The sequence below is a fragment of the Sciurus vulgaris genome (genome assembly GCF_902686455.1).
Source record: "Sciurus vulgaris genome assembly, chromosome: 18".
Classification (NCBI taxonomy): Eukaryota; Metazoa; Chordata; class Mammalia; order Rodentia; family Sciuridae; genus Sciurus; species Sciurus vulgaris.
Window position 1 is genome coordinate 26748562 of NC_136479.1, and position 62280 is coordinate 26810841.

Below are 62280 nucleotides of genomic sequence, written 5' to 3' on the forward strand. Positions count from 1 at the left end.
CGCTCTGGTGCAGGACATCCAATCAGCTCATTCTGTTGATGCTCTGGCACAAAATACAAGAGCCCTCCAAGATCAGGAGGCTATTGATGATAAACTTGAAGTTAAATGCTTTTTAAGCTACTTTAATGAGTTTAGGTGATCAGATACAAAGTCTTAAGGTCACACAACAATTACAATATCATATTGCTTATCAATTTATTTGTGTTACACCTGTTTTATACCATAGCTCCCAATGGGGTTGGAATAAGATAAATATGCATCTATTAGGTATTTGGAATCATAACAATGTTAGTTTAAATCTTTTACAATTACAATTACACATCGAAGCTAGGCAAAAAAGTAAGATTTCTATGTTATTGGCTGTCAATTTTGCAGAAAAGCTGTTAAATGACCTAAATGGTTTCAATCCTTGGAATATGCTAAAACATACTGCATGGTATCTCAGAGGGCTTGTTTCCTTACTTTTAATACAGTTTTATTTTCTTGCAATTAGCCGTAAGCTCCCTCCAACACCTTCAAGTAAACATGCATTGGTTGCAGTTAAAAAATAAAAAGGGGGGAGCCAGGCACGGTGGCACATGCCTGTAATCCAGCTGCTTGGGGGGCTGAGGCAGGAGAATAGAGAGTTCAAAGCCAGCCTCAGCAACTTAGCGAGGCACCAAGCATCTTAATGAGACCCTGTCTCTACATAAAATATAAAAAGGGCTGGGCCTGTGACTCAGTGGTTGAGTGCCCCTGGGTTCAATCCCCTGTACCAAAGACAAATAAATTTAAAAAATAAAAATAAAAAGGGGGCGATGTGGAGAATGGAGGAGCCCCCTTCATAAGCTGATCCTGGAGTATCAGCAAAAAACCAACCCCGGGAAACATTCCCTGCCAAAGGTGAGGCCTGTTGCCAACAGTTATCAGACATCCCAGGACAATGGGTGTCCTAGGTATAGCAGAATAATAGCAAAATGAACTTAGCACTGCAACAGTAGGATAGCTGCAAAAAATGTTTCTAGCTCTGTAACTTTATAGTGCACAAAGAAGCCTCTGACAACTTACAAGCCTTGAACAATTTACAATGCCCCTATAGTTTAAGTTCCTGATTATGAGACCCTATATAATAAACTTGTGGAGCTAGTTCTGGGTGCACTGTTCCTCCCTCAGAGTGCAGTCTCCTACCTGGCCCCAGTCTTTTGTGAAATTATCTCTGTGTCTTCTTTGTCTCTGGGTTTTTCTTCATCTCCCATCATCCCCACTGGAGAATCCTTTGTCAATGCTGTGCAGGTTGTGACAGTACAATGCACCATTTTAATAGTGAACAGCTCCATGGCATTTAGTTCATTCACAATGTTGCACACCATCATCTCTGATAGTTCCCCCCAAATTTTGTCACTCCAAAAGGGGACCCTATACTCATTACACAGTTGTTCCCCATTTCTCCTTTCCCCAGCAAGGGGACTCTGACACAGATCTAGTTCCTAACTTCTGAGTTCCTCAGTCCCTGAACTCATCAAATGGCCTTCTGAGCTTTGTTCAAATTCTGGACAAGGCTTTTGCTAATGTTAGGCCACCATCTCAGGGGGTAGTTTGGGAATTGCTAGCTTAAGTAAAAGCATTAATTCAGAACCTATGAAAGCAGGCACTCTGGATCCATGATTTCATCTAATCTTCATTATGAGCCACTTCTCAGTAACTAGAAAAGTCTCAGCTGGGGGAAATGACATTTTAAAAGATTTTTTAATAGAGATATAATTTGCATAAGATAAAATGCATTCTTTGTACAGCCTTATTGATTTCCATAAACACATGTGGTCACACAGCCACCAGGACCATCATAATTATGACATAGAACCATACATCTCCCTAAAATTTCTCCCCTTCATAGTCACCTCCTTCCCAACCCCAGGCCCTAGAAAACACCTGTTCCTATAGTTTTGCCTTTTCCAGAATATCCTCTATATGGACTTAGTATTTAACATTTTAAGATGGACTTCTTTTACCCCTCATAATGCATTTGAAATTTGTCTACATTTTTGCACATATTGACAGTTTGTTTCTTAATACCATGGAGTAGAACTCCATTTGTTCTTTTTAGATATACTTGACAGTACAGAGTATTTTTGACATATTATACATACATGGGGTATAACTTATTCTAATTAGGGGTTCTTGAGGTTGTATATGATGTGGAGTTTCGCTGGTGGGATAAAAATGTTTAAATGTGATGCTAAGAATAACGCACTGCGCGCTCGCTGTGCTGAGCACGTTACACGCATCTTCTCAGTTGACTCTCACAAACTCCCTGCAGGGTCGTGTCGTTATTCATGATAATGAATGTGGAGACAGCCTCAGAGAGGTAAAGTCATTCTCCCAAGTCACACAGCGAGTCCAAAGTCCCAGTTGGTGAGCATCACAAGTCCTGCCGATGAGTCGAGGCTCATGAATGTGGCCAGTAGACAGCAGGTGACTCACGAAGGCGGTTAACCGGGTGGTCTTCTGTGGCAACGCCAGCCAGGCTCAGGGTTCAGACCGAGGAATAGACCCCACCCCGCGCACCCACAACCTGCCCCCGCCGCGGGAGGATCAAGGCTGAGGATTGGCTGCTGGGTAGGGGGTGGGGCTCCCGGCTGTCGGTGGGCGGGGCTGCTCCCCGGCTGTAAATAGCACGCCACATGGCACGGAATAGCGGGGGCGAAGAGGGGGCGGTGTGCGGAGGGCGCAGGCGCCTCGAGGGCGGGGGCCCTCTGCCTTCGCGGCCTCGAATTCTCGCGAGAAGATGTTGGGGGCGGGACCGCGGGGGCGGGGGCGGGGCCGTGCCTGGGAGGGTCCGCTAGTCGCGCTGCCGCCGCGGAGAAGGCTGGCGAGGTGAGGAAAGGGGCGCGGGGATGAGGTGAGGAAAGGAGCACGGGGCTAGGGCATGCGACGGAGCGCGGGGCACTCGGCTGTCAGGCGGGGGCGGGCCGGGGTCCAGCGAGCGTGGCGCGCTCTGGCCGGCGGGTGGATCCTCCCGGCACTGCCTTGGCACATCCGGCGCGGCCGGGGTTCAAGTCCCTGCATTGGCCCGCTGTGTGACCTTGGCCTGGCGCTCACCCTCTCTGAGCCCTCTGCGGGGTACGGGCCTGCAGGATGCGCGGAGAAAGCGTGTGGCGGCCGCTTTCCCTACCCATCTGCGAGCCACCCCTCCTCGGGGGACCGAGCTCCTGGCCCTGCCGGCGATAGCAGTTTTGTTCTTTGGCTGCTTGGGCATCTGCGAGCAGAATCAGTTATTGTTGAGAGATAACAAAGGTGCTGCAGTGCCCCGCGGAAGAAGGCGCCTTGGCGGTGGATAGTGTGCGTTGCCCCGCGGGCCAGGATCGTCCCCAGGCAGGGACTGTGCTCCCACCCAAGCCGGCCAGTCCACACTTCACCCGAGGCTGCGGGCGGCTTCCTGCCCCAACTGCGCTTCCCTCTCGCTGGGTACAGGCCAGCAGCAGCGCAGACCCCAGCGCCAGGCGGTGGTGGAAGAGCATCACTTAAGTGACCCTTTGCTCCAGACGCAGCTCCTGCCTCTTCAGGGAAAGGAAGTCATGCATTAGTCGCTAACAGTAGGACCTATCTTCTCTTTGGGCTCATGGCCCAAAGACATCGCTGGCAAGCCCTTGGCCCGCACAGAGGTTCCGTCTGGCAGGGAGCACAACAAGCTGTAGTGTTATTTATTTTATAATCCCACACCGTCGGGACTCGGAAGACCCGGGATGAATAAGAATGTGAATTTCAGGCATCTGTCAGGCATTGTCTGGGTGTCTGGGCACAGCTCTCCGTGCCTTCCCTGCCCCCACAGCAGGACCCGGCTTAGCCTGGGTTAGCCCTTCTCGGTGAACGTCTTGTACTGGGAACGTGAGTCAGGGCTGGTGTCTGGGTGAAAGGAGAGAAAACCAGGATAATCAGGAAATTGCCAAGTGAAATCGCCTTTCTGTGGGCTTAAAGTGTGTCTGCCTGGAATGGCAAGGGGCTTAATTTCCTGGCAAATGAGTTGATAGGACTTTGGGCTGAGGCTTGCAGGCCAGCAGTGAGTGTTCACGCTGTGCACACCTGCTTCATCAGTTCAGCAAACGTGTTGAACCTCTAGTTCCGTGCAGTATACCAAGCTGGGCTGGATACTGAACATCCATGGCCTTGCCCTGGGCAGGCTGCTCATGGTCAGCCTGCAGGTAATGCAGGGTGGCCGGTGCTACAAGCCACACATTGGCAGAGTGAGGGAAGAGGGAGCAGCCCAGCTTAGTCGTTGGAGTTGAAGTTTTCCACTGTGGAGAGGGCCTTGAGGGATGAGTCTGGGGAGGACACTGGTGGAGACAGCAGTGCCGGCAGAGCCGTGGACGTGGCGATGTCTGAGACCTGGCATCGTTGCTGTGTTCCTCCTGGAGTGGGGATGGGTAGGATAGGTTTCTGATGGTGAAGGACCTCAAAAGCTAAGCTGGGCGATTTGATTTTTATGTCCTTGGAGATGAGCAGTTGAGGTTGGGGTGGGATGTGATTGGATCTGTTTGTGACAGGCTAGTAATACTAGTGGAATAGAGAAGGTGGATTAGGGCCTGGGGAGGTGCAAACTCTCAGGTGGACTTACTTATTGGGGGAGGTTGAAGACAGTGACTGAAAGAAGCTAGAGACTCCCCTGAGTGGTGGAGCCTTGTGAGCAGAGAGAAGGCAGAGGTAGCTAAGATGTCTTGAATGGGCACAGAGGGCATTGTCGGTATCTTGATGAGGAATTGCCAGAGTGGGGTGGGAGAGAGGAAGGGGGAGCGCACATGTGGGTGTTAGACTTGGAGAATTTGTGGTATTTGCGGGCCATCTAGGATGTGTACTCAAGGTTGGGATCCGGGGGAATACCAGAGTGAAGGGATGGGGGTGGAAGGCAGCCCATTGCTGGGCCGACTGTGGTCATGCAGTTCACCGCCACTTCTGCTGATTATTAAGGCCGGTGGGCGATTCTCTTCTAGAGAGGCCCTGGGCTAAAGGTGCCATAGGTAGAGAAGAGACTGCTTATCGATCATTCTGAAACAAATGCAGCTAAAATCTTTAGCTTCAAGTTTTAAATTCTTTCTCTTCAGAAAGTAGCTGTAAGCTTCACACCCAGTTGGTGGTTGTGCCCCAAGATAACTGACCTTCTAACTTAATACTTCCTGCTGTTAACCAAGGTGGTGGTTTCTGTAACTATTTAGAAACTTATTAAGAATATTTCAGGGGGCTGGGGAAATAGCTCACTCGGTAGAGTGCTTGCCTTGCAAGCACAAGGCCCTGGGTTCAATCCCCAGCACCCCAAAAAAAAAAAAAAAAAGAATATTTCAGACAAGAATGGGAAGCACCAGGCACCACTGAGAATGGAGGGGGTGGAGTGCACTGCTATTCAGAATGCTAGAGGATGCAGCCAGAAAGCTCCAGAACACAACCAGCGGGTCTTTCTCTGCAGGTAGGAGAATAGCTAAGTCTTTGGGGAATCTGAGAAGCCCAAGAGAAAAGACCTAAAAATATCAACATCTGGGGATCCTGACAAGAAGGCCCAGCTGGTTCAAAGCTCACAATTAATAACCCCGTGCCAGTGTTTAAACTTTCCAAGTTCTTTTACCCCCGTCCCTGAACTGTGAACAGCTAACCAAAGACATCTGAAGAGGCACCCTGATGGGGGAGGCTGGGGTGGGACACTCACCTGGGTAGCAGGGAGTATGCAGGAAGGAGACCTGGAAGCAAACTGCCCTGGCTCTACAGTGAAGAGCAGATATTGCATCATGGGCAAGAGCAGAAAGTTCTACCAAAAAAAAGGAGTGTTCAGGGATCCAAAAAGAGAATCCTTGGATATAGAAAATGACAGCAGAAATAAGAAACCCAGTTTGCAAGTAAAAAATAAAGTTTAGAAACTCTCTCAGAAAGTAGAACAGAAGAACAGTGAGATGAAAAAAAGAAGAAAAAGAATCAGTTCAGGAGATTGACAGCTAATAGTAAGAGTTTCATCAAGAAAGAAAGAATTGAGAAAAGAGCATGAAATCATTCACAGAATAATTTCCAGAACCCACATACTTGGTGGACTGAAGGGGCCCCAGTGCCCAGTATTGAGGATGAGAGCAAAGGTGTCTCCGGTGTGTAGGGCTCCTCCTCCCAGGCCTGGATAGTGAGGATCTGGGAGGTGAGGGATGCTGTGTCAGGCAGAGACTAGTGGAAGTTTGGCACACAAGGGATTTATCTGAACGTGCACATGACGCTTTTAGCTCCAGAATTTGAGTGATGAGTGAGTTGGAGAAAGGTCCCTGAGGCCCACTCCAAGGTACCTGGGACAAAGAATCCCATATAGCTTCATGCAAAAATTAATAAAAACAAACCATAGACAGGCCCCTACTCACCAAGAAGCAGAATGGCTTTGGACTCTACAGCAACCTTGGTCACTAGATCAAAGAGCCTTGCTTTCAAAATTCTGAAGGAAAACATTGTCAACCGTGAGCTGCATACTCAGGGGAGGGTACAGTCGACATCTCCAAGCATGTTCCCCAAATTTGCTTCCTCTGGACTCTTAAGGAGGTGACTGGACACCATGCCATCCCCACATAGAGGTGGTGAGTCAGAGAGAGATGGGGGTGGGAAGACAGCATTTTCTTCTGGTGAGGGTGCAAAGAGTCAGCTGCAGGCAGAGTGGGGCCTGGTGCTAGCCAGACCCTGTGGGAGTTGATGTCCCTGCCCTGAGCTGCTCACAAGACTCCTTGAAGGGACTTTTTTTTTTTTTCAGAGAAGATGAAATTAACAGGACACCTGATGTGCTGGAACATCTGCAGAGGAGATTTAGTCACGGGCAGAGTTGGGGCTGGATTAGCTATAAGTGCACGGAAAACAAAGCAAAGGAAAACACAAGACTGTTATTAGTTCCCGGGAAAACAAACCGTTCGTTGTGCGGGAAAAGAAAAATAATTACAGTGTCCCATCAGGACGAGCTGTGAATAGTCTCCCCACACTGACGACATCGTGGGTAAACACTGACTACTGCTCTAATTGGGATGATACACCCGTGTGGGGACCAGGTGGGGCGGGGACAGCACGTCCTGCGAAGGGTCAATAAAGGAGAAGGGAGCTCTCTTCTCCCTTGCCATGGTGGGAATTCAGTCTCCTAACAGAACAGCCAAGTGGTAGCTCCAGGCATGTCTCCGGGAGGCAGGAGTCACACTGAGATCAGCAGATTAGCGGGTGAGGATGGGGGAAGGAGGGCAGGCCTGCTGTGCTTCCTAAGAAACTCTCGAATAATTTAACCCCTCGGTGGGCGATGGGATGGTGATGGGCGTGCTTGTGAAACGCCGCCGCAATACAAAGGTCTCGGTGCAGCGCCCTGCTTTGTGGAGCGGGAGACCCGGTGCTGCCTGTTTTGCGCACAGGCTCTCCTTAGTAAGCAGAATTGACTTGTTCTCATTTCCTCTTTGTTATTGTCCTTGTTCTCTGTATCCTGTCTCTGGTCCATGGACACTTGTCAGAGACTTGGTGTGTGTGTGTGTGTGTTTTAGCTATTTTTCTTTCAATGTTTTGTAAAGGGATTTTTAAACAGAACCACAGGTAGAGTAGTACTGGTTCAGAAATTAGAAGGGTTGGTGGTGCCTGTTTTTATTAGCACAGTACCTTCTTGTGCACCTACCATATGCAAGGCACTGTTCAGAGCCCTGAGGACACAACTATGACAAGCAGGAAGGGACCTCCCTCTTGAAGTTTCTGTTTTGTGATGGTAAGCAGACAGATGTGACTAGGACCTGAGGTGAGATGATGCTGTGGAGAAGCAGGATCTAGGGCCACAGGGTGGGACCAGGAGCTGCTTAGCTGCCGGCCTTGGGATGGCCAGGGAAGGTCTCACTATGAGAGGAGCTTTGGGATTCCTTGGGCAGGAGCTGTCCAGCCAAGGGTTGGTCAGTACAGAGGCCTCAGTAGAAGTCTGCCCTACTAAGCAGCTGATTAGCAACAAGGAGACCATGACTGGGGAAGACGGGTAGGAGTGCCGATCACAGCCACTGGAAGGGCTGTAAGTGGGAAAACAGGGGAAACCAATGAGAGCAGAATCTTTTTTTTGGGGGGGGGGGGTACTGGGGATTGAACCAGGGATGCTTAACCACTGAGCCATTTCCTCAGCCCTTTTTAGTTTTTATTTTGAGTCAGGGTCTCACCAAGTTGCTTAGGGCCGCACCGAGTTATTGAGGCTGATTTTGAACTCAACAACCCTCAGCCTCCCAAGTCGCTGGCATTACAGGCATGCGGCACTGTGCCTTTCTGATTGCAGGATTTTGAGCAGAGATTTTGAACTGACATGATCTGGCTTTTACCTGGTAGCCATGGCTCCCGGGTTGATCACAGGGCAGGAGGGCAGAAGAGAGAGAGGTTTCGGAGGTCGATGCAGCAGTGTGAGAGCGAGTCAGTGGTGGCTGAGATCAGACCGAGCATGTCCATGGTTAGTGAGCTGAGGGTAGGATCTGGGTAGGTTTTGCAAGTAAATCCCCAGGCAGGTTTTTAAGCTTATCATGGTGAAGTGTATTATTATTTTCCTTTGAAATCATTTCTTTGAATTGACTTAACTCTTGTACATGAGTTGTCTTTTGGATCATGCAACAGGTATTCGAGTATAGAATAAACAGAATACAGTGGACATGATCCCTGTCTTTTGAGAACTCGAAGTCTCATTTGGGGATATCGGGCTGGTAGAAATGTGCTAAAATCCCATCTACTTGTAAGATGGCAACTGAGGACTTGGTGATCAGGGAAGAAAGCTCAGCATGGACTAAGAGTCCATTGGCCGAGGCGTAGCTCTGTGGGGAAGTCACTTGATTTCAAAGGCCAGATCTGCTCTCCATTTTCATTCAGGTCTTCCAGGACATAATTTCATGTTCTGTTCTCATCAATGTGACCATTTATTACTTATTTTTATTTGTATATACTGTCAGATTTAGTTTGCAGGGTTAACTGAGCACAAATGAAGTAATTTTATAAGCAAATAAACCATTATCATGGTGAGGTCTGCCTTACAGTGGAGTTTGAATGCAGCCCAGGGTGTAAATTGCAGGGCTGGGCAGCTCAGGGTGTGCAGAGCGACATGTTGACACCAGTAATAGAAACTTTCCACAGCAATGGAAGCTTCAGGGGATTATTTGTCTTATATAATGTTTGTTAAGCTGGAAGAGCAGTAAGTACTTTCTGGTCTTTTTGCCGGTAGCATAAATAAATAAAACTTGAAACATTCTTGGACTTCTCAAAGAAGGTCATGTCATTTGATTTAATGCTCAAGAGCTTGGCTGTTTGGACATGGAGAAGCTAATTCTCTCAGAAATAAAGGTAATAAAGAGCCGTAAATCTGATAAAACCCACACTTCTGCATCAGTTTTACCATAGAGTCCAGTCGAGTGCAGCAGTTGGGACAACTGGCTCTCAGACCAGTAGCCAGAGTTAGGTGCCAGCTTGCTTGCGATCTCTGCAGATTTGGGCAGGCTAACTCTTTTTTTTGCCCCAATTTTATAATGTGAGCATTAAACAAACTAAGATGTGCAAACTTCTTAGAAATTTTATTTATGTATTTTTGCAGTGTTAGGGATGGAACCAAGGGCCTCGGGCATGCCTAGGTAAGCACTCTGCCACTGAGCCATACCCTTGACCCTAGTACAGCTCTTTTTAAAAAATGCCAGCTATTATTGTTATAAAATCAATTGTAAATATACAGTCGTTTTTGACTACTGATAACTAGCTACTAATGATAAAAGTAACATATATTTGTGTAACACAGATATTTGAGAGCATCAGGAAGACAGAAAAATGAGTAAGGCAGGCAGTGTAGGTTAGGGAAAGTGCTCTGCTGTTTACGAGATGCTCAGCTGATGTCTCCTGGTTTGTGCACTCAGTTGTGCTTAGTGAGAAGACCTAGATTGCTCTTGTTTTGTAGAAGAAGAATTGAATTACAGCTCAGACACGAGTGACAGGCCAGGCTGTTTGCTGAGACTGGACTTAGTTTTGACTCTCCCTTTTCTCCCAACCTCCAAGTGTTCATGTGGAAACTTCTGCACCAGTGTTCTCATGTATCTTGTAGAAGTTGGTGACATCTGGACCATTGCATGCTTGTTGAGAAGTTTCAGGCCCTGGAGATCAACTTCATGAGAACGCTGCCTTGTTTTGGATGTATTTATTTTTATTTTATATATTTTTTTTAATTTTTTTTTTTTTTTTTTTTTAGTTGTAGATGGACACAATACCTTTATTTTATTTATTTATTTTTATGTGATGCTGAGGATGGAACCCAGGGTCTCACATGTGCTAGGGAAGCACCCTACCACTGAGCTACAACCCCAGCCCTAAATGTATTTATTTTTTACTGGGGATTGAACCCAGGGGTGCTTTACCACTGAGCCACATCCCCAGTCCTTTTTACTTTTTATTTTGAGACAGGGTCTCCCTATGTTGCTTAGGGCTTTGCCAAGTTTCTGAGGCTGGTCTTGAACTTGTCATCTTCTTGTCTCAGCCTTCTGAGTCTCTGGGATTGCAGGCATGCTCCACCATACCTGGTGACCACTGACTTTTAAAAACTTTTAACTTTAAATGAAATGTATTAAGAAGCAATTTGCACACACACACAATTGCATTTGTATGTTGAGCTGAATGGATGTGGGAGCATCGAGCCGTGGCACTGCTTCTGCAGGCACTGAGGTGGGCCCTTCCCCCCAGCTTTCTGTGATCCTTTGCAGTCTGAGGAGGCTGCTCTTGCTTCTTTCCAATTTCACTTGGGTGGAATCATCCAGCGTGCACTCTTGTTGGACAATTGTTCCACATGTCTGTGACATCTGTCTATGGTGTGTAAATCAGTTGCCATTCCTTTCTATTGCTGGCTGTATTCATGGAGTGAGGACCCACAGTTTGTTTATTCACTCGCTCATTGATGGCGATCGGGGTGGTTTTCTTTTTCAGCTATTTTGAATGGAGCCACAGTGAACATTCTTGTACAGATCTTTGTGCGGACGTGTGTTCCTTTCGCCTGAGCACTCGAAGTAGAAGTGCAGGCCATGTGTCTGCCTGTATTGCAGACCTCCAGGCTTTCTTCCGTGGTGCTTGTACCGTCTGCGCCCCACTGGTGCTCCCTGTCTGGCAGCCTCACCAGCACTAGTCAGTCCGCTTCATCTTGGCTACTCTAGCAGTGGGAGTTGGGTACCACCCTGGTGGCTAATAATGACAAGCACTTTCCTATGTGTATTTTGAATATTTGCTCATCTTCTTTTGCAGAATGTCTGTTCCGGTGTTTTGCTCTTTTTTTTTTTTTTTTTTTCTAAATTGGATTGTGTTCTGAATATAAGTCCTGCATTATGTGTATATTGAGAATGGTTTCTCCCAGCCTATGCTCTACCATTTACTTTTCTTCCTCCCTCCCTCCCTCTCTCCTTCCTTCTTTCCTTCCTTCCTCTTGGAATTGAGTCCAGGGATGCTTCACCACTGAGCCACATCCCCAGCCCTTTTTATATTTTATTTTCCGACAGGGTCTCTCTAAGTTGCTTAGGACCATGCTGAGTTGCTGAGGCTGGCCTGGCACTTGCAGTCCTCCTGCCTCAACCTCTGCAATTGTTGGGATTACAGCATGCACCATGGTACCCAGTTCTGCTCAGTATTCTTAAAGGTGAAATTTGAAGAGCTTGAGTTAAGCTGAATGACATGGCACATACCTGTAGGCCCAGCAACTTGGGAGGCTGAGGCAGGAGGATCACCAGCCTTAGCAACTTAGCGAGGTCCTGTCTGAAAATAAAAAATCAAAAGGCCTAGGGATGTAGCTTAGTGGTAGAGTGCCCAGTACTGCAAAAACCAAACAAATGAACAAACAAAAAACCAACGCCCGAGTTCTAAATTTTGGTAAAGTGCAGTTTACCAAACTTTTCTCATGGTCTGTGCTTTTGGCATCTGTATTAGTCAGCTTTTCATTGCTGCGATAAGTATCTGAGAAAAATATTTAGAGGAAGAAAGATTTATTTTGGTGCATAGCCTCAGAGTTTTCAGTATGTGGTTGGCTGGTGCCATTGTTCTGGGCCTGAAGTGAGGCAGAACATCATGGCAGAAGGACATGGTGGAGTAAAGCCGTTCAGTTCATCTCTGCCAGGAAGCAGAGACAGAGAAAAAGGGCGGGAGCTCAAGAAGTACTCCTCCAGTGACCTACGTCTGCCAACTAGGCCCCACCTCCCATAATGCCTTTAAATTAGGAGTCCATCAGCGCATGGACTGAGGGGTCAGAACCCTTGAGATTACAGCATGCACTTCCCAAACATCCCACCTCTGAACATTGCTGCATTGAGGACCAAACCTTCAACACAAGGCTTTTGGGGACATTCCAGATCCAAACCGTAGTAGCATCCTAACAAATCTTTACCTCCCGCAAAGTTGTGGGCAGTGTCTTCTCTTACTCTGTGAAGTTTTTATAGTTTGGCGTTTATGTTTAGGGCAGTGGTCCATCATGAGTAAATTTTGCATATAGTGTGAAGTTCAGGGTTGAGTTTCATTTTTTCCCCATGTACACATCCAGTTGCTTTAGAACCATTTGTTGTAAATACTTTTTTTTTTTCTTTTTTTGGTATCAGGGAATGAACCCAGAGTCACTTAATCACTGAGTCACACCCCCAGCCCCTTTTTTTTAGTTTTTGTTTTGAGACAGGGTCTCACTAAGTTACCTAGGGTCTCACTAAGTTGTTAAGGCTGGCTTTGAACTTGCAATCCTCTTCCTAAGCCTCCTGAGCTACTGGGATTACACACATGTGCCACTACCCCCACCTTCTTTCCTTATTGACACCTCTGTTGTCAATAAGTTGTCAATATGTTGACACCTCTGTTGAAAATAAATTCTCCACATATGCATGGGTCTCTTTCTGGACGCTTCCATTTGTTGACATGTCTTCAACATAGCTTGATGTCCTTACATGCTGTCTGGCTCCTTGCCAGCTTTCCATCAGTTTTGAAATGAGCTACTTTAATATCTTCAATTCTGTGCTTCCTTTTTACTTGTTTTGGCCATTCTGGGGCTTTTGTATTTACTAGTAAGTTGAAAATTTAACTTTTCAATTTCTACAGAAAGCCTGCTGGGATTTTGATTGAGACTGCCATGCTTTTAGAGCCCCTGCCTCGGGGAAAGGCCTTCTTTAGGTCAAGGCCGCTCATGCATGTGTTTGACATAGCTCTTCAGTCATGCAGAACTTGAGTGTCTCTGTGCAGCATTGTAGATGTCAGCGTGGAGTGAGTAGTCATTGGCAATCTAAGATTTGTATACCATACTTCAGCAGTCAGTTTGATTGTTCTTTAAATTAATTCCCAGCATTGGTATAGAGTGTCTTTTATGCATCTTGCAGAACTTCCCAAGAGCTGAAAAATCTACTTGATTTTTTTTATACCACCTTGTCACACTTTTTGAAAGTCTCAATATTTAAAAAAAAAAAAAAAAAAAAAAAAAGTCTGGCCTTATGCACAAAAGCTTGTGGCAGCTTTATTCAAAAGGAAAACAAGGAAATTACCCCAAGTTCATTATTTGGGAAATAGGTTAACAGTGGTATATTCATACTGTGAATGCTACACAGAAATAAGAAAAGGAACTTTCTACCGACACAAGCAGTGGCCTGGATGAATTTCAGAAGCGTTATGCTAAGTGGAAAAAGCCATACACAAAGGCCTGTCCTGTGTGGCTCCATTTATATTCTGGAAAACAGCTTGGCATTGCCTGGAGCTGGGTGACCAGGCAGGGGAGGAGGGAATTTTGGGAGTGTCGGAAATGTTCTGTATTTTAATCGTAGGGCACTTTTGCCAAAACTCACCCAACTGTACACTTAACAAGAAGAGGGGATTTTATTGTGTGTAAATCATACCTCAATAAACCTGACTGAAAACAAAAGAAAGAAAGAAAGATCAGAGGTGCCAGAGTGACTTAGTCGGGAAGGAATGGGCTTCCCACAAACCAGGCTGGGATGACTGGGTATCTGTATGGGAAAAAGTGACTCATGGGCCCCCCTCCAGAATACCTGTCAGACGGGCCAGATGTCTCCGCATGTGACATTCCTTCCCATGTGCTGAGTGTGTTGGTTTCCATTGCTTAACACTGTCCAGTTTTCACTAGCTTGATCACTTCTGTCTACACTCTGCAGTGAACACGTTTGCAAAACCCCTGGTCCAATGACAAAGCAAATGTTAATATTGGGGTCCTCCAGAGAATCAGAACCAACAGGATGGATTATAAAGAATCGTCTCACACTCGATTGTGGAGGCTGAGAATTCCAGACCCAGGAAAGCAATAATGTAAATTCCAGTCTGAAGGTGTTACTGAACTTGAGTTCTTGGACTCAGAGTTGTAGAAAGAACAGTGGACCTGGAGAGACACAGCTAAGGCTTTATTAAGGACATCTGCCGAAGCTCGAAGGAGTTAGCACATGAGGACAGAGACCCCAGGCAGACCCAGGCAAGAACAAAGGTGCACAGCTTCTGTGGCATCTGCAGGGTGGGCAGGAACTGGTCTATGTCGCCACAGGTGGAGGAGGACCTGTCCCACCTCGCTCTTCTTGATCTTGCCTCCTCAGGCCTTGAGTCTCTACCTGGGGTGGGGGTGTTTCACTGTGCTAGCAAGGTCAAGGTTACTGGGGTTACTCCAGTGACTGCTCTGTGGCCCCTCGCCACCTGGAGTTGCCCTGATCATCTGGGAGGGTCTCTGATACCATTATTTTCTGAATAGCGCAGACCCTGCTTTGTAGGGGTTCAGCTGGGGTTTCTGCTGACCACATGGTCTCTGAGGGCTGGGCTGACTTTCCCAGCTGCACATCTCCTGGCATGTTATCTCACTCCGTGACTTCAGAGACAATGTGCCTTTTAACTCCTAATATTCTAGTATGGCTGTTGGGCCATGGGCCAAGCTTGGCTTCTTAGGCCATGGCTTGGCTTCTTATTTCCCCTGAGAGCCCTAAGGGGTCCTGTTTTTCATGGGAGTCCCCAACTGACAAAGACTAGAGGAGACCATGTCCCAGCTTAAAAGCAGGAAGGCTCAGAGAGCAAAGTGCCTCTTGGCCAACCTTTTGCTCTGTTTGAGCTCTGGGTGGGTTGGATGAGACCCTTTCACGTTGGGGAGGGCTGACTGCTTTCTCAGTCAGCTGATTCCAGTGGTCATCTCGTCCAGAAACACTCACAGACACAGGCAGAATACCATTTAACCATATATGTGGGCACCCATGGCCAAACTCTTGTCTAAAAGAAACCATCACGTTACTTGATCTCTTTGTATGATAGTCATCAGCTCTGCTTTAAAAACGTGGAAAATGCCCTTGCGAAGGTCTTTTTCTTTTTTTTTTTTTCTTTTTTTTTTGATACCAGGGATTGAAACAGAGTCTTGCTAAGTTGCATAGGGTCTCACTAGCTTGCTGAGGCTGGCCTCGAACTTGTGATCCTCCTGCCTCAGCCTCCCAAGCCTCTGGGATTACAGGTGTGCACCACCAAGCCCAGCCTTACTAAGGTCTTAGCGTGAATCTGCTGTGTGGCCCTCTCCCTGCTCAGGATGATGGGTGGACTGGATGTGAGGGAGCTGGGGCCACTGCTGGAGCCACGAGTGTCTCTCCCGCCCCCCGCCCCCCCCAGCTTTTTGCTCACTACTGGTGTGAAGGCTCGTTGGGACTGGTTGGGCCCCAGTATAGGTTCCTGGCTTCTGGGCTCCTGAGTCTACCCATGGCATTGTGCCTGTGTGTCATGTGTGAGAAAAGGAGTGTCCTAACAACCCACCCCAAGCTAAGGGCAGCTCATCTGCCTAGCAGCTGTGTTTGGGTTTAAACCTGGTGCTGTCGTCGTAGCGTGTAGGGAACAGCAGTCCCTCCCAGAGTTCTCTGGCTGGAGCATCTGGGCAAGACTCTGCTCTCGAGTCTCCCTTGGGAGGCAGAGTCCAGGCTTGCACACAGCTGGCTGACCAAGGCCTTTCTCTGTGACGCCTCAGCATCATCCTGCTTCAGAACATGAAGAATTTGTGTCGACTGTGCTTTCGAAATAGTGGGAGGTTTGCCTTTGGAAATATTGCCCTTATTTTTGAATGGAAAAGTACTTTCTGAGGTCAGTGCAGTCCCTGACTGTTTCTGAGGCAGTCAGGATCATGACCTTGGTTCTCAGCCCACCTGCGCCCACCTGACCCCCGTGCTTCTCTGTCCCCAGGCAATGAAGTGCTGGGCTTCAGGCTGGAGCTTCCTGGCCCTGGGACCAGAAGTTCCTACATGCCCACTCTGCTTGGCGCTGGGGGTACAGCTCAGTAGTAGAGCACTTACCTGGTGTCCACAGGGCCCTGGGTTTCATCCCCAGTACCCAAAATAAGCAGATAAATAAAAATAAAAAGTAGCACTCGTTGGCCATCTCTCTGGGAGCCTTTTTTCCCCCTCTTCTCATGTTCCTTGCAGTTCTGAGAACTGCAGCCTCACCATGTTTTAAAGTAGCAGCATTCCCTCTTCAAAGGACTCTGCCTGAGAGTGGCCTCATGTCCTCAGCCGGCTCGTTTCTACAACTGCTGTTTATGTGGCTTGTCTGAGGTTAGAAATGACAACACAAGGCCTGCCCTTGATGTTAAAAATGAACTGTGGCCTCTCAGACTCATAGGTGACTCCCTCTGCAGCCAGAATTGAGGGTTTGTCCCCTTGATGTGAATGTCCTGGGAGGGACCACGCCCGAAGCAAGTCTGGTCACACATGGACTCGGCCATGGGGCCTTGGACCAGTTGCAAAGTTGCGTGGCGGACACGCAGGAGCTCGGCTTCTAAAAGGAATCTTTAGGATTCTTCAGGAAGCAGAGCAGGACTCATTTCCTACCTGGCTTTCGTGAACACGCCATATATTTTTTTAAAAACTTGAATGTTTGCTTAATAAGCAGATTGCAAGGAAGGCAGCCGGTCTTGGGAGTGAGGCCCTGGGCTTCAGCCTCTGCTGGAGTTCTGTGGTGGACTTAGCATCCAGAGGATGGTAAATGCACTGGCCTGCCTTGAGCTATATTTCTTCAGCAGCACCCAAGTCCCCTGTTATAGCTCCAGTTCTTTCTTTTCTCCCCCTATTTTTTTTTTTTTTTTTTTTTTATTGTGGAGTTGAACACATTCACCTTGCGCGACCATCCAGCATCCATCTACAGAACTCTTCTCACCTTGCCAAACTAATGCTCCATGAAGCACCAACTCCACATCCTTCCCTCCCGCTCCCCCTGGCCACCACCTTTCTACACTCTGTCTCCACTGATTTGTCTGCTCTGGCTGCTTCATATATATAGAATCACACAATATGTGTCCTTTTTTATCTCTTATTTTCCTAGGCGTGATGTCCTCAAGGTTCAGGCAAGAATTTTCCTTTTTAAGACTGAATAATATTCCACTGTAGAAGGAGCTGGGGTTGTGGCTCAGTGTAAAGCACTTGCCTAGCATATGTGAGGCGTTGGGTTTGATCTTCAGTACCACATTAAAATAAATAAATAATAAATAAATAAATGAAATAAAGGTATTGTGTCCATCTACAACTAAAAAAAATTTTTTTTAAATATTCCACTGTTTGCATAGACCATGGTTTGCTTATTCATTCACCCACAAATGGATACTTGGTTGCACCCATGTTTTAGCCATTGTGAATCATGTTGCTCCGAACATAGGGTACCAAAACTCCTCAAGACCCTGCTTTCAACCCTTTCGTATTCTCAGAGGTGGAATGGCTGGGTCATAGGGTAGTGCTGTTTAATTCTTCGAGGACTTGTGGAACTGTTTTCCGCAGGATTGCACCTTCTTCTGTCCCACCTGCAGTGCCTGCGGGCTCTGGTGTCACATTCTCCCAGTGCTGGCTGTTTTCCGGTTTTTGATAGTTGCTATCCTGATAGGTATGAGGTGGTATGTTGTGTTTGTTGTTTGTTTTGTTTTGTTTTGCAGTACTGGGAACTGAACCAGGGCCTCCAATCTGCTAAGCAAATGCTCTACCATTGAGCTACACCTCTAACCTTTAAAAATAAAATTTTCTTGAGACAGGGTCTTCCTACGTGGCCGAGGCTGGCCTTGACCTGTGATCCTCCTGCTTCAGCCTCCTGAGTTGCTGGGATTACAGGTGTGCCACCACACCTGGCTCTCACTGTGGTTTTGGTTTACATTTTCCTTATGATTAGTGATTTCAAGCACCTTTTCATGTGCTTATTGGACATATTGTCTTTAGAGAAATGTCTTTTTAAGTCTTTTGCCCTTTTTTTAATTGGGTTGTTATTGAGTTTTATGAGTTCTTTGTATATTCTAGATATTAATCTTTTATCAGATATATGATTTACAAATATTTTCCCCATTCTTTCCTTTTTAATCCTGTTACACAAAAGTTTTTAATTTTATAAAGTCCAGTTTATTTATATTTTGTTTTTTTGCAACTCCTTAATTTTTCATTGTGGTATGTGTGTGTGTGTGTGTGTGTGTGTGTGTGTGTGTGTGTGTGTATGTGTGTATACTTTGTGTTTTCATGAACCCAGGGGTGCTGTACCACAAGCTGTATCCCCGGCACTTTTTATGTTTTATTATGAGACGGCGTCTGGCTCAGTTGCTTAGGGCCTCAGCCTCCCGGGTTGCTGGGATCACAGGTGAGTTCCAGCCACCGTGCTCTCTTGATGCGTGTCCCTCAGACATCTGACCACACATTTTCACAAACGTGCAGTCACTTACTGTCTGAAACGCAACACACGCATGCACACACATTGCTGGGGCTTCTTTAGCACCGTCTGGGGTGCATCTGGTGTACTCCAGCTGGTCCCAAGAGTGTCCTCATGTGCTGGGTCAGCAGGAAGCCCAGTGCACCGTGGGCTGTCCTTGCCAGGTTCGCACCGCTTCCTTATAGACGGAGGCTAACTTTAAGAAGTGTCCTGGGCAGGTGTGACTCCAGCTGGGCCCTGATTGTAGGTAACTCTTAGGAAGAGCCACAGCCACAAGTATTTATAATGGAAATCAATCCCGTGCTCCCGCGTGAATCCTGACTACTGTTGCCAAAGGCCACCTAGGGAAGCTGGCAGGAACCCCTTTGTGGCAAGCTACCTCTTGGTGTCTAAAGTGGATACTGGGAACAGGAAACTGCCTTTGAAAACCTGTGCTCCCATCCCAAACTGGGCAGCCTGTTCCAGGAAGCTCAGAGCTAGTCAGCCTTTCCTCCAGGGTGCTCAGGGGGCTCATTGTCAACGAGGCCTAAGACCCTGTGAGGTGTCACACCAGCAGTCTCCTCCCTGGTCACCTGGACTTCTGGTCATCAGTGCCAGCCTGGCCTAGCTAGGTCATGTCTCTCCCCTTTTGTCCCCCTGCCTAATAACTGAGTGCATTCAGGTGAATTCAGATGTCCGATTCCTGCTTGTTCTATCCAGCTCCACATGAGGGGTCCAGGATCTGACCTGCACCACACTCTGGCCTGCTGCTTTCCCCGCTGGCCCCCTCTCTGTTCTCCCTGCAGACCTGTTCCCACCTCCAGCGTCTGCCCTTGCTCTTCATGTGGCCTGGTTCCCGCCACCGGGTCTTCCTGTGGCCATTTTCCTTGTTCAGCTCTCATCATGTACGGTTAATTGACTGGCCAGTCCAAAGTAGACCTAATCAGTTGATTTTCAAAAGGTTTTAAATTATAGATTCACTTCTTTAATAAGAATATGGCTATTTCCTTGGGTCATTGGTAGTTTTCAAGGACTAGTCCCTTTCACCTAAGTGCAGGATTTGTAGACAGGTAGCTGTCCACACTAGCCCCTGTCCCCTCCAGCTGCAGGGTCTGTGTTAACTTCTGTTATTCCTTAGTGACTCTTTGTATCATTGTCAGTCTTACTAAAGGTTTATCAATTTTGATTTTTTTTTTTAAGGACTAGCTTTTTGTTTTGTTGATTTTCTGTGTTTACCTGTTTTCAGTTTCATTGATTTCTGCTCTTTGCCTTGTCCTTTCCTCTGATTGCTTTCGGTTTATCTTGCTCTTCTTTCCCAGCCTCTCAAGTTGGAGTTGGGTTATTGATTTGCAGTCTTCTCCGTTAGCTTCTGATCTTGGCACTGCTTCACCTGCAACCCAGAGATTTTGACATGTTGCCTTTGCATTTTCATTCAGTCCTGTGTGGATTTTACAATTTCCTTTGAGGTTTCTTCAACCAGAGAGTTGTTAAGAAAGGGGTCATTTAATTTCCAAGTGTGAAGATTTTCCAGATTTTCCTGTTATCTTTTCTGTTATGGATTTCTAGTTATTCCTTTACAGACAAAGAACTCTGTATGATTTCATTTTCTTTTAAATCTGCTTAGGTTCTGTCCGCTACAGCGATGTTTTGGGACACTTCAGAGGAAAGCATGTGTTTATTTGCTATTAGGTAGAACCTTCTGTGAATGTCAGTTAGATCCTGCTGGTTGCTGGTGTCATATCCTTGAGGATTTCCTGTCTAGTAGTTTTCTTAGTTACCAAGAATGGAGTGTTGAAGTCTCCAGCTATGACTGTAGACTTGTCTATGTATCCCTTAGCTCTGTAAATTTTGCTTTATGTGTTCTGAAGTCCTTTGGTTTGGTATATATGCATTTGGGATTATTATGTCTTCCTGGCGGATGGAACTTCTTGTAATTGTGTAAAGTTTCTCTTTGCTTTAATAACTTTTTTCCTTCTGAAGTTTACTTTATCTGATATTAATATAGCCACTCCTGCTTTCTTTTTATTTCTGTTGCAAGGCTAATGTTTTCCATCCCCAGTGGAGAAAGTGGAGTGCCAGCCACCCCACCTCTACCCATATGTCCACCTGCTGATGCTGGTGGGGACCAGAGTCGGGATAGAGCTCAGCTCCCCACCAGGCCCCATCGTGGCCATGCAAGGAAGAATCAGTGTGGCTGTCCTGCCTCGCGTCATCTCTCCCCTGGTCAATACCAAGTGGAGTCAAAGCCAGCACTGACACTCTGCTGGTGGGACAGAGCACCTCCTGCTCCCGTGGGTGGAGATGGGGATCAGCTCTCTGCTTGCCCCCCCCCCAGCGCCAGCTGGTGCCCACTGGGGGATCAGGGAGGTGGCACCTGCTTTTGTGTGGCAGAGTGGCTGGAGGAGCAGTCCCAGGGTGGCCCTGATGAAGTGTGGGGACGGGCAGTTTTTCCTTGGTCTTTGGCTTACATGGAACAGTTGTTACCAAAAGGATGTTTCTGTTAGTGTGCTGCGGGCATATTCCTGGCCCAGGCGTGGGGCTGCTGCCCTTCTTCAGGGGTCACTGATGGTGCCCTGGAACCTGAGATGTGTCCGTGAGCCTGCCTCGGAGCCAGACGCACTTCCACTGCCTCCCCTTGACCCAGGTTTACCATGTGACTCTGAAATCCACACTCAGGAATCTACACAGGAGAAATGGATGCTCTGCCCTTTCTACATCAAGGGACAGATGAGGAGGAGGCGAGTTGTCCTGCCTTCTTGAGACACTGCATGTCCCACCTTAGGCAGTGTAGGGCCCTGACTCTGGTGTGTTTATTTGGTCCTTGTCTAGCAGGTTTTTTTTTTTAGGGGAAGATTTTTTTTTTTTTTTTTTTGGACCAGGGATTGAACCTAGGGGTACTTAACCACTGAGCCACATCCCCAGCCCTTTTTATATTTTTTATTTAGGGACAGGGTCTCACTGAGTTGCTGAGGGCCTCCTAAATTGCTGAGGCCGACTTTGAACTCACAATCCTCCTGCCTCAGTCTCCCAAGCTCCTGGGACTACAGGTGTGTGCCACTGCGCCTTGCCATCTTTAGCATTTTTATAAACTTAGCTGCAGCCTGGTGACTACTTTCATTTCCCCACCCTCCTTTCCTTTCATCACTTCATTCTCTTCATAAGGATCTGCGTCTCTGTCCTCTTTTTCAGTGGTCACTGCTTTCCCCTCTGGTCACACTTATGTGGGTGGCACTAGCCATACTTCTATAAAGAAGCGGGAGTGACTGATGAGGCCCCTAACAGGATCTGAGTGTGGAGGGTGGAGGCTGGGGTGGGAGTGGGACACAGGGCTGGCTGGGAGGGCTGGAGAGTCTGGACCTCAGCAGGCACCTGCCCCAGGCCTTCTGGGTATGAGGGAAGTGGCTCGCTGGATGTCAGCCTCTAACCCCGTGTTACGTGTTATGGTCTCTCCAGGTTCATCGGTTAGCACCATGCCCCTCACCTCCATGAAGCTGAAGTGAGGGGTCCAGGTGCGGGCCCAGCCCTGGCCAGGGCAGCATGACCAAGCCCCGGCTCTTCCGGCTGTGGCTGGTGCTGGGGTCCGTCCTCATGATCCTGCTCATCATCGTGTACTGGGACAACGTGAGCACCGCCCACTTCTACCTGCATACGTCCTTGTCCAGGCCCCACGTCCTGGAGCCCCTCCCCACCCCTGGACAGGGGGAGGAGAAGGAGTTCACATCCGACGTCGATGAGTTTTTGGATAAGCTTCTTAGTTCTGGCGCAAAGCAGAATGACCTTGCCCGGAAAAAGACTGAGCAACCCCCGGTGCTGGCCTCTGGCAAGCCGGCGTTGAGCCACATGGAGGAGAGTGTGAGGGGCTATGACTGGTCCCCCCATGACGCCCAGCAGAGCCCCGACCAGGGCCAGCAGCAGGCTGAGAGGAGGAGCGTGCTGCGAGACTTCTGCGCCAACTCCAGCCTGGTGTTCCCCACCAAGGAGCGCTCCTTCGACGACATCCCCAACTACGAGCTGAACCACCTCATCGTGGACGACCGCCACGGGGTCATCTACTGCTACGTGCCCAAGGTGGCCTGCACCAACTGGAAGCGCGTGATGATCGTCCTGAGCGAGAGCCTGTTGGATGGCGGCGCCCCCTACCGCGACCCCCTGGACATCCCGCGTGAGCACGTGCACAACACCAGCACCCACCTGACCTTCAACAAGTTCTGGCGCCGCTATGGGAAATTCTCCCGCCACCTCATGAAGATCAAGCTGAAGAAGTACACCAAGTTCCTCTTCGTACGCGACCCCTTCGTCCGGCTCATCTCCGCCTTCCGCAGCAAGTTCGAGCTGGAGAACGAGGAATTCTACCGCAAGTTCGCGGTGCCCATGCTGAGGCTGTATGCCAATCACACCAGCCTGCCCGCCTCGGTCAGCGAGGCCTTCAGCGCCGGCCTCAAGGTGTCCTTCAGCAACTTCATCCAGTATTTGCTGGACCCCCACACCGAGAAGCTGGCACCCTTCAATGAGCACTGGCGGCAGGTGTACCGCCTCTGCCACCCGTGCCAGATAGACTACGACTTCGTGGGGAAGCTGGAGACCCTGGACGAGGACGCTGCCCAGCTCCTGAGGCTCCTCAAGGTGGACACGCAGCTCCACTTCCCCCCGAGTTACCGGAACAGGACTGCTAGCAGCTGGGAGGAGGACTGGTTTGCCAAGATCCCCCTGGCCTGGCGGCAGCAGCTCTACAGACTCTACGAAGCAGACTTCGTTCTCTTCGGCTACCCCAAGCCCGAAAACCTGCTCAGAGACTGAGCCCCAGCACCGAAACGTGCGCTCATGTTGTTCCCTTAAACTGAATAAGGGTCTGCCACAGGGGCGTCCGCTGAGGACAGGCCTTCCCTGGCTTTCCTCCTGGTTTGATGCAGTATGAAATGCCACATGCTCCCCGGGGAGACCGCTGAGGAATCTGGACCCCAGTGCGCACACTCCAGTTTTTTAAATAACCCATGGTTTTGCAGTCTGGACTCATTGTTTACTCCACAGCCTGTATTCATTGAGTACTGTGTTAATACTGTTTTCTAAGATTAATATATTTCAGATATTTAATATGAAAGTGGGAGGAAAGCTGGAGTAAAGTGTGGCATCTGCACTCTCGCCGCTCTCGTGGTTTTTCTGATCGGGCAATACCTGCATTCAGGGAGGGGCCTGGTGGTTAAGGGGGACTCCAGACTGCAGTGGAGGAGGGAGGCATCATAGGCGTCTTCAGTGAAGAGAAGGAGCCTGAACTTGAAGTTGGGCTGTTTAATTCAGTTTTTTGTTACTATAACAAAATCCCCATGGCTGGGTAATTTCATAATTAAAAGAGGGTTATTGTGTCATAATTTGTAGGTTCCAGGGCCTGGTGCTGGTGTCAGCTAGGATCTGGTGAGGATCTCAGGGCAGAGGGCGGTGTTGGGAGTGTACGTGAGAGGGAGAGATCCTATCAGCAGACAGGAGGCCGGAACCCAGCTGGATCCCAGCCTTGTCAGAGGGCTCACCCTTTAACCTAAGGACCTCCCCTAGATCCACCCATGGAGGACCAAACCCAACACATGGACCCAGGTTGACACACACACTCCCAAAATGTAGCACAGGTCTTGCCTGTATTTTTAAAAGGGCAGCAAACAATACTTAGGGATGTGTTTGAGCAGCCAGATCTTTCGGGCTTTCTGTTTGAGATCAGGTCATAGGTAAACTGTCTTCGGGTCAGAGTCGTGGAGGAAACCACTTGTCACCACAGCCCTCCCTTTAACCTGAGTTCAGTCATGGCTGTTAGGATTTGCAGCCAGCAGGGATGGTGTGCACTGGAGGATTTGCAGCCAGCAGGGATGGTGTGCACTGGAGGTTGTCACAGGAACGCGTTTCCCGTGGCGTCCAGCATCACCAAGAAGAGCTCAGGGGCTGCTGTCTTGTAGCCTGGGAGCTTTAGCTCCAGTGCCACCCTTAAGGACATGCCTGACCTTGAAGATGCAGGTCTGAGGGAGCCGGCTGGGTGGAAGCCCAAGAGCTCCCGAGGAGGCCTGTCCAGCACGCAGCTCACGCTCCTGCGCAGTTTTAGCGTGACCTGCAGTGGAGGTGGCTGGGTTTTGTGCAGCAGCAGCATGTTGGTCTTTTTCTCTCATTGGTGGATTGGTCATTGCTGCCCAGTCCCTGGGGAGCCAGCACTGCTCAGTGGGGCACCACCAGCACCTGCCTGGGCCCAGAGGGACAGAGGCCTCTGAGATGGTGGCTGCTGGGTGCCCTTGACTCTCTCCGCAGTGTTAGAAACCACCCTTCAGAAGCATCTTCTCTTTTTAAACAGATGGCAGCAGATATGGTGAGGAGTCCAGTGCTAGGTAACTTCTGAAGAGCCCCACGTTGGCACCTGCCTGGTGCCCTGCTCATCGCATAGTTGTCTCTGGTGCTTGGTAAGCTGGGTACCTTGCCGGTGGATGAGTTGGCCAGTGGCTATGCCTTTGAGCTCTGTGGTCTCCATTAATGAGCGGGAATCTTCTGCCAGACCAGGGACAGTGCACAGAGGAGCACGAGGCTTCCTGCAAAAGGTGCACTTGGGCCAGGCCCACCGTAGGGTGAGGTTCTGACACTCACGGTAGAGTGCAGAGCGTCAGGAAATGTTGGAAAAAGAGCAGAGGATGGCACAGCCTTTATGGTTGAGAGTGCACTGTACATTGCCTCGTCTCTGCTCTGACACCCACATATCCTTGGCATCTTTCTCTAGTGGGCAAACAGGTGGAGCCAGGCATGGTGGTGCACGCCTGTAACCCCCGTGACTGGGAAGGCTGAGGCAGGAGGATCTCAAGTTTAAGGCCAGCCTCAGCAACTTAGTGAGACCCTGTCTCAAAATAAAAAATGAAAAGGGCTGGGATGTGGATCAGAGGTAAAGAGCTCCCAGGTTTAATCCTTAGCGCCCCCCCCCCAAAATAAAAAGAAATAAAGAAACGGGTGAAGCCAGGATGTGGGTCCAGGTTTACCTCAGGGCCTGTCACATGGCCACCACCCTGCAGGTGCTGTAGGGTGGAGGTGGTCCAGTGTGGAGTCTGCTCCTTGACCGTCAGGCAGGAGCTGAGGTTTCACGGGCAGACGCCTGCTGCTATTGACGTGTTGAACAGGAATCTGGGTGCTTTGGGGAGACCGGTCCTGTGGAAGGAGTGGGAGGCCCGAGGGGCAGGGAGGTAGATCAAGAGGCCACTGCAGCTGCCCGAAGAGAGGGGGCCATGCCCGAGCATGGCCATTGACTGACGGGCAGAGAAGAGGTCTGAGGTGCGGCCTGAGGTCACCAGCTTGCAAACCCTGGAGATGGGAGCAGGGGGCACCTGCCAGGAGGGGCCAGAGCATCCAGTGATACCTCGTCCACTGTATCCCGGGCTCAGGGGCGCAAGTTGGTCAGTGGGTGCATAGGAGGACCCCTCAGACCGGCCACTGCACCCTCCCATGTGGGAGAGGCAGCAGCAAGTAGCCTGGAGGGTGTGGCAGGGACTATCTGACCTGTCAACTGTTTTCTTCCAATTTTTTTTTCCACTGGATAAAATTCACACCACATGACTCCATTATTTTGTCTTTTTAAGCACATTCACTTTCTTCCACCCTCTTCGCCTTCTATCCACAGACTCATTCCCAGACAAGCTCCATCCCCCTACGGTGCTGCCTCTCCGGGCCCCCAACCCCCAGGCCTCAGCTCCCACCATTCTACTTCCTGTCTAGGATTTGACAATTCTAGGAACATCTACAGGGTTTGTCCTTTTGTGACTAACATTTCACTTCCTCAAGGTTCATCTGTGTTGTAGCACACGTCGGAATGTCTTTCCTTTCTGAAGCCAAATAACGTTCTATTGTGTGATGGACCACATTTATTTTTATTTTTCACAGTACTGGGGATTGAATTCAGGGCCTCATACATGCCAGGTGGGTGCTCTACCACTGAGCTACATCCCAGATTTCTTTATTTTTATTTTGAGACAGGGTCTTCTAAGTTGCCCAGGCTGGCCTTGAACTTGGGATTCTCCTGCCTTGGCCTCCTGAGTAGCTTGGATTATAGGTGTGTATTACTGGGCCCAGATATGGACCACATTTTGTTCATCCATTTATCTGTTGGATCCTGGGTTACATTTATCTTTTGGGAATAATGCAGCTATGGAACGGGGGTACAAATATCTCTCTGAGTCTCTGCTTTTGATTCTTCTGGGTCTATAACTCGGGGTGGAATTGCCAGGTCATAACTGACCTGCTAACTTTTTATAAACTGAGTCATTGTGGGAAACACAAAGAATGTGTTCAATTGGACTTACTGGTATGTTTGTATTGCAAATTATATGTCATGGTTTTAGGGTGAGTCAAGAATATTTCTGGAGAAAAACAAGATTGTATTTGTACTAGTTTCAAATTTCCTTTAGTGTTTATTCAATATATTGTGAATTTATCCAGGGTCTAAAAATTTGAGTAACCAATGTTATGAAAATGGATCCCAATGTTAAAGTATATCATGAGGATTCTGCATCGGAGGGCCCCTGGTCCCTGTCTGTGTCCAAGTCATCTCACTGAAAAGGTTCATGTAGAGGATGTTTAGACAGATGTCAGAACACCCCGGGCTGTTTGGTCATTGAGGAAGGACCCGTCCCTCCTTCATCTCTGCCTTCTGGGTTCTCGGTGTAGTTTTACCACAGGTCAGTGTTCTGAGCGCCTGGGATGTTTGTGGGAATGTCAAAGGGGTGCTGGAACACACACCAGCCCTGTCCACACACACACATCCAGGTTCTGCACCACCGTCGGGGCCTCTACCTGGGCCAGGGCCGGCTCAGGATCTGATGGCAGAGAAGGTCCCCCTGGGGCCACGAGAGACAGGCTCAGGAAAAGTGGGGCCCCTTCTGGCCCCAGTGTGGGGCCTCTGAGTTCACAGAGGGCAGAACTCATTTCCCCTGATTGTCTGCCTTTCCTCTGACCCACAGTATAGCATGTACAGAAATTTGTTTTTTTTTTCTCTGCAAAGATGAAACAAATGATGTTTTTAAGGAATTAATACTGTGCACCTAGATAATTTAACCAAATAATCCAAATACTTAGAATTTACTCAGAATTCTTACTCTTCCCCTCACCCCGGTGCTAGGGGTGGAATCGGGGCCTCACACACCTGGGGCCAGTGCTCTACCCCTGAGCCACACCCCAGCCCAGATTTTTTCCTACTTTCCTCTGGCCTGTGTGGACACCTTCACCCGCAGTCGTTGGCCTGGTTCTGAGTGCCATATCATGGTGTACGGAATCCTCTCTGGTGGGTTATCATGGGCCCCCAACTATGCCATGGGGGTGCTGGTCCTGTTGACAGGGAAGGGACGGTCCTGGATGGGCCTGCGCCCGCCACACACTCACCACCTGACCCTGGGTGCCAGTTCCCTCCTCCCCAGCACTTGAGCCGGGTGTATGCAGGGTGGGCACATGGCCCCGTTCCCTTTCCTCTTAAAATGCCTCGTGCCAGCGGCTCCTGAGGAGCACAGAGGTGGCCTTCCACTGTGCCTTCGCCACTTATTTGAAAAGTGTTTGCAGCTCTTTGTTTCCCGTCCCATGACTTGATAGAGAGCAAGAACGCGGATTCCCTTTCTCTTCCCAGGGAGGGGCACCGAGGGGGCAGCCTGGAGAAGGGGGCCTTGGCCCAGCCCCGCCGCCCAGTCCCGAGCAGGGGAGATGGAAGGCATGACAGTCACAGGCACAAGGCCTGCTGGAAGCCTGCAGCCCCTCCGAGTCTGACTGCAGCCGGTGGGCTTCTCTAGTGGAGTCTACACTCAAGAGAACACTCCTACTGGCCGACATGTTGCCATGTGTGAATCTCCCTCCCTCCGGAGCAGTGCCCGGCGGCCGTGCCCACTCTGACTGCTTAGGAAGGAAGGAAGGAAGCAAGGGACAAGGCTGTTGAGCCTCACTCTGGCTCCACGAGCTCTGAGGGCCGCCTTGTTTACCATGTATTTGTGAAGGTGTCCAAGCCTGGGAGGTGCAGTACAGGTCCTGAGGTCATGGGGCTTGGAGCGCATTCCCTCTGGCTTCCGGCACTTTCTAAGCACACCATTCCTGGGGGAAGTGAACTGGTTCATCTCTGTTTCAGACAGACAGTAATAGCACAGGTTTTTATTCCCTTCCTGCATTCTCTCCCTCTTTCCTCCTTCCCGAGGGCGTGGGAATTGTGACATTCCCTGGTCACCTTGGGCAAACCCTCGAAGGAGGGACACCTGTGTGCCTCAGACCAAGCAGGAGGAGGGTGCTCCTTTATCCAGCTGCATGGGCCACAGGGGTGGGAATGCAGGCAGAGGGTCTGCCTGGCTGCCCACCAAGCTGGTCCCCAGGGGGAGATGGGGACGTGGATGGGAGCAGCCCCTAGGCTGGGAGCTGTGCACTCTCCCTGGTGGGGCCAAGCAGAGTGAAGGGGTGTGCTTTGTGAATGCGCTGGTCTCCTCTGTCGCCTAGTGCATTGCCCAGGGCTCTCCCGAGCTGCCTGGGCCCTTTTCCTGGATGTGAGCTGCCTTAGCTGCACTTCTGAGGGAACCTCACGCTGGGGCAGGGGTTCCAACCCCTGGCTGAGTGGTTTCCCGTAGCAGTACTTTTGGGGACACATTGATGCTCCCAGAGCCCTCTGAAGTTTTTTGAGAAGAGGCTGTTTCCTGGTGGGGCTCTTTCTGTGTTGTGACGCTCCTGGCAGAGTGCTGGGGACGGTCTGTTCTCATCGGAGCCCCGCCCTGGAGAATAACAGACTCCCAAATATCACACAGCCTGTAGAACCGATCCTGCCCCTGGGATGCAGGGCAACTCCCAGACCAGTTATCCAGGGATAATTATGCCACATGCCATGCCAGCCCCACACTCCAAAACCCCACAATATAATAAGGTAAAATTTAAATAGCATAGACAAAATTAATCTAATGATATTTAAATGTTTCTTCTGAAAGGGAAATGTGGTTGTACTTGGAGGAGGTGTCTGCTGTTTTTTGCCCACATACATACCTTTGTCTGATCCAAGAGTCCATCTCTTCCTCCCTACCCAGCCTGGGAGAGCTGAGCAGGGCTGTCCCCACCCCAGGATGGAGACGAACATATCTGAGCAGTTAGATGCTCACCATGCAGGGATGGGCTCATGTCCTTTGCTGGGAATCTGGGAGCGTTGCTGTTTGGTGGGACAGAAGCCTGGAGAGCTTGTGATCATCTGTGCCCTTCCTAGAAGAGCTGACCTGACCAAGACCAACAGCCCAGGACCACCCAAGTGATTCAAGCTCCTGAAGTAGATCCAGCTGCACTTTTCAGGTGTGGGGACCAATTAGTTTCTTAAGCTAATCTGAGTTGGATCCATGGCATTTAACATACAGGATCCTGACTCACACAATATTGAATTGATATGTTGAATTAATAGGATTGAAGACATTCCATGTGTGAAGGGAGAAGCCACATGACCTTTGGAGGGTTGCGTTCCTGTGAGTGCCAGTAATTTATTAGCATTATGAAATGTTATCAGTGTTTTCTTACTCTGCTAAACCCCAGTGATGGAGCAAAGATTCCCTCTGGGGTTTCCAGTTCAAACCAGCAAAATGACAAATTGGAGACTATGGGAGGTTTTCCCTCCTTGACATTATTTCTTGGTGCATCATCAAGTGGGAGAGTAGTGACAAAATGACACCTGGTTAGAAGGCATCGCCACATTTGTCCTTGGGTGCTGCAGATCCATGTGGATGTCGTTCCCAGGCAGGCCTGGATGACTCACTGTGGCTATCCGGTGGCCATCTGGACTGCATTTGTTCAGGGATGGGGCCGCCGCGCTTGTCTGACGAGGGTCTGTTGTGACTGTGACAGTGATGAACGGGCACTGCTTGTCTGACTTCCTTTTGCACTTTGTTTTCAGTTCTGGGATCTGAGGTGCTGGCTGGGCACTGCCAGCTGGTAGAGCTGTGAGCACGTGTGCAGGTGTCTGGAGAAGTTGATTGGGAAGCCCCTGCTCAGGTCTTTGGGTGGAGTGTTTCTTGAACTTAGAGGATCCAAACTCTCCCAGCACTCAGGGGACTGGACTCCCTTAGACAAGCTCAAGCTGATATTGGAACCACATTGAGCTTTAAAGAGAAGGGTCCTCAGAAGGACAGGGAGATGCCACAGGCCTGGTGCCCAGCCCTAGGGATCTGTGAACTGATTTGTGAATTGGCTTTCTTTACTCGTAGTTATCTTCTTATCCAATGGGAATTCATGGTCACACTGATGGAAAGGTTTTTGCTTCACGAATCATCTTAATCATGTAAATCTGAAGTCCTTTTCTGACATTTCTTCTAACATACTGTCATTGGATTCTATTACTATAGAATCTAGATTTGTTTGGATCATTTTCTTCCCTTGTTTTTTCATGTTGTTCATGTATCTTCCCCTCTAGCAGTGCAGATCTGGGGTATTGCAGATTTCCCCCTATAGGCTTATAGTGGCCCTATGGGTTTCCAAAACCCTTTCTTTAAGGGGAGATCAATATTAGCAGTGCCCAAATCAGACACTATGCAACACTATGCAATCCTAGACCAAATAGCCCCTATGGGGACAATAACATCATGTAAATAAGGGAGAAAGCGACTCTGAGAGAACAGGTAAACAGAAGGAAAAGAAAGCAAGAAAGTAAAGAAATAAAAACTTAATTTTTTTTTTAAAAAGGAGAAATAAGAAAATCTACTGTATAACAGTCATATACTAATGAAACCTCCCAGTGTTCAGTAGCCTGATGCATGAGAGGTACCTGACAATGAGCTTCAAGCCTCCAGCAAGCGTCTCAGGATGGGATCTGCCCCACCTGAAGATCGGAGCTACAGCTTCCAGGATTATCCAAGATGGCTGCTCTGGCTTCCAAATGTGTTGGCAAATGGGGAGCTGCAGCTCAGGGGTGGACGTGGTCAGCTGGAGGTCCTGGAGACAGGATGCAGTTGGTCCGGCAGGGGTCCTGGAGGTCGGGTGTGTTTGGTGTGGTTGTGGGATCCAGGAGGCCGGGTGCAATCAGTTGGTCTGGGTTCCCGGTGATAGGGCACAGTCAGTTGGTCTGGGGGTCCTGGCGGCAGGGAGCAGTCAGTTGATGTGAGGGCCCCAGTGGCAGGGAGTGATTGGTTGGGCTGAGGGATCCTGGAGACGGAACTCGGTCAGTCCGGCCAGCGGTCCTACAGGGCCTGGCTGTTGTCTCAAAATGGCGGCAGCCACGTGTAATCAAACCTGCAGGTACTGTGACAGTGAGCTTCCAGGCGACAGCAGGCAGCTGGTGCTCCACTGGCGGTCTGCAGTCAGTCTGCTGGCAGCTGTCAGACGATCGGGAGGTGAACCTTGTGTGTTGGGTGATGGATAGGGGTAAGGCAGGCGATGGACAGGCGAGAGGCAGGCAAATGGCGGATGATAGACGCCTGACAGTGAGCAATCTGCTCTCAAAAAAGGCGTCAATATGCTGGCAGATTGCAGGTCATCACAGCAGACAAATGGGGTAAAGAGCAGGGGATCGATAAGCAGCAAAAACTGCCTCACCGAGAAACCGATATCCTCTGCTTGAATCCGGCGTTGCAGAGCGACAAGGAACGCAGCCTCCCTCTAGACCGCCATCTTGGATCTTGGAAAGGTTTTTGTACACTCAAAGCTAAACTGCTCGGGTCTGTCTGATACAATGAGTTGTCTGAAAAATGTCTGGAAACTGGCATAATCCTGTCTCCTCCTGGCTTTGTCTTGGCCTGGGAGAGCCAACAGTATTTCTTGTGCCTTCATTTCTGCAGTCATGTGAGATGACTACCTCATGAAGGGTGATAAGTCAGTTTGCCTGGGAGCACTTTGAAAACCTTGGGTGGAAAACCTGAGGTTTGGTCTTTTCTCCTTCACTTAGCATCCAAGTGTAAATGCTTAGCAGAGACAAGTTGTGCCTTTCTGGGTTCTGGACAATGTCCTGCTAATAATGTTTCAGGAGTTTCAAAGAGCTGGGTGCAGTGGTGAACACCTATAATCCCAGCAACTGGGGAGGCTGAGGCAGGAGGATTGCAAGTTCAAGGCCAGCGTCAGTAAATTAGACCCTCTCTTAAAATAAAAATAAAAACAGGCTGGGGATGTAGCTCAGTGGTAAAGTACCTCTGGGTTCAATCCTTAGTAATTAAAAAGAAAAAAAGAGGACTAGGATTGTGCTCAGTGGTAGAGTACTTGCTTAGCATGTGTGAGGCACTGAGTTCGATTCTTTGCACTGCATATAAAAAATTAAAGCCCCATCAACAACTAAAAAATATTTTTAAAGAGAGAGAAGTTCAAAGTATGGCTTCTCTGTGCTCAGTAAGTCCTAGACCGTCAGCAGAGGCTGACCCAACTTGTCTGGAGAATTTCCATAGGGCTTGAGAATAACCAGAGCAACAGGGAGACGCGTGGAAGCTGATTTAGTGTGTAATGTCAGGGCCAGCGTTCGGGCCTGCCCAGGTGCACAAAGCAGGACAGCTCTGTGCTCCAGCATGCCCACCCTGTGTGGCCCACACCCAGCTCCCAGCCCCACAAGGCCCAGGGAACCACATCCAGAGGGCCAGGGTGCTGGCAGTGACTCACAGCCTCTGGTCTTCTGTCCTAGGACTGGAGTTGGACTTTTAATCATATTTAGAGTAGGAGCCTTGAAAATGCTTTTCTACTAGTAAAATCATAATGTTATGAATAAAACTGTTGTTTTGTCATTAGATGGCAGGTCATCCTGTTTAGGAGAGTGGACTTCTCACAAGAAAAAAAGCTAACCTGTAGATGAGGCTGTAGCTCAGTGGTAAAGTGCTTGTCTGGCGTGCATGAGGCCCTGGGTTCAAATCCCAAAACCACCAAAGGGGGAAAAAAAAAGAAAAAACAATCTTCAAGTACATCTTCTTGGATGAATTGGGGTTGGGAGTGGTGTTGGTTCCAATGGGTGATGATTCCAGTTCTTTTTTTTTTTTTTTTTTTTTTGGGTGCTGGGGATTGAACCCAGGGCCTTGTGCTTGCAAGGCAAGCACTCTACCGACTGAGCTATCTCTCCAGCCCCTCTAGTTCTTTTTTAAACTATGGTAAAATACACATCACATAGAATTTCCCATCCTAACCTTTTTTTTTTTTTTTAGGGGGGAGTGCTGGGGATTAAACTCAGGGGTACTTGACCACTGAGCCACATCCCAGCTCTATTTTGTATTTTATTTAGAGACAGGGTCTCACTGACTTGCTCAGTGCCTCACTAATTTGCTGAGGCTGGCTTTGAACTTACAATCCTCCTGTCTCAGCCTCCCGAGCAACTGGGATTACAGGCGTGTGCCACCTCGCCTGGCTCCATCTTAACCATTTTTAAGCACACAATTTAGTGGCATTAAGCACATCCATCACCAGTCATCACCACTATCCACCTCCAGAACTTTCTCATCTTCTCAGACTAAAACGCTGTTCCCATTAGTCACTAACTCCCCATCCCTCCCCCAGTCCCTGACTCCCACCATTCATTCCACTTCCTGTCTCTAGGAACCTGATGCTCCAGGACCTCAGTAGAATCTCACAGCATTTGTCCTTTGGTGTCTGACTTATTCACTGAGCATAACGTCCTCAAGGCTCATCAGTGTGGCAGCAGGTGTTGGAAGTTTCCTTCATTTTCAAGAGTGAATAACATTCCATGGTGTGTCTAGGCACATTTTGTTATCCATTCATCCGTTGGTGGACACTTAAGTGGTCTCCACTTTGGGGCTACTGGGAATAATGGTGTCGTGAACATGGATATACAGATATCTCTTGAGTTCCTGCTTTGATTCTTTGGGGTATAAACCCAGAAATGCAATTGCAGATTATATGATAGTTCAATGCTTAACTTTTTGAAAGTTCACATTTTAGTTTTTTTTTTTTAAATATTTTTAGTTGTCAATGGACCTTTTATTTATTTTTTAATATGTGGTGCTGAGTCTTGAACCCAGGGCCTCACACATGCCAGGCAAGTGCTCTACCACTGAGCCACAACCCCAGCCCTGTTAGTTCCTTTTATTAGTCCAAATACTCAAGATGACCTGAGAGTAGCACACAGTAGGCAGTCCACAGTTGAGTCTGTGTCTTTAAACCCATGACAGCTACACTAAGACAGAGCTGCTATTATCTTTCCACTGGCTGTGACAGGCCACAAAAGTCCCTGTCCCTGGCAGCAGGTGGGTAGGCAGGTGAGCACAGCACCGTCCCCACACCCCAACCAGGTTCTTGTCCGCAGGCCCAACAGCGACTGCACTTCTTCCCCATCAGTTGTGGACGGTGGATCTCCTGGAAAGGAGACGACACCTCCCTGGTTAAGGGAAAGCCACTCCTGAGTGGACATCGATGGAAGGACCCATCGTGGGGGATGGCTGACCCCTGGCTGGGGCAACTGGCACCTTGGCAGTCTCCTGGAAAACAGGTAAACTCAAGTAAGACAACACACTGTACAAAAGTATCAGCCTCCAAAACCCAACCTGGGAATGGTCCTTGTCTGCATGCACTGTCCCCCAGCCCAGGGCTTCCTCATGGCCCCGTGGCTTCTGCCCACCTTTCTGCCCACAGAGAAGTCTGCCTCTGTGCAGGGCCAGGTGGCGGGAAAGTTGGAAAGTTCTCACCCTGACACAGCTCAGCAGATGTTCTTGAAAGAGGGCGGACGTGAAAGATGGGCAATCCTGAAATGACCAATGGGCAGCAGGAGGCATGCCAAGCTGTGCACCTGCCCTCCTGGGCTCGCCGAGCATCACCTCCTTGCCATCAGCCACCTGAGGCTAAAAGAACTACTTGGACTCTGAGAGAAAGCAGGAGGCTCAGAGTGCCAGACAGATAGCCTCAGCTGGAATGTGTGCGCTCAGGCATGGAACAACGGGTCTGGGAGCTTGCTGGGTGAGGAGTTTGTGAGAGGTCCGCAGAAAGCCCAAACCCCGACCTCTCAACTCCCACGGCTCGGTGTGTGCCCTCCCAGGGAAAGCAAGACCTTCTGTGTGCCTGTTCAGGTCATCCAGGTTCTCCCCAGGAAAATGTGCGTGGAAACACTGGCTCTTATAAAACCACCTTTCTATCAAAGCAGTTTGCAAAAACTGGGGCTTAAAAAGCAATCTGGATGAAACATTTGGCCATTTCAGTTGGTTGCCTTCCAAAATGTCTTGCTTCCAGGAGGTTTCCAGAGAATCTGGGGTTTGAAACTTGGGCCACAGAATTGCAAAGTAGATTTTGAAGCATCAGGTTTCAAAGTAGGCTGACTTTGAAAGTGGCCCGGGATTCTACAAGGTTTGGTTGAAAGAAATGTTTTGACTCTAAAAGGTTCTAGAAACATCTCCCAGAGCCCAGAGCTCCAATGGTGCTGTGGGAAGGGGACTGTCTGGTTGACCTGGAGTGGGCAGGGCATTCCGAAAAGGGTGCTTGCCTCTGGGAAGAGGTGACTGTCCTCCTCTGGGCCCCCTTTTGTCCCTGAGTAGGCCCAGCTCTCTGGATCCTTGTATGTGGGCACCATCCTGCAAGGAGAACACTGACGGGGGACCAGATACAGGATTGTGCAAGAAGGAAGGTTTTGAGGAGAAGGTAACTGTGATGGGAACAGCAGGTTACAGAAGGGTCATGAGTTTTGTGGGAAGGGGTCATATGAATTATTGGCCCCATTTTCCAGAGGGGAAACAGACCCTGGCTGCAATGATCTGCCAAGGCCGTACTGTCACTAAGAACCCAGATGTTCTGGTTCCCCAGGACTGTGAGAGCACCACAGAGGCACTGGGCCCAGGGACTTGCCCACCTGACCACACAGGCCAGGAGTTGTCTGAGCAGGCTCTGGGTCTTCCGTGTCCCAGCCTAGCCTGTGAAAGAGCCAGCCATCGGTCCAGGCAGGGCTGGAGGGAGGACACAGGCCTGGCCCTGGACTGCACTGACCTCAGCCCGTTGATGATGGAAAGTGGGGAGTTGGCAGAAATGGCAAATAGCTGGAGACAGCTACACAGCCTGTGGGAGCGACGTGGGCGATGCTGGTGTTGGCCAGACTGGCAGAGGCCAGAGCAGAGGGAGGAGAGAGGAAAAACCCCACGGCTTAGGAAAAACATCCCTGGCCCTGGGAGTGGCCCAGATGCAACTCCACTCCAGCCGGGACCCTGTCCTGGGCCGCCCTTGCCTGAAATGTGTGGATGAGCTACAGAGTCACTTCCTGTCCAGCAGGGCTTGGCCACTTGGGTGGCAGCCAGGGAGACCTGGGCGTGCCTGCGTCTGGGCTTTGTGGTCCTTATCTGCCAAGATGATGACAGTGCCCAGGGCCTTCCAGCTTCGTCTGCGGCCTGTGGGCTGTCTGGTGTTCTAAGCACCTTACAGATGTCATTTCTAACATGCTGACCTAACATGCTGGGTCAGAGCTCTAGAGTGTAATCAAAAGGAGAGGGTGGTGGGTGAGGTTCATGGTAGGACACTTGCCTAGCTTGCACAAAGCCCTGGGATCCACCAACACTGAAAAATGAAACAGAGAGAATGAGGGAGGGAGAGAAAGTGGAAGTACTGATACAATGTCACCCATGAGGAGGGGGCACTCCAGGAAAGTGCCCTCCCACTCTTTTGTGCTGGTAGGAAATTGGAATGAGCCCAGGACCCACAACTGATGTACAACTTGGCAGCTCTGGCCCTGGCAGCCCAGTACCCACCTCCTGCAGGACCTACTTCCTGCATGACTGATCCACCCCCACGCAGGGTACAGTTGCCCAGCCTGGAGACATGGCCAGAGTGCTGCGTCAAGGTAAGACAGAGGCTGTGAGTGATTCTGCAGGGAGAGCTGGAAACAGGGACTTTCTGAGTTCCCTAGGGCTTCTGGCTCTTGGGTTCGGGATGAAACTCTGAGCCTGGGAAGTCCAGGCCCCCACATGCCATGGGATTCTGGGCCTGGCTGCAGAGCAGTTGGGAGCCACCTTCCCAGGCCCAGTGGGTTTGTGGAGGCTTAGCCTTTCCCCTTGGTCTCTGAGTTCCCTGGGTGCGATGTCCCCATAAGCTTTGAGGACCTTGAATGCCATCCAGCGTAGCCAGCAGGACTGCAAGAACTCAAATTCCATGGCGAAAGCAGAGACCAGGCGGGGCTTTCCCAGGGAACTGGACGTGGGTGCCCGCGAGCAGACAGGCACCGACCAGGCTTGCACCTTTTGCTATAACTGGAGCCCACCTGGCCAGCCCTACTTGGCCCCCAAGGGTGGCGGGGTTGGCCACTCTGATGGCCTAGGACCCCCACTTGCAAACTGAACTTGCCAAGGGCACATCAAGAGCTGGGGGCTGGACCAGGCCCTTCCTGCTGCACCACTACTCTCGAGGCTCAAGGTGTGGTAGCTGCTGTAGCCCTTTGATGGCCACTTGGGCTCATCCTGAGCATGGGGTGCCTCATGGTGAGAGCAGGTAAGAATTTCAGAGGGTGGGGACAGAGGACAGAGATGGCAGGGGGCAGAACAAGTGGCTGCCTGATCCTGGCTACACACTCTCCATACAGGCCCCACGTCTCAGGCTGTCCACAGCACCCTCTCTGCAGGCTGTACTGAAACCCAGGCCATTTCACGGCCCACCAGTCCAGAGTAGCACCTCCTCACAGGTCTCTCCACAGCCACTTAATCCACCTGCCCCTTGGCCTTTGCCTCCGCTTCTTGCAGAACTTTCCAGGTGACCCACTGAGATCAGCAGACAAAAACTACTGTAGTCTTTCCAAAGGGGTTTTGAGCAATTCAGAATCTCAGCTGGTGAAGATGTAATCTGTTCTGCTTTGCAGACAGGCCATGTCGCTAAAGGGAACTGTTCTGTCTCATCTTGACACCTTGGATATTAAATAAGCTCACACTTTCCATCTTCTCCCTGAGCCTTGTGTGAGCAGGGGCGTGGGACGGTCGCTGGGTGTGCAGGCTGACCACAACAACACTCAAGGGCGTGTGGGTGTGCTTGTGTGTGTGCTGTTCTTATGAGAGGGGTGGGGTCACCTAGCAGGGCAGGTGGGTGCGCCCCAGGCAGCAGCGGTACCTCAATCTGGCTGTAACCAGGGAAGCAGGAGGAGGTAAGGCAAAGGGTCCTTTTCGCAAGTGGGGAGACAGAAGCTTGGGTGTAGTCCATGCGTAGAGATGAATGTGGTTGGGGGGCCTAGCCCTTGGTTCTGTCCACTGCAATATTGGTATGCAGAGGAGATCTCTGGGGTCTTTGCATTTCAGAAGCCTAAAGAATTCTCTCTCCTGAAGAAAGGCGCCTCCCTTTCCATTGTTCTTCCATGGTTTTCCTTGATTCCCACTTCGGTGACTGCCTGAAGGGACCGGGTCTGGAGGGGAGTGGAGGTCTGGGACAGCCAGCACATGCATTTTGGTGGGGGTGACATCCAGGCCAGCAGGGATGAGGCCCTCCTGCTGCAGCTTACCGGGGAGTCTTCTGGCCCCTCAGGTGTGGGAGACGCTGTGTGTGCCCAAGAGGGGCGTGAGGACCCCATGCACACTAGGAGAGCGCGGTTTCTCCATCTCTAGGAATTGACCTGTGTTTCTGCTTGAGCCCCACCCCTGTGAACAGGAAGGGAAAACCAGTTTCATACACGGATTTGTGTGCTATGGTCTCCAACCTGGCCATTCTTTCCGGATCCTGTTGTATCCTGGAAATGTTCAAGGCTCCCTTCTCCTTGTGCCTCCCCTGATGGAGTCTGCCCAGTGATGGGAGAAAGTCCCTCGGTGCATGCAGCATCCTCCAGCCCACGTGGTCCAGTCTGGTATGGGTAGTGGCATCTGACCTGGCCTTGGCCAGATGTGCTGTCTGCCTCTGGTTGTGTCTCAGGAGACTCTCCCTCAGCTCAGCAGGCTGTGCAGAGACCCTCACCCAGTGATCTCAGAAGCAGGCCCTCCACTGAGGTTTTGGAACCCCTCAGACCAATCTGGAAGTTCGCCTTTCCCTGCCCCCAGAGAGAGAGAGAGCAAGATGTGGACCTGGGATCCTCTGCCTATAGCATGGTGTGAACTTTGGTCTCTCTACCACAGGGAAATGTGGACCAGGGGCCCGGCTTTCTCTCTGACCCTCCCACACTCCCTGAGGCCTTACAGGCCGGGCTGGGCTTGCTCTTTCTCTTCTTAGGAGAGGTCTTCTTCCTGGGTACAAACTCTGAAGGCTCAGCTAAAGGGTGGGCCGATGTCTCTGGGGGCTCCAGCCTGACTGCCGTGGAAGTCACTGAGGAGGGGCTGGTTCCCTGCGCCTCTCCTGCCCAGGCTTCATGACTGAACACAAGCAGCCCCCGGCGCCTTTCCCAGGCCCCTTGTGTGGACATCCCAATGCATAGGTCTGGGTCAGGTGGGTTTTGCTCAGCTTTTGCATATGTTAGAAATCAGGAAATTTCACATAAAAGTCTAGACATCCAGGCCTTCCTGGAAGGAAACAGAAGACCCATTAACTCTTGATACAAGGGTCCTGGTCCCTAGCAGGGCTGTCCCCAGGTGGCCATGGTGCCCCTTACCCATCTGTCTCATCTCCAGGCTCTGCCCTCCCAAGGTCCTCCTCCTAGATGACCCACCTCAGGCACGGAGGCCCGTCAGGGCAGCTTCTGAACCTGAGCCTGATGTGTCCCAGTTATGTGACACATCCAAGTGCCCTAATCACCCCATGTCTTCTTCTCTCACTTGCACGGGGATCCTCTGGAGCTCCCCAAGCCCTGACAGCCCTGAGATAGGACCCCATCCCTTCAGCAACAGCTTCTAGAGCCAGGACCAGCCAAGAATGGGAGTGCTGCAGTGAGTTCTCTCCCAGCCTCTTCTGCTTTCTAGTAGAACCAGCTGTGGCCTCTCTGCCCCCTGGTGGGCAGTTCCAGAACCCACCCTGCCCTGAGTGGGCTCCTTCCCTTATTGCCCTGGCCTTGGGAAGGGTACTCTACCTCGGGGCTCTTCTGGGTGATTCCAGCAGATGTGGAGCTCAGCCTCCTGGGCCCTTCAGGAGGGACACAGTCAAGCATGGTTCTTTCTCTTACCTGTCACACAGCGCTGGAGCTGGTCAGCAGGGACAGCTGGACACAGGTGGGCTCTCTGCACTGTACTGTGGCTCAGGGAGGGAGTGAGACGTGAAAGCTGCCCAGGGAAGGACACTAGGCCTCATGCTTCCTAGGAGGAAGCAGAGGTAAATCCTGACTGGCCCTGGGGTGTGCAGAGGACACCGACCCCCAGGTTAAAGAGCAACAGAACTTCCCCACAAGTGACCTTGATCCAAACTTGGGGAAAAAAATTCTCATGAAAAGAAGCACAGAGGGGGGGCTGGGGTTGTGGCTCAGTGGTGGAGCGCTTGCCTAGCAAGTATGCAGCTCTGGGCTCGATTCTCAGCACCATATATAAATAAATAAAATAAAGATCCATTGACAACTGAAAAAATAAGAAGCCCAGATAGATCATAGCGTAGGATACATAATTTCTGTGATGTTTGTAAGGTAAAACACAAGGTTTCAAAGCAAGTCCTTCTTTTAGTGTCAATGACAGAAGTGGCCACCCCGTATCAGGTTCACTGATGGCCAAATGCATCTTGTTTGCTGAATCTTCTCAATAGCCCTTTGGGTTAAATGTTCATTTAAAATGTTCTGGGAACCATGTGAAAAGTAAAAATCAAGAGGTGAACAATTTTAATAATATATTTGACCCAATATAGCCAAAGCATTGTCATTTCAAATTGTAATTCCTTTGAAAATTATTAGTAATATATTTTACATTCTTTTTGTTTTTATATCCTGAGTTTTTTTTTTTTTTTTTTTTAACTAGATCTTAAAAATTGAATGCATCTTGTACACTTACAGCACGTCCCAATTCAATCTTGTTGCAAACGGGGTCAGAGAGGCTGTGGTTTGTCTGGAGTCACACAGAGGTCTCTCCCCAGAGCCTGCTTCAGGATCTTGGCTCTCTGCCCCAGGCAGGGAGTTTCAGGCTTCATGGCCCCAGAGTGCTTGGAGAGGACCTCTGAGCTTCCCCCATCCCAAGGGTAGGGACAGGGGCTGATGTCCCTTTTCCCACTGACCAGCAGGGCCCTTAGCCTGAGCCGCTGCATGCACAAGGAGGGTTTAATTAGGGCCTCTTAAAAGGTGACTTCCTCTAAGAGGCAGGTCCAAACTGAATTGCAATCCAGGCTCAGAAAGCAGGTTCCCCTGAGTCCGGCCCCAGCTGGTCTCTCCTGCTCCTGGGTGCTGTCCACCAGAGGGCAGCCTCAGCTCAGTAACATGCCTGGTGGGCATACCGTTCCCCAAAGTGCAGTTCCCAGGGGAGCCCACCCCTCACACCCAGCTGTTGGCAGAGTGCATGAGCTCAAGGTGACTCGATGGCCCCTGAGACAAGCTGGGGTGACATCCACTCCTGGAGCTACCTCCCCATACTCTGAGTGGCAGTGTCTCCTGGGGTGTGGGTGGGTGTGTTCATCCTTAGGATTGAATTCTGAACTGGATGCCTATGGGTACAGGAAGTAGCTTCCCAGGCCCCTGGACAACTGGGCCCAGAGGATACTCAGGGGTCCGGGGTCCCCAGAATAGAACTGGGCACCCTCACCCAGGTCTCTGAGGTCCCCTGTGGGCCTCCCGGCACACTGGGTGTGATGCTGGCCAGAGCTATCTTCCCTGGCCAAACACTGTCCTTGAGGGACATCCTTCTCTCCAGCAGGGCTGGGCACTCACCCAGGCCCAAGTTCACACCACTCCATCACTTCCTTGCCATTGGGTCACTGCTCTGGGCCCCTCTTGGGGCTGCATGAGATGTGTGACTCAGCCTCCCCCAGCCCCTGAAACCTCTAGATGTCCCCCTTGCCACCCTCCCCTGCAACCATGGATCAAGTCCATCCATTGAGCCTCTCCCCTGGGGGTGACCCGGGCCACATGATACAGGATAGAAAGCACAGGCGCATGACCTTGCCTGGTGTAGTGGCCCATCCCTCAGCCTACCCTCCGGCACACACTTGTCCTTGGGGCCATGGTGATCCCAAGGGGAGGGATGCTGTCATCTCTTCCCACACAGCTCTGCCTGGGCCTCCGACTGTGAAATTCCATTTCATGTCCAGTGGAGCCAGCTGCCGGAAGCCCTTCTCCAGAGCTCTTTGGTAAAGCAGAGTCCTTTTGCAGGAAACCAAGGCCTCTTCCAGTGTCCTTGAGGCAGGGACCTTCACCCCTAAGTCCAGCCTGTCATTCAGAGCAGAAGACCTGAGGTGCCCGTGTTCTCCCCTGGCGTCCTGTCCACGCCCAGGTAGAAGCTTCCTCTGAAGCTATGAGTCCCTGCATCCAATTCTGAAACCACTCCCTACACCCCTTCTGATTTGGGGGCATGTCTGGAGTGAGAACTCCCTGAAGACTTAATGGGAAGGACAGTCGCAAGGAGTCACCTGCAGCTGTCATGGTTACAAGAACCAAGCTGACTTTTTAAATTTGGCACTAGGGATGGAACCCAGGGGTGCTGTACCACTGAGCCACATCCCCAGCTCTTTTTTAAAATTTTGAGACAGGGTTGACAAGGCTGGCCTCAAAGTTGTGATCCTCCTGCCTGAGCCTCCTGAATTGCTGGACTTATGCACCTGGTTTAGGACAGACAGGAAGTAAAGAAAGCATCCCTTCCTTTCTGGTCTGGATGCCTTTAGTATTTTTCTTGGGTTTGCCTTTGGTCCCTTTGTTTTCACGTTCTTATACTGACTAGATCCTGCTCAGTATCTTGTTGGACAGCAGCAGCAAGTGCAGGCAGCCTCACCCTGTGCATTCTTGGAGGGAAGAGACCCCGATGTGCCCCACTGTGTGTGTTAGCTTCCGTTCTTCACAGGTAACATTCCTAGTGTGGGGAAATTCCCCTCTGTGTGTAGCTGCTGTTCTTCTATCAGGAGTGCATGTTAGATTTTGTCCAGTGCTTTCCTTCTCTGTTGAGATGGCATGTGGCTTTTGTCCTTTTTATCAATGTGATGTATGACATTAGTTGATTTTTGGATGAGCACAGTGCATACACCTGTAATCCCAGCCACTCGGGAGGCTGAGCAGGATGATTGCAAGATAGAGAACAGCCTCAGCAACTTAGTGAGAGCCTGTCTCAAAAGATTAAAAGGACTGGGGATGCAGCTCAGTGGTAGAGCACCCCTGGGTTCAACCCCCAGTACTGCAAAACAAACACTTTTGCTTTCCTGAAATATGTCCAATGGTCATGGTGTGTGATCATTTTTACATGTTGCTGAGCTGGTCTGTAATATTTTGGTAAGGATTTTTGCACCTTTGTTCATGAAGATGTCGGTCTGTAGTTTTCTTCTTCTTCCTTTTTTTGGTGGTGCTGGGGATCAAACCCAGGGCTCGAGCTTGCAAGGCAAGCACTCTACCAACGGAGCTATCTCCTCAGCCCCTTGTAGTTTTCTTCTGATGCACTTTTCCAACTTTGGTATCAGAATGAGGTGGGCAATGTTCCCACTTTCATTTTGTAAAAGATGTAAAAGATTTGGTATTATGTCTTCTTTAAATACTTTTTTTTTTTTTCATTTTTGGTACTAGGGATTGAACCCAGGGGTGCTTAACCACGGAGCCGCATCCCCAGACCTTTTTAAATATTTTACTAAAGACAGTGTCTTGCTGAGTTGCTAAGCGCCTCACTAAGTTGCTATCCTCCTGCCTCAGCCTCCCACGCTGCTGGGATTACAGGCATGCACCACCATGCCCGGCTTCTTCTTCTTCCTCTTCTTCTTTTTTTTAAATTTTTTTTTTTTTGTGGTGCTGGGGATTGAACCCAGGGCCTTGTGCATGCCGAGCAAGCACTCTGCCAAGTGAGCTATATCCTCAGTCCCCAGCTTCTTTAAATACTTGATAGAACTTACCAGTGAAACCATCTTGCTGAACTTTTATTTGAAGGAAGATTTTTTATTGGTTCTTTTTCATTATACAAGACGGTAAAATTCATTTTGACATCATTATAAAAGCCTGGAATATATCTTGTTCTAATCCAGTCCCCAGTAGCTTTCCTTCCCCTTCCCTGCTCCCACCCCCCAGGAAGATTTTCTTTACTTATTACAGATATTTTCTAATTTTCAACTTTTTCTTACATCAACTTTGGAAATTTATGTCTTTATAACAATTTGTTGAGCCAGGCATGGTGGGTGGCTCACCTGTAATTCCAGCTGCTCAGAAGGATGAGGTGGGAGGATCGCCATGTCCAAAGCCAGCCTCAGCAACTTGGCAAGGCCCTAAGCAACTTAGCATAGACCCTGTCTCAAAATTTTAAAAATGAAGATAAAAAAGGGCTGAGGATGTGGCTCAGGGGTTAAGAACTTGTAGGTGGTTCAATCCTGGTACCAAAAAAAAAAGGAATTTGTCCATTTCATATTCTCTCATAAGCCACTTAGTTTCTGAATGGTTGGTGCTCCCCCCTCTAATTCCTAAACTTGATCATTTGTATATTTTCTTTTGTTCTTGGCCAGTCTAGCTAAAGGCCTATTAATTATTGTTATTATTTTATGTGGTGCTGGGGATTGAACCCAGGGTCTCACATGTGCTAGTTAGGTAAGTGTTCTCCACCGAGCTACCGAGCTAAAGGTCTAGTTCTAAAGGTCTAGTATTTTTGTTGGTGTTTTCAAAGAATTAATTGATTTTTCACTTTTTTTTTTTCTAGCATTGATTTCTTCTTTTTCTTCCTTCCTTCCTTCCACCCTTCTTTCTTTCTTTCCTTTTTTTTTTGGTACTGGGGATTGAACCCAGGGGCATTTAACTGCTGAGCCACATCCCAAGCTCTTTTTTGATTTTTTTCTTTTGAGTCCGGGTCTTATTAAGTTGCTTAGAGCCTTGCTTAGTTGCTGAGACCCGGCTCAAACTTGTGATCCTCCTGCCTCAGCCTCCTGAGTTGCTGGGATTTCTGTTCTAGTCTTTTTTATAATTTTATTTCTTACACTTGCTTTGGGTTTAATTTACTCTTCTTTTTCTAGTTTTTCTGGTGGAAACAGGTGTTGTTAATCTTAGACTGCTTCTCCTTCTTCTTCTGCACAGCCCTGGAGATGGCCCAGGCCTCTGAATGTCTGGAAATCACCCGCCACTGAGCCACACCCCAGTCCGTCCCTCCTTTTCCGACCCCTGTGACACCCTCTCCACTGTTTGAGTAGCAGTGTTTGATCTGTTTTTTTCACTTTCATTCTCTTTAAAATATTCTCAATTTCCCTTGTGAATTCTCTATTTCTATTCTCTATTTCTCCTTCCACTGGTGTGGTTTTTTTTAGAAATGTGCTATTCTCCAAATATTCGAGGATTTCCTAGATTATTTTCTGTGGTTGGTTTCAAGTTCAATTCCAAAACTTCAGTCCTTTGTAGCCTATGGAGACTGATATGAGAAGCTTGTGTGCCTGAGAAGAACCCAATTTCTCCTGAAGCTGCAGGGGCATCTGCACACGTGGCTCAGTCTAGCTGGGGTCTCCTGCCTGCTCGGCTGGCCCTCTGCCACAGGGCCACACCCAGTTCCAGCAGTTTATCTGGCCTTGCCAGCTATTCTGTTTGGCATTGGTGGAGACACCCAGCCCTCTCACGGCTGTCTGTCTTTCCATCCTCTAATCTTTGAACCCAAGGTATGTCTCTTCAGGTAGCATAGAGTTGGATCTTGATTCCAAAATTTTTTTAAGGGGCTGGGGTTGTGGCTCAGTGGAAGAGCGCTTGCCTAGCATGTGTGAGGCACTGGGTTCAATTCTCAGCACCACATATAAATAAATGAGTAAAATAAAGGTCTATCAACATCTAAAAAACATGTAAAAAAATTTTTTTTTAAACAGAGACTGAAAACCTCTGCCTTTTCATTGGGGTGTTCAGACTTTAGTTCACACCGAACAATTCTGACACTGTCCACGGACCCCAAGGGGTACAAGGCTCATCCCACAATCGCCCCTACTTCAGATGCCATCCAAGTCCCGGGTCCTCGGGCCATCAGCACTTCCGTCTGATGTGGCTGCAAATTCAGCCGTTCCCACGATGCCCCCTCTCGGGCTCCATAATTCACAGTGGCAGACTCGAGAAAGTGCTACCTGTACAATTGCAGATTTATTATGAAGGATACAATCAGGACCTGAGATGGCACATGGAGGCACAGCGTAGGACAGGGTAGGAGGACATGGGACCTCCTGCCTCTCACCCCTCCCAGCACATCCCGGTGCTAACCAGCCTGGAAGGTCCCCAGCAGAACGGAGCAGGGTTTCAGTGGACTCATCCCTTAGGGTGCATTGGTGACTGAAGTCAGTCTCCAGCCCTGTCCTTGGAAGCTGGGCTTAGAGCTCCCACCTGCTCGTCACACCGTGGCTCCTAGCAACCAGTCCCTCCTGACTCTCTCTCCCCCACCTCAGTAGCACACGCTCAGGTAAGGCCAAGGGGCTCGTTATGGCTAACGAAAGCACGTAGAGCAAATTAGATCACTCAGGAAACCGAAAGGGAGGTGTTTTAGGAGCTGTGTGCCAGCAACTGGCACGGAGACCAAATCTGTGTCTCTTATTGAACCACAATTAGATTTATATTTCCCATTTTGTATTTACTTCTATACAGCTTCTGTCTTGTTTCTTATGTTCCTCTTTTACTGAGTTCTTTTGTATTAGATATTTCTTATTGTATCATTTTCTGGTTTTTTTTTTTTTTTTGTTTCGTTTTTGTTTTTGTTTTTGGTACCACAGATTGAATTCAGAGGCACTCAACCACTGAGTCACATCCCCAGCCCTATTTTGTACCTGGCTTCTGTTTATTTTTTATTTTATTTTTTTTTTAGTTATTAGCCAGGTGCAGTGGTGCATGCCTGTAATCCCAGCAGCTTGGGAGGCTGAGGCAGGAGACTCTCCAGTTCAAAGATGCAGCAAAATCGAGACACTAAGCAACTCAGACTTTATCTCTAAATAAAATACAAACAGGGCTGGGGATGTGGCTCAGTGGTCAAGTGCCCCTGAGTTCAATACCCGGTACCCGGTACCCGAACCCAAGAAAAAAAGTTTTTTAGTTATTATTTTAGTGGTTGCTGTGAGGATCACAGTATTCCACAGTGTGCATCTTAGCACAGTCTCCTGACCTAAAGCCAGAAAACGACACCAGCAGGAGGATTGCAAGTTCAAGGTCAGCCTCAGCAACTTAACAAGATGCTGTCTCAAAATTTAAAAAAAATTTTTTTTAGAAAAAAAAAAGTGCTTAGTGGTAGAGCACCCCTGGGTTTAATCCCCAGTACCACCACCAAAAAAAAAAAAAAAAAAAAAGACTTAATTCTAGTAAAATACAAAAATTTTACTACTTGTGACCCCATTGCTTTCTGTTCTTTTTGCTAATATAATTTTGACACTGTATTACATCTATATGTGTTACAAATACAGTGCTAAAATTATTCTATACACCACAGTATTTTTGCTCACTTATCTTATGTCTTCTCAAGAGGTTTAAAAATGGATAATCAAGCCAACTGTGGTGGCACACATCTCCCTGTGACTTGGGAGGCCTAGGCTGAAGATTTGCAAGTTTGAGGCCAGCCTCAGCAACTTACAAGGCCCTAAGCAACTTAGCAATACCCTGTCTCAAAATAAAAAATAAAAAGGGCTGGGGAGGTGGCTTAGTGGTATAATACTACTACGTTTCCAATACCAAAAACAAAAATAAAAATAAAAAAGGATAATCAACTTTCCCTGTGAGCTTTTATATGAATGTCCTATATCCATGCCCAGGTCTTTGCATTTCTTCTCATGGTGTTGAGGTACCACCTGGTGTCATTCCTTCTTGACCATAAGACGTCTTTCAGTATCTATCCTGAAGTCTTCTGGCAACAAATTATCTGAGAATTTTTTAAGTATGGGAATGTTTTAGTTTCACCTTCATTTTTGAGTCATAGTTTTGCAGGGATTGGATTCTGGGCGGACATGTTTGCAGTTCAGCATGGTGAACCTGTCATTCCCTGGACTTCCTGCTTTCTAAGAAATCTGCCACTCGCCGTGGCAGATCCTGGCTCCCCTGAGAGCTGCTTTTCTCTTGCTGCTTTCATGATTTCCTTTTTGTCTTTGACTCTAATGTCAGTAGTTCTAGATCTCTTTGTATTTTTCATACTTTTGGGTTCATTCAGCTTCCTGAATTTGTAGATTAATGTTGTTTTAATCGTGTTTGGAAGGTGTTTACTGCCGTGACAGCTATGTTGGTACAGCTGATATTCTCATAGGTCTCTGTGGCTCCGTTCATCGTTCTTCAGCTTTTATTCTTTTTTTAAAAATATTTTTAGTTGTAGATGGAAACAATGCCTTTATTTATTTATGTGGTGCTGAAAATCAAACCCAGTGCCTTACACGTGCTAAGCAAGTGCTGTACCACTGAGCCACAACCTCAGCCCCAACTTTTATTCTTTGTTCTTCAGAGTGGATGTTTTCTATTATTGAAGTAAGGCCAAGTTCATTGGTACTTTTTTTTTTTTTAATTACTTCTCGGGGGGCTGGAGAGATAGCTCAGTTGGTAGAGTGCTTGCCTTGCAAGCACAAGGCCCTGGGTTCAATCCCCAGTACCCCCCAAAAAAAGAAAAGAAAAAAAAATTATTTCTTGGTATCACATCTTTTGTTTAGTGCCTCTTTGATTTTAGTTATTGTACCTTTCAACTCCAGAATGTCCATATGGTTTTTTAAAATAATTTCTATTTTTTTCTTGAGAGCTTCTATTTGCTAATTCATTGTGTGTTTTGTTGTTGATTTTTGGTACCAAGGGATTGAACCCAGGGCCACTTAACCACTGAGCCGCAACCCCAGTCCTTGTTTTGTATTTTGTGTAGAGACAGGGTCTCACTGAGTTGCTTCAGGCCTCCCTAAGTTGCTGAGGCCAGCTTGAACTTGCCATCCTCCTGCCTCAGCCTCCCAACTGCTGGGATTACAGGTGTGTGCCACTGCGCCCAGTCCAAGTCATAGTTTTTTTAACTGCACTTTGGCCACTGATTTCTTACAACAGCTGGGCACGCCCACCCACTGCCTGGCTAACTGGGCCTGACTTCTAGCACACTTCTTCTCCAGGCCTCAGTCTCCCCATCTACCAAGACCAGAGACAGCGCACCTTCCCAGGACTGCTGGAGCCGAGAGCGTGGGAAAGGGCTCGGCTCCACGTCCGGGGCCAAAGACGCGCCGAAGTGGCTTGCCAGCCAGGCTCTTGGAGCTTGCCACACACTGGCAGCCAAACAATACCCACCTCTGAGCAGAGCCGTGGGTGGCGGTATCCATGGAGAGGGGCCCTCCAGTGGCAGTACCAACTGCCCATCCAGGGTTAGCTGGACTGTGGCCCTGGTTACTGCTTTGTCCCTGAGGCTGGACCTGGGCCCATGCTGACAGAACCTAAATGACTGGCTGTCCTGGAGGGCAACCCGTTCCATGAAAAAAAGGGGCGGTTGGCTGGAGAGAGGGCCAGGCCGGGGGCAGGGGAGCTGCCTCCAGGGTCCTGAAAACACCGCCACGTTCAGGCAGAACCTGCTGGCAGTGCTGCCCCATCTGTGAGAACAGGGCCTGGTGTGATCCCGGAAGGAGGTGGCCCCTGCTTCCAAGTTCCGGGATGTTCCAGGCAGACGGCCAGAGCACGGCGGGTCCCCTTCAGGCCTCCCCTGGGCTCCCACAGCCTGAAGTGGCTCCATCCGGCCCTGGCTATGCCCACTTCCCACTCCCTGCCCGTTCCCCGTCCCCCCAAACTGGGCAGGGGCTGGAAATAGATGTGGGGCTTCTGCCAAGACCAGAATGACAACCCGTCCCCAGCAGTGGGGGGTCAGAAAACCCCCAAAATGGTGTTTGCAAGCTCAAGACCTCATTTATTTTTAAAGAGAGAGAGAGACAGAAAGAGTAAGAAGAACAAGCAATAGAAACAGCCTGAATATATATTTTTACAACCAAAGCCTCTCTAATGTCTAAGAGACCCTGGAGCCAGGTCACTGGCTTTAGACTAACAGCCCCACTGTGGACACACTGTGTGTCCTACTGGCCGGTGGAGGCTGAAAGGTAGGGGGCGCTGTAGCCTAGTGAAGCCATCTGGGTCCCATCTCCCATCTGCAAAGCAGAAGTCACCTCCCCCATATAAAAAGACAGTGACCCAGAGAGGAGGTCACATGGAGCCGCCTCCCTGGGATCCCTCCCTTGGATCAGCCACACCACCAGGACCTGCCAGCCACCTGCCCCAGGAGATGGTCCCAGGGTCATGCTCCTGAACCAGGGTGGAGAACTAACAGGGTTGGCAGGAGGAGGGTGGGGGCTGGGGGATGCACCTACCTAGTCCCGTGGGGACCAGAGCACTAGGTTCCCTTGGGCAACATCATGGTGTGCCAGGGCTGCCTGTGTAGACCCAGGACACTCAGCAGAGAAGGGGCACAAGCAGGGGGTACAGGTTGTCCCCCACCCCCAATTTTGCCTGGCAGTCATGGGGATTGGAGGGTAAAGAGTCTCTGGGTCTCACCCAGGTGGGGTGATGCCAAGAGAGGAAGACCCCCACTTCCCGACCCTGGAAAGGCCATGATTCTCCTTTGACTGTCCCCAGGACAAGAACAGCCCCCCAGGCTCTGGCCTCCCCGTGGTCGGCTCTGGCTTATTGCACTCAGACCCCAGCTCTGGCCCCTGCCCCAGGCATGTGGAGGCCACAATCCCACCCAAACCCCTGGCTCCTGTGGGTTCCACCTACCCACAAACGCCCTGTGGTCCCCCGTGTCTTGGCCCCTAGTCCCTGGACCCCAGATCACCCTGCTCCTCTCTTCAAGCCCTGGTGGTGTCTGTGGCCTCTGCAGACACTCAGAGGCTCAGGGTCCCTCTGCTGCCTGGGTTGAAGGAAGGTACTGCTTGGTGCTGAAAAGACAGCTCCACCAGCAGGTGTCTGTGGAGGAAGGGAACCTGCAAGGAAGGACGCGCAGAAATGACAGGAATGGGTCATGGGGGTGGGACACGGGAGCCCAGCAGGATGTGCAGGAGCTGCCTCTGGCTACTGCTAACACCTCGTCCCACGGCTGACCCAGGTCTCTCCATGGCCCCAAGCTCATAGAGAGGGTTGTCACCCACTGCGAGGGGGTGGAAGCTGAGACCCTGGAGGGGATTTCCCCGTCTGGTCCTTGTGGGAGTGCCTGGCTCTCAGCTCCCAGGGCACCATCCATATGTGCCTGGACGGAGGACCATGCGGGCAGCCTCTGCCTCTCTGGGACGATTTTTTTTTTTTTTTAATGTTTACATTTTAGAAAATTTCACAGTAACTGTTCCTATTCCCAGAGTTAGCAAATATTACAGTTAAGCTTTAAACCAAGGTTTGCCTGATTCCAAAATCCATGTATTTTTTAAGTTTTATTTTGAAGTAGTTCTTGTTATAGAGGGGTTCAAAGACAGGAGGGCCGTGTTCTGTTCCTCGCCCAGGTGCCTCCAATGCAGGCATGAGGTCTCCCCGTACCCGTGTCAAAACTAAGAAAATGGCCCCGGAGTGCTGTGATCAGCTAAGCTGCAGGTGATTTGTATTTTGTTTTTTCACTGATGTCCTTGAATTCTGGATTTCAGAATCCAATCTAGGATCCCAAATTGCAACCTGTGCTCATTGCTTCTGTTGCAGTAAAGTACACACAGCATGAAATGTGCTGTTTTGCCTATTTTAAGGGGACAGTCCAGTGGCATTATGCACATTCACAGTGTCATGCAGCCATTACCACCATCCATCTCAGAACTTCATCACAGAAACAGGAACGCCGCCCCCAGACACTCCTCCCCTGCTTCTTTCCATCTCTGTGGATCTGGCTGCTCTGGGGAACTCAGAGAAGTGGAATCCTACAGTGTATGTCCTTTGGTTACTGGCTTATTTCACTGAGCATGTCCTCAAGGCTCACCCATGGTGTAGCATGGGTCAGAATTTCCTTCTTTACGACTGAATAATATTCCGTTGTGTAAATGGACCACATTTTGTTTATCCCTTTACCCATAATGGACATGGGTCGTTTCCAACTTCTAGCTACTTGAATAATGCTGCTCTGAACATGGGGATACAGATCTCTCTTTCCAGCCTCTGCTTTCAGTTCTTCGGAGTGGAAGACGTGGAACCGGCAGACTGTTTTCTGCCAAACTGTCCTACTTTACATTCTCACCAGCAAAGCATGAAGGTTCCAATTTCTCCGTCCTCACCAATACTTGTTATATTCTTCCTCTTTTTTTTTTTTTTTTTGGACCGTGGATTGAACCCAGGGGTGCTTAACCACCAGGTCACATCCCCAATCCTTTTCATTTTTTATTTTGAGACAGGTTCTTGTTAAGTTGCTTAGGACCTTGCTAAATTGCTGAGGCTGGTTTTGAACTTGGGATCCTCCTGTCTCCACCTCCCCAGCTGCTGGGATTACAGGCTGGCTCTGTGTGCGTGTTGGCTTTGGAATAGCCACCCTCGTGGGCTTGACGTGCTCTCATTGTGGTCTTAAGTTGCATCTGTCTAATGATTAGTCATGCTGAGTAACTTCATGAGCTTCTTGGTCACCTGTGTGTCTTCACTGGAGAAACGTCCATTCAAATCCGTTTTAGAATGTCCTCTGGATTTGGTTTCTTTCAGGTCTGATGAGGCCAAAAGATTAGGGAACAACTGCCACTGAAAGATCGCTTGTAGCTCAAGAGGAGGTGGCCCACCATGCAGAGCCACACGGGGAAGTACGAGGACTGTCAGGGACAGGGGACAAAGGGAAACTATAGGCAAAATCCTTTATGTGTAGCCAGGTGCAGTGGTGCATGCCTATAATCCCTGCAGCTTGGGAGGCTGAGGCAGGAGGATCACAAGTTCAAAGCCAGCCTCAAAAACTTAGTGAAACCCTGTCTCAGAATAAAAAATAAATAAATACAATTTTTAAAAAAGGATTCGGGATATGACTCAGTGATTAGGCGCTTTGGAGTTAAATTCCTGGTATCAAAGCAAAAGATAAAAATAAAAAACTTTGTGGTTTCCCTGGGAAGGAATGGGCAGGGCAGGGTAAGTAGCAGAGAAGGCCAGCGAGGAGTTGTAATCATTTTGTCAGGCTCTCTGCCTGAGGGTGGCCTCTATTTGGTACCTGGTCCTGAGGTGATTTGAGGTGGAGGATAGTGACAGTTGCAGCCTGGTCGACTGGATTGGTGGGTCGCACAGCAAAGATGGACCAACTCTGAGAATTAGTAAATCTGGGTGAGGCCGTCCCTCCCCAGTCCACACGGCTGTAAGATGTTAAGCATCATATAATATTGAAAGCTGAACACCATTAATTCAAAGCTTTTTGCCCATTTTTAAATGGGGCCGTTTTTGTTGTCTTTGAGTTACCCGCATTTATAGATTCCGTCTCTTCGTCCTATGCCAGTTACACAGTTTGCAAGTATCTTCTCTCATTCGATGGGCTGCCTTTTTGCTCTCTTTGATCCGCAATCATTTTTAGTGTTGATGAGAGCCAGGTTGGTTATTCTTTTCTTTTGTTGCCTGTGCTTCTGGGTCAAATGCATGAAATCATTGCCAAGTCCAAGGCCATGAAGCATTCCCACATGTTTCTCCTAGTGTAATGGCGTTAGCTCTTCCATTTATGGCTTTGATCCATTTCGAGTTAATTTTTGCATGGTCAAGGCGAGGATCCAACTTCATTCTAGTGTGTGTGGATGTCCAGTTGTCTCAGCCATTTGTTAATCTGTGCTGAGTTTTCACTTCTTTCTCTGATGGCGGGGGAAGCCTGGGGCCCATCATCTACAGTCTACTCACTGATTTGTTCCATCCTGGTAGATGTGGCTTCAGAACAGCTAAGCCATACCCCTGTGGGAAGCAAACTGAGCCACTGGAGTCCAGAGTTTGTATACAGATGTGTTTGTCCCCGGCCTTGCAGTCTCTGGACAAAATAGTGTTGTCCAAAATTGTTTGGATCAGCCCCTTTCTCCCTCCCCCTTTCACTGAGTGATGTCACACATTTGTAATTCAATTAGAATCAGTTGTCACAGACTGCATTCCTTCCTGGGTTCCCCTGACATCCTGGCTAATTTTTTAAAAATTTGCATACAGCGAAGATGGCTCTTTGTGGTGTGCAGCTCATTGAGTTTTGGCAAGTACAGGGAGTCATGTATCCGCCACCGGGCTCTCAGAGTAGCTTGTCATCCGAGCATCCTGTGCCGCCCTAGTCATAGCTGAGCCTCCCTCCCTGGCTCCCGGCTCCCAGCAACCATTGTCCCTGAGGATTTCTTTTTCAAAACACAGTATTTTGGGGATATCATTCACCTAGCATACAATGCACCCCATTTAAAATACAAGTCAAGCCTGGCATGATGGTGCACGCCTGTAATCCCAGCAACTCGGGAGGCTGAGGCAGGAGGATCCCAAGTTCGAGGCCAGCCTTAGCAACTTAGCAAGTCCTGTCTCAAAAGAAAAAAATAAATAGGTTTGGGAATGTGGCTTAATAGTAGAGCACTTGCCCAGCATGTGCAAGACCCTGGGTTCAATCCCCAGAACCCAATAAAATAAAATAAAAGCCAACAGGTTTCGGTATATTGCATTACCCATTTTTAAAATTGTGGCAAAATATACATACAATTCACATACATTATACATTGTAACTGTTTTTGAGTGTACAATTCAGAGGCATCAAATACATTTACAATTTTGGGTGACCATTGCCACTACTTCTGGAATTTTTTCATTTCCCCAAACAGAAACACTGCTGATATATCCCCCCTCTTTTCTGGCACTGAGTATTGAACTCAAGGATGCTCTACCACTGAGCCACATCCCCAGCCCTATTTTGTATTTTGTTTAGAGGCAGGATCTCACTGAGTTGCTTAGGGCCTTACTAAGTTGCTGAGACTGGCTTTGAATTCACAGTCCTCCTGCTTCAGCCTCCCAAGCTGTTGGGATTACAGGTGTGCACCCCTCTACCTGGCCCAGCCCTTTTTCTTAAAATAAAAAAAAAAAAGAAGGTCTTGCTGAGTTGCCCAGGCTGGTCTCAAACTTGTGATCCCCTGACTCAGCCTCCCCAGTGAGTCGCTGGGATTACAGATGTGTACACTGCACCTGGCTAATGATTTCTTAAATGATGTTAATGCAAAAAATCTCATAGTGTTTTGTGTACACAGGGAAACAAGAAATGAGTGTAAAAGACACAAGGAGGATTCCATTAATAGAAAAATCTAAAATAGGTGGCCTTAATGTACAGTGGGAAAAAAATAACAGCCGTTCTGGGGGTGCAGGAGGAGAACAGAAAGGGGCCTGTCTTAGCTCATGCCGCCACAGCAGAGCACCACAGACAGGGTGCCTTACATAAGGGACATTTATTTTCTCACAGCTCCAGAGACTGGGAAGGCCAAGATCAAGGTGTCAGCTGGCCCAGGCATTTTTTCTGCATGCATCTTCTGCATCTTCTCCCTGTGCCCTTTTCTTATAAGGTCATAGTCCCAACAGATGAGAGTCCCGCCTTCCTGACCTCATTCCCCTAATGACCTCCTGAAAACCCTACTTTGAGCCCTGCTGTGGGGTAGGGCTTCAGCATATGAATTTGAAGGACACAATCAAATCAGGGCCCAGTGGAACTTCCAGGGGCCCTGAGTGACATCTGGGTGGGGTACCCAGCTGTGTGTATAAGCCAGAAGTCATCAAATGGTACAGGTCAGGTGTGTGTTTCATGGTATGCTTCAAAAAAGATTTGTAAGGAAATATTGAGCTTCAGAAGGAAGGTACGCCCCGAAGCAGGGAGACTGACATATACTGCTGTCTGTCACTTACCCTGAAATACACCAAAACCCAAGATAATAGAAACAGAAGGAGGCAAATGGCGCACCATGCTCATGCTCAGTCTGGGGAGTAAGGATGTGTGTTGGCTGAAAATTATTTCAACTTTCTGGTATATTTGAATTTTTTCTTAATAAAACCCTGGGGGGAAAATTAAGGCTACAGAATTAAATGTGGCACTGCAGCTTACCACAGCCCCCAGGTCCAGCCCCCTGCCTTAGGATGACAGGGCCACGAATTTAGGAAAGAGTGGCAATTGTTGCCCAACATCATGAGTGTAATTGACGCCACTTAATTGTGCCCTTGAAAATGGTCACGATGCCAGGCACTTGGGCACACGCCTGTGATTCCAGAAACCTAGGAGATTGAGGCAGGAAGAGCACAGGTTCAAAGCCAGCCTCAGCAACTTAGTGAGGCCCTCAGCAACCTAGCAAGACCCTGTCTCAAAATTAAAAAAAAAAAAAAAAAAAGGCATGGGGTTGGGGATATAGCTCAGTTGATAGAGTGCTTGCCTTGCAAGCACAAGGCCCTGGGTTCAAATCCCAAGCCCCACAAAAAAAAAAGGTCTGAGGATGTGGCTCAGTGATTAAGCACCCCTGGGTTCAAGTCCCAATACAAAAAATAATAATAATAATAATAATTAATTTTTAAAAGCTTGTTATGGTGGGGGCTGGGGAGACAGCTCAGTTGGTCGGGTGCTTGCCTCACATTTGCAAGGCCCTGGGTTCTAATCCCCAGGACTAATAAATAAATAAATAAATAAATAAATAAATAAATAAATAAATAAATAAATAAATAAAGACTTGTTCTGTTGGCAACCAGGTTTTCCAAATCCTCTCAGAGAAGAACCAAGGAGTCAGGCATCTGCATGCCTCTCCTGCTACACTGAGGCTGCAGGCCTTGCTAGAGGACCCAGGCACCGTCACCCCCGTCCTTTTACATAGCAGCATCTCTGGTGACCAGCCTCATTGCCAAATGTCTGCAGAGGAGACTCTCCTTACTGGATTCCTCCTCATGGACACCAAGGTTGGTTCAGGCCTTGGCTGCCACCCCTGCTGTGTGGAGAGTCTCCCTGGGGTCCCCCCTGCAGGAGACTGCCAGCAGGGAACCGTTGGCCACCAACACTCATTGAGTGTGCGTGTTGGCTTTGGAATAGCCACCCTCGTGGGCTTGACGTGTTCTCATTGTGGTCTTAAGTTGCATCTGTCTAATGATTAGTCATGCTGAGTAACTTCATGAGCTTCTTGGTCACCTGTGTGTCTTCACTGGAGAAACATCCATTCAAATCTGTTTTAGAATGACCTCTGGGTTTGGTTTCATTCAGGTCTGATGAGGCCAAAAGATTAGGGAACAACTGCCACTGAAAAATCGCTTGTCGCTCAAGAGGAGGTGGCCCACCATGCAGAGCTACACGGGGAAGTACGAGGACTGTCAGGGACAGGAGACAAAGGGAAACTATAGGCAAAATCCTTTATGTGTAGCCAGGTGCAGTGGTGCATGCCTATAATCCCTGCAGCTTGGGAGGCTGAGGCAGGAGGATCACAAGTTCAAAGCCAGCCTCAAAAACTTAGTGAAACCACGTTGAGGCCAGTGCAGGAGCTTTCCTGGGGCCCGTGGTGGTGGTAGGCTCGCCACCCAAGCCTTCTGCTCTAAGCAGAAGGAAGCCGCACGGGGCTGCATGCTGGCCCTGCAGGCACACTGTCCTGAAGGGCCCCCAGCCCTGCTGGGTTGTGCTGGAGGATAGAGTCCAGGCTGGTTGAGCTGCCCCTGTACAAGTGGCGGCCATTTGGACCCAGGGCCGTCCTCACCAGGCCTGAAGCAGGAACTGTGAGCGGGGGTCAGGGGAGTGCCCAGCCATGCCAGGCCAGGTTGGAGACATCAAGGGCCTGACAGGGAGCCACTCGCCCTGAGCACTGGCTGCCTTGGTAGGGAGGGAGGAAGGGGATGAGGGAAGACTGCACCCTAGGGCACTTGCTGGACACTGTCCACGTCCCTCCCCACCCTGGCCCCATTTTACAGAAGTGGAAACTGAGGCTCTGGGATTCGACACAGCGTTTATTCACTTGATCATTCCATTGGGCGCCAGGCGCTGGCTTCTGCAGCAAGGAGGCCAGGTGGGGTGGGCGATGCTTCTAATTGCTTGGATCTCCCTGATGTGGGCCCTGGCCTTGGGCCCATGTTCATTTTGTGGGAACAAACACTATGGGCCCTGGAACGCAGCCCTGACCTGTGTGGGAAGGAGTGCCAGACCTGGAACAGGGGTGAGGCAAGCCGGGTCTGCAGCGCCCTCTGCTGGCCAGCCTGAGAGCCCCAGAAGGGCGGCACTGTGGGAAGGTGGGCAGGAGGGTGGGGTTACTGGACCCCCAGCACCGATATCCTCTCACCTGGTGGGGAGGGGCCAACACAGGGCAAAGCTGGTGTTAAGGCGGAGGTCTCAAACAGGCCACTCCTGGAGCAGCTTGCTCCTGGGTCCTGTAGGTGTCACCATAAGGGCCAATACTGCAATGGAAGTCGAACAGGTGAACTTGAGTTTTAAAAATCAGAAGATCTGCCGGTTCTGGGCCCATATCTCCCTGGCATAGTTGGAAAGAGCTGAGCGGGGTGGGCGTGTGCGTTTCAGTTAGCCTCAGACCCCTGGGGACCCTATGACCCTCACCACTGCCTCCGTTAGTGGTAATCACCCTCCTGGCCTTTGACCCCTCTCCTTGACCCCACAGGGAGCCTGGCACCTTTGGTCAGCCTGTGGTATTGGGAAACCAAGGATGGGCGTAACCCTCTCGGCTGCACCATCGGGGCCCAGGCAACTGTTTCCACAGCCAGCCCGGCCCAGTGCATCTTTCTCCAACGCCACAGGGAAAGACAGTCCCCAGACAAGCGGCCTGACTTGCCAGGAGCTGGGGCTGCCTGGTGACCTGTTACTGAATCCATAGCTGGAGTGTAGCGTCTGCAGATGCCTTTGGGCCTCTGAAGGTACCAAGGACTGGGTAACTCCTTCAGGGGACCTGTGGCAAGGGGCAGGGACAGGGGTGAAGGCGGGACGTTGGGGAGGCGTTTGCTTCCAGTTGGCAGGGGGCTGGCTGCCCTGGGAGGTAGTGAGCTGCCTGTTGCGCGGAGGGTGCAAATGGGACCTGGTAACACATGTTCATGAGTGCCTGCTCCAGTGACGGGGACTCCGAGGGAAACAGCCTGGCCAATCCCGGAGCCAGCTCTCGGTGGGGAGACACAGCCAGCAGGTCAGCCCAGGAAGCAGGATCTGCTACTTGGGACAAAGGGAAGCAATGCTACCAGGATGGAGGTTAAGCCACTCCAGGGATGCGAGAGAAGGTCTCACGTGGAGGCACCAAAGGAGAGGCTGGAAAGATGAGGAGTGGCCGGCCAGGCCAGGGCTGCGAGGAGCACGCAGGGAGGAGGCCTACAGAGGCCCGAGGCGGGGCCGGAACCCTGTCCCAGGGCTGGAAGGGAGGAGCCCAAGCCAGGGAAGGGAAGCCCGCTGCCAGTTAAAAAAGAAAGAAAAAACCCTGTATTTATTTTATTTATTTTCATGTGGTGCTGAGGATTGAACCCAGTGCCTCACGCATGCTAGGCGAGTGCCCTACACTGAGCCACCTTGGAGCCACTTGCTTCCTGTGGTGGTGTGGGACGGCTCCAGGGCTCCATGGCCCGGGGCGGGTGGAGGGGCCATCGCAGCTTGTTCAAGGCTCTGTCGATCTTCCCTGTCGATCAAGTATTGACTCACTCATTGACAAAGCTGACGCTTCCAGAGCTCCGTGTGCTCTGGGACAAGCTGGACTGGGCTGGGGCAGCACCCGGTCCCTGACCTTCAGACGAGGCTACAAGAACCCAGCGGGAGGTCAGGGGAGGCTTCTCAGTGGAGGTGTCCCCAGCTGTGCTCAGGTAGAGGAATGGGCTGCTTGGGCACAGCCATCGATGCTGGTCAATGGGGCCGCGGGTTGCTTGGGCGAGGTTGACAAGGGCCAGATGAAGTGGGAATGCATGCTGTGTGCCGAGGGTCATGGGAGTCATGGCAGGCGTGATGGCAAGGGCAGGCGGCTCCTTGCACCCCATTTGACAGATGGAGAGACTGAGGACCAAGGATGCCTCAGGGGTCTGGGATCCCTGTGGTCTCATTTGCCCTGTGGCACCTTATAACCTGGAGTGGACAGAGGGCTGATTCACAGCCCGCTCGCTCAGGGTCAGGTTGAGGTGTGTGCCTGTGTGTGTTTGTGTGCGAGTGTAGAAATCTGTCGGACCTGGACTTTGTCTGCCTCCAACTTTCACTTGCTGAGTGACCCTGGGCAAGTCACTTGATCTCTCTGATCCTGTTTCTACATCTATTAAATGAGTTTGCACTTCATACCTCATTGAGCTCTTGGGAGACATGTAGCCTGACCTCAGGTTGTCCCCAGGTCACCCCCAGGCTCAGCCATTCCCCAGCAAGGAAAGAGCCTGATATCACCTGGTGCTCTTCCACATTCTCACCTTGCATTGCTGTCGGTGGGGGGGTGGCAATGCTTCATGAGGAGGGGGGTCCCTGCTGGGAAACTGAGGCCTAGAGAGGCTGAGCAGGCTACCAGGAAGGGCCTGGCACCAGGAGCAGGAGCGACCAGACTGGTCACAGACCCAGGTCCCTGTGTGGTTAACCCTTTCCCACCGCCCGGTCACTCCCCAGCCCGGCCTGGTCGGGATACTTCCTCATGCCCCCAACCCCTCCTGGCTGACACAAAGGCCAGAGCTCCCACAGGGGCGGCAGGAAGGGGCTCCTGGCCAGCTGGGCCGAGGACACAGGCAGGGAAGTGAGTGGAGACAGGAAGGAAGCTGCACAGCTGGAGGCCCGGCCCCATTGTCCCACCTGGGGTTGGGGGAGCACGGGTAGCTCCTAGCAACCCTGCCCAGCTGCAGACCCAGATGCCTCCAGGTTCTGGAGGGAAGCGGCGTCACTGATCACTCCCCACTCTGGACCCACCTGGCAGGTGACGTTTTGTTTCCACGCAGCCTCAGTTTCCCCATCCGTAAAACCTTAAAGGGCAAGGCACTTGGAAGTTAATTCCACAGTAACGGCATCATGACAAGTGCCAGCCAGCGTTCCAAGTGCCTTGCCTGAGTTAACGTAGTGGAGTGCTGGACTTCCTGTGATGTCCCAATCTGACAGTGGTCCCAGAAGTCAGGGACCTGCCCAGGTCTCACATGGAGAGGCAGTTAGGACTCAAACAAGGCTGCCACTTCCCAGGCCAGGCCTCGGCCTCTGCTCTCCTACTGTGCGTCGCTGACTGAGGGCCATCTTGACATAACTCGTTTGTGAGGGCTTAAGATCCATGGAGGGTTTTTTGGTATGTGTGGTCCTGGGCATTGAACCCAGGGCCTCGTGGAGGCTGGGCAAGTGCTCTACCACTGAACTACATCCCCAGCCTTTTTCTTTTTTTTTTTTTTTTTTTTTTGAGACAGGATAGGGTCTCCCTAAGTGGCATAGGGCCTTGCTAAATTGCCAAGGCTGGCCTTGAACTTGCAAGTCTCCTATCTTAGCCTTCCAAGTTGCTGGGAATACAGGTGTGCTCACCAGGCACCGCTACCCAAAGAGAGTTATTGAAAATAGACAGATAGGTAGCAGAGGGGTAGGTAGGTAGGTAGATAAACGGTAGGCTGATGTAGGTAAAGAGATAGATGACAGATAGACAGATGATAGAAAGCTGCCTGACAGATCCAGAGAGCTGATAGATGCAGAGGTGGTCACCATTATGAGGCCTATTAAACTTTACACAACTGTGAAAACCACAGGCAACCTGTCATGGTGTGAATCCTGAAGTCACCTCGCCTCCCCTCCCCAGGCTCTGGTGCCGTCCTCTGAAGGCTGAGCCCTTTGCAGACATGAGGCAGGGGCTTGCTCCCTTTGGATAGGTGGGAACACGGAGGCCAGCGAACTGAAGGCCGTGTGGCCTGCAGGGCAGAGGCTTCCTTGCCCGTCTGACTCCCTGCGCGGCCCTTCAGGATGCTCCTTCTCTGCCTCAGCCCCACCCTTGGCTCCCCCG

The 62280-nt window shown here is 49.8% G+C and overlaps 1 protein-coding gene across 6 annotated transcripts; it reads left to right on the plus strand.

Annotated features, from left to right (window-relative positions):
• Window positions 1-2790: 2790 nt before the first annotated feature.
• On the plus strand, window positions 2791-23766 carry CHST12 (carbohydrate sulfotransferase 12). Of its 6 annotated transcripts, none has more exons than XM_079120429.1 (2): window positions 2791-2853; window positions 22081-23766. In XM_079120429.1, the coding sequence occupies exon 2, from the start codon at window positions 22165-22167 to the stop codon at window positions 23422-23424; it is 1260 nt and encodes a 419-aa protein (XP_078976555.1). In that variant the 5' UTR covers window positions 2791-2853; window positions 22081-22164; the 3' UTR covers window positions 23425-23766. The 6 variants fall into 6 exon arrangements, with proteins under 6 accessions (XP_078976555.1, XP_078976554.1, XP_078976557.1 ...); XM_079120428.1 differs by having other exon boundaries at window positions 2796-2878; XM_079120431.1 differs by lacking the exon at window positions 2791-2853 and adding an exon at window positions 6763-6976.
• The last annotated feature ends 38514 nt before the right edge of the window (window positions 23767-62280 follow it).

Excerpts from the sequence above, each read along its gene's own strand:
- CHST12 (XM_079120429.1), top strand. The coding sequence starts at position 22,165 with ATGACCAAGCCCCGGCTCTTCCGGCTGTGGCTGGTGCTGGGGTCCGTC.